The sequence below is a fragment of the Bos taurus genome, chromosome 25 (genome assembly GCF_002263795.3).
Source record: "Bos taurus isolate L1 Dominette 01449 registration number 42190680 breed Hereford chromosome 25, ARS-UCD2.0, whole genome shotgun sequence".
Classification (NCBI taxonomy): Eukaryota; Metazoa; Chordata; class Mammalia; order Artiodactyla; family Bovidae; genus Bos; species Bos taurus.
In genome coordinates this window covers 9,263,678-9,335,022 of record NC_037352.1, presented here as the reverse complement: position 1 = coordinate 9,335,022, position 71,345 = coordinate 9,263,678, and the positions used below count along the sequence as shown (strand labels likewise).

At 48.8% G+C, this 71,345-nt stretch overlaps 1 protein-coding gene across 2 annotated transcripts; it reads left to right on the top strand.

The window, feature by feature from the left end:
* The first annotated feature begins 23,974 nt into the window (after positions 1-23,974).
* Positions 23,975-69,554, top strand: EMP2 (epithelial membrane protein 2). Of its 2 annotated transcripts, XM_059881220.1 has the most exons (6): positions 23,975-24,045; positions 39,627-39,773; positions 57,937-58,068; positions 61,092-61,182; positions 64,816-64,962; positions 66,047-69,554. In XM_059881220.1, exons 3-6 carry the CDS (start codon positions 57,991-57,993, stop codon positions 66,232-66,234), a joined length of 504 nt encoding a protein of 167 aa, XP_059737203.1. In that variant the 5' UTR covers positions 23,975-24,045; positions 39,627-39,773; positions 57,937-57,990; the 3' UTR covers positions 66,235-69,554.
* The last annotated feature ends 1,791 nt before the right edge of the window (positions 69,555-71,345 follow it).

Genomic DNA, 71,345 nt, shown 5'->3' with positions numbered 1-71,345 from the left:
AATGGAGGACAGAGAAGACTGGTGTCCTGCAGTCCACAGTCGCAAAGAGGTGGACACGGCTTAGCAACTGAACAATAAGATAAAAGTATCGGTCCATGATGAATCCCTAGTCAAAAACAAGCCATCAAACTGGTCCCTCACTGCAAATTTGACAAGCACCCAGCTGCCAGAACAGCAGAGCAGGAAATTCTTTCCCTGGGAGCCAGCAGGACCACAAGCTGCACGCTCCTTCCCTTTGTCTCTCCGGGCTCAGCTCCCTGAGAACATCAGGACCATCAGAGCTTCCCCGCAGGGTGGGGAGTAGGCAGGGCTCGGATGAAATCTGGGGGCGCCACTGACAATGAACCAACCAGCAGATGAACCAGGCCATTTCAGGTGGAAATAAAACAGGACAATGTGATAGGGAGCGAAAAAGGAGAGTTTGGGGGCGCGGTATATTAAATGAGAGACAATATGCCACTCACAGGTGGTAGGATTGTACACAGTTTAAATCAGGCACAAGGAGTCATCCTAGAAACCCTCAAGGAAAGAGAGAAGGACAGAGCGGAGGAGAGGAAGGAGGAGCTGAGTGCTGGAGGCTTGGCCCTGCCCAGTTCAAGGTCAGCCTGGCCTCACTGCTTGCTCACAGCCTGGGTAGGGGGCAAGCCATCACTGTCTGGAGGACTGCAGGCAGGGCAAGGGAGCACCCCCCTCCTACCCTCTCCCGCCTTCAAAGTGCAAGAGAAGTCGAGATCCTACCTGAACTGGTTACATCCCCAGGGCCCCCAGGTCTTGCCCAGGCCTGGGGTGGGATCTATACAACGATATTGATCTGTCCCAACCCCCATGCAATCCCCTCCTACCTGCAGATCAGGTGTTCGTGAGCATCGTCTCCCAGCACGTGCCACCGTGAGTTCTGGGATGTGCTGAACCTGGGTGGAGCAGTGGCAGGACTGCGCATGCTCTCTGCGGACCTGCGGCGGCGTCGCCCTGGCCGCTCTGTCTGCCTGGCCTTTTCCGCCGCAGACTTCCCACCTCCTCCTCACGCTCTTCTCAGAGTTTCCAGGGCCTTTGGGGGAGCCTGGTTGTGAGCGTTAGGACTCCACAGCTCCTTCTCCAGCTGGAACGAGTGAATTGGCTTCTCCCTTAGCATGACACGTTCCCACAAACTTTGAAGCAGTAACCACGCACGTATTAGCTCCCAGTTCTGCAGGTCAGAAATCCAGGCACGGCGGGGCTGGGTTCCCTGCTTTGGTGCAGGCGAGGCCGAAATCTGGGGTGTCAGCTTTTGAGTGGAGGACCCCGGGCAGACTGCTGTCCAGCTTGTTTTGGTTGTTGGCAGGATTCAGTTCCTCGTGGGGTTTGCCTGAAATGTCGACGTCCTTGCTGGCTGTCAACAGGACAGCTGATCTGCTCCTAGAGAACCCACCCCCACCCCCCCACATTCCTGCTCACGTGCCCGCATTTTCAAAACCAGCCACACTATACTGGGTCCTTTCGAAATCTCTTGATTCCCTGTTCTGCCACAGGCCAAACTCCTGGCTTTTAAAGGGCTGGTGTGATGAGATTAATCCCACCTGGGTAATCAACCTTTTGAGAAACTCAAGGTCCACTGATAAATTCCTTTTGTTAGGTAATAGAGGGCTTCTCTCGGGTTGCTAAGAGTCGGACACGACTGAGTGACTTTACTTTCACTTTTCACTTTCATGCATTGGAGAAGGAAATGGCAACCCACTCCAGTGTCCTTGCCTGGAGAATCCCAGGGATGGGGGAGCCTGGTGGGCTGCTATCTATGGGGTCGCACAGAGTCCGCCACAACTGAAGTGACTTAGCAGCAGCAGCTGGTGACTCAGCAGTAAAGAATCCGCCTGCCGATGCAGGAGACGTGGGTTCAGTTCCTGGGTCGGGAAGATCTCCTGGAGAAGGAAATGGCAACCCACTTGAGTATTCTTGCCTGGGAAATCCCATGGACAGAGGAGCCTGGCAGGCTACAGTCCACGGAGTTGCAAAAGAGTCGGACATGACTTAGCAACTAAACAACAAGGTCACAGAACCATAGGAGTCCTAGCTCATCATATTCACAGATTCCCACACACTTGAAGTGGGGGGATTATACCAGGGCAAGGGTCCATGGGGGCCGGTCTTTCAGTTCTGCTTACCTCCGCCAGCATCTAGTTCCAGGTATACCATGTAGACCTCATCTGAGACTTCCCTGTCCAGGCACCCGGGCTAGCCTGGGGACCACAGAACTTCATTTTGAGCTCTGCTTTTGCCTGGTGGCGCTAGTGGTAAAGACTCCGCCTGCCAATGCAGGAGATGCAAGAGATGCGAGTTTGATCCTTTAGTTGGGAAGATCCCCTGGAGTAGGAAATGGCAGACCATTCCAGTATCCTTGCTTGGAAAATTCCACGGACAGAGGAGCCTGGTGGGTTACAGTCCACGGGGTTGGAAAGAGTCCGACAGGACTGAACGACTGAGCATGACTGTGTGACCTTGGGCCAGTCACCTTTCTCTGGTCCTTGGTTCCCCTGTCTGTACACCAGGGAGACTGGGCTATCAGAGGCTCTCCACCCTCACTGCCCTTTCAAGTTCCCTGGAGAAGCTTTAAAAAAAATATAGTGCCTGCTCCCTATCCTGCTTGATCCTAGCTTAATGGGTCTGGGATGGGACCCAGACACAGGTTTACTAGAAAAACTTGCCCAGGAGATTGAGAGGATCAGCCAGTGCTGAGAAGCACAGAATCGGAAACTTTCTAAAATGGAGGTTCTCAACCATGGCAGCACATTAGAATCCCCTAGGGAGATTTTTTTCCCCCCTAAAAGACCCCTTGGGGTGGGGTGGGGGGTCTTAGCTGAATTTGCTGGAGGCAGGATCCTGACAGCAGCAACTTTTAAAATCACCCTAGGGAAATCACCCTAGTGCAGGCAGACGATTTTAATTTCCAACTTTCTGTCTTCTTCCACCTTTCCACCAGGTGGGATGGAGATGAGAAAATGTCAGATTGAAGGAGGAATCAGGGAGAGGGAGGGGGAAACCTGAGTTCTGGGTCAGCCCCAAAGACTCCTCCCCTCCCTGGGGTCGTGACCTTCCTCCTGAACCCCCTTCACAGGATCAAGGGTTAAAAAGCCATCATGAATCAAGACAGTATGGTACTGGCACAAAGACAGAAATATAGATCAATGGAACAAAATAGAAAGCCCAGAGATAAATCCACGCACATATGGACACCTTATCTTTGACAAAGGAGGCAAGAATATACAATGGATTAAAGACAATCTCTTTAACAAGTGGTGCTGGGAAAACTGGTCAACCACTTGTAAAAGAATGAAACTAGAACACTTTCTAACACCATACACAAAAATAAACTCAAAATGGATTAAAGATCTAAATGTAAGACCAGAAACTATAAAACTCCTAGAGGAGAACTTAGGCAAAACACTCTCCGACATACATCACAGCAGGATCCTCTATGACCCACCTCCCAGAATATTGGAAATAAAAGCAAAAATAAACAAATGGGACCTAATTAAACTTAAAAGCTTCTGCACAACAAAGGAAATTATAAGAAAGGTGAAAAGACAGCCTTCAGAATGGGAGAAAATAATAGCAAATGAAGCAACTGACAAAGAACTAATCTCAAAAATATACAAGCAACTCCTGCAGCTCAATTCCAGAAAAATAAATGACACAATCAAAAAATGGGCCAAAGAACTAAATAGACATTTCTCCAAAGAAGACATACAGATGGCTAACAAACACATGAAAAGATGCTCAACATCACTCATTATCAGAGAAATGCAAATCAAAACCACTATGAGGTACCATTTCATGCCAGTCAGAATGGCTGCGATCCAAAAGTCTACAAGCAATAAATGCTGGAGAGGGTGTGCAGAAAAGGGAACCCTCTTACACTGTTGGTGGGAATGCAAACTAGTACAGCCACTATGGAGAACAGTGTGGAAATTCCTTAAAAAACTGGAAATAGAACTGCCTTATGATCCAGCAATCCCACTGCTGGGCATACACACTGAGGAAACCAGAACTGAAAGAGACACGTGTACCCCAATGTTCATCGCAGCACTGTTTATAATAGCCAGGACAAGGAAGCAACCTAGATGTCCATCAGCAGATGAATGGATAAGAAAGCAGTGGTACATATACACAATGGAGTATTACTCAGCCATTAAAAAGAATACATTTGAACCAGTTCTAATGAGGTGGATGAAACTGGAGCCTATTATACAGAGTGAAGTAAGCCAGAAAGAAAAGCACCAATACAGTATACTAACGCATATATATGGAATTTAGAAAGATGGTAACAATAACCCTGTATACGAGACAGCAAAAGAGACACTGATGTATAGAACAGCCTTTTGGACTCTGTGGGAGAGGGAGAGGGTGGGATGATTTGGGAGAATGGCATTGAAACGTATAATATCATATATGAAACGAGTCGGCAGTCCAGGTTCGATGCACAATACTGGATGCTTGGGGCTGGTGCACCGGGATGACCCAGAGGGGTGGTATGGGGAGGGAGGAGGGAGGAGGGTTCAGGGTGGGGAACACGTGTATACCTGTGGCGGATTCATTTTGATATGTGGCTAAACCAATACAGTATTGTCAAGTTAAAAAAAAAACAACAAACTAAAAAAAAAAAAAAAAGCCATCATGAGTTGAGTCAGTTCTAACGAGGTGGATGAACCTAGAGTGTAGTATAGAGTGAAGTAAGGCAGAAAGAGAGAAACAAATACCATATATTGACCATATATATGGAATCTAGAAAGATGGTACTGATGGTATTTTCAGGGCAGCAATGGAGATGCAGACATAGATGACAGACTTGGGGACACAGGGAAGGAAGGAGAAGGGAGGACAGATGGAGAGAGTAGCATGGAAACATACACACGATCGTATGTGACAGAGGACGAGATAGTTCGATCGCATGACTGACTCAAAAGACATGAGTTTGCGCAAACTCCAGGAGATAGCGTGGGACAGGAAAGCCTGGTGTGCTGCAGCTTATGGGGTCACAAAGAGCTGGACACAACTTAGCTACTGAACACCTTCCCAGGTGGTGCTAGTGGTAAAGAACCTGCCTGCCAATGCAGGGGTTCAAGAGGCTGGGGTTCCATCCCTGGGTTTGGAAAGATCCCCTCGAGAAGGGCATGGCAACCTACTCCGATATTCTTGCCTGGAGAATCCTGGCAAGAGAAGCCTGGTGGGCTTTGTCCGTTGGGTCGCCAAGAGTCGTACGTGACTGAACAACTAACACTACACTTTTTAGCTACTGAATAACAATGAAAGTATGTAAAATAGATAGCCAGTGGGAATTTGCTGTATGACTCAGGGAGCTCAAACTAGGGCTCTGTGACAACCTATGGGGTGGGATGGAGTAGGAGGTGGAAGGAGGTTCAAGAGGGAGAGGATATATGTATACCTATGGCTGATTCATGTTGATGTTTGGCAGGAAACCAACACAGTATTGTAAAGCAATTATCCTTCAATTAAAAAATAAATTAATTTTTTAAAAAGCCATCATGTCTCTGGTTGCTGAGCTCAGTTGCTCCAAAGATGGCAATAACGAAAACTCTTGGGGGCTCCCTGGGGCAAGGAGGAGCAGGTGCCTGGCTGAACCAGACCTCCTCGGCCCGCCACCCCCTCCTCTCCGATTCCTCAGCCACTGGAATCTCAGCCCTCACGCTCCAGCTTGGCCGTGAAGCAGGCCCCGGCCCTATTTTCAAGGTAGCCACTGCCTCTTTCTGCACCATTTCCTTCCAAACAAACAGCTTCCCCTTTGGGGAGGTTATCACAGCACGTCCAGTGTGGGCAGGGCCGGATTTCTGCCCGGGGCACTCCCCGGAGGTGGGAAGGACCAGAGGATGTGGCGCTGGCAGGGCTGACGGACCCCGGGCTGATCCTGGACTGGAGATGCAGGCAGGGCTGTCGCAGTGCTCGCTGTCTGCCCAGGGCACCCAGGATGCAGGAATTCTCTTTCAGTCTTGGAATACCGCAGTCTTGCAAACAAGGACCAGCCTGCTGGCCGGTGAGCAGTGCTCTGGGATGGCGGTTGCCCAGGTAACCATCTAACCACTCTGCAGGGACCTGGGGATGGATCCTCATCAAAAGTCCCACAACTACTCTCTCCTCTTCCAACCTGTGAGTGCGTGCTAAGTCCCTTCAATAGTGTCTGACTCTTTGAGACCCTATGCACTGTAGCCTGCCAGGCTCCTCTGTCCCTGGGATTCTCCAGGCAAGAGTACTGAGAGGGTTGACATGCCCTTCTCCAGGGGATCTTCCTGACCCAGGGATCGAACCTGCATCTCTTACCTCTCCTGCACTGACAGGCAGATTCTTTGCCACTAGCGCCACCTGGGAAGCCTCCCCTTCCAACCTAGCCCCCTTCATTTTGTTTTCCTGGCAGGGGGCTACAGTGGTCTTCAGAAAACGTGGGTGGGATCTATCATTCCCCTGCTGAAACTTTTCATAGGTTTCATGTTGCCCCAACTCAGTCGGTAAAGAATCTGCCTGCAATGCAGGAGACCCGGGTTTGATTCCTGGGTCGGGAAGATCCCCTGGAGAAGGAAATGGCAATCCACTCCAGTTTTCTTGCCTGGGAAGTCCCATGGACAGAGGAGCCTGGTGGGCTACAGCCCATAGGGTCGCAAGAGTCGGACACGACTTAGTGACTAAATCACCACCATCAACGAGTAAACTCCTACCACAACCCGTGAGAGCTGCTCACTGTGGTCCCCGGCTCTCTGATATCTCTACCTGCCATCCCCACCCTTGCTCATTCCGGTCCCAACACTTCTGATTTTCCTCCCCGGGCCTTTTCACTTGCTCTTTATTCCTGTGGCTCGTGGTTCTTATCTTCCACCTGTCACCCTTCAGAGAGGCCTTCCCAGATCAGCCTGCTTGAAACAGCCCTCACAGTGCTCTCTCCGTCATCCTGTTTCATTTCTTTCCAACACGTATCACTATTAAAATAACTCTTCTTTATTGGTTTGGGGTTTTTTTCTTCATGGTTTATCTCTACCCCCAGAAAGTTAAGTTCCTCAAGGACAGGAACCTTGTCTGGCCCGTTTGCTCTGGGTTCCTGGGCCCAGCAAGTACTCAGTAAGTGTTGGCTGGATGAACGAATGAAAGAAATTAATGCAGATTTTCACAGTGCCTAGGGGTCTAGAAAGAATGCATCACCATCCTCAATGGAATACATGCCAAGGATGTATGTGGTTCTACACGCTTTAGTGTGTGAACCCAATCTTTCAGCAACTCTAGGAAGTAGGCAGTCGAATATTATTCACATTTTATAGATGAGAAAATGTAGGCACAGAGCAGTTAGGTGGCATGCCCGAGGCCACATGGCTGCCAAACCCAGGCACGGCCACCTCTCTATGCTGCCTCATCTATGGGGAAACATGAGGCGTGATGCAAATTGCTTAGATAGGTTACACAAGACAGAGAAAGTCCATTTTGTTGCCTGTGGCCACTCCCACTGAAGGGCAGGATAACCTGGTGTGCTGCAGTCCATGGGGTCACAAAGAGTCGGACACAGCGACTGAGCAAACAAACTCCCACATGGGTGTAATCAAGCTGCAGCTAGCAGGAGGCACGGGAATAAAGGATCCCCTAAAAGAAGCAGCAGAATCCTAGGGTGGAGTGGCTCAGAAGCCCCTGTGTTTCCTGCCACCCCAGACTCAGTTTTTCCATTTCCAAAGTGCAAAGAGGATGGTGGTAGGGGGGTGGAGATGACAGTGAGTCGGATGCAGGCAGCAGGGCTAGGCCTGAGGATCTAGGTCAGAACCCGGAGGTGGAGTGCCGTGCACACCTGCAGTTTCCACTTGCCTGGTGTCCGGGTCCCCTTCTTCTGCAGGGAGCACCCATTCTCTTTTGGGAGGCACACCCTGGCGGGGCGGGGGAGGTGGCTGTCCAACAAGGTGCCCTGCCTGCCCCTGGCCGCCTGGTGGGCGTGTGACCCAACTAAAGCCAATGGAATCCTCTCTCCAAACTGGTGGAGTCCCAGCTTGGGGGAGCAGGAGGGAAGGAGGAAGGCATACCCTTTCCAGGCTCTGCCCAAAGCATGCGCATCCTCCTAGCTGGGGAGCCCCCCACCACACTCACTGTCCTCAGGAATCTTTGCCTCCCCACCTGACCTCATTTCTTACCACTTCCCCATCACTTGCCACTTTCCTGCAACACCATCACCTTTCTATTCCCCAGACCAGGCACACTTCTTCCCGCCCCAGGACATTTGTGGCTTGCTGTTCCCTCTACTTGAAACATTCAGCTCCAGACCTTCCTTTGCACGACTGGCCTCTTCTCATCATTTCGGCCTCCATCAGAGGTGTCCTCGGAGAGGCCTGCCAAGATCTCCCGCTGAGCCCTGACCCACGCAGCTGGCCAGTGTCTACCACATGCTCTCATCGTATTGCTTCATGCATCCATCATCGCAGCTCAGGTGGTTTCACCGATTTACTTGCTGGCTTATTTCTCTCTGCCTCCCCTCACTTGATGTCAACCCCCTGAGAGCCCTTCTCTGATTGAGTATCTCACTTCCCACTGCCTCCCTGGGCTTGACAGAGCTCCGGGCACTTGGTTGGTGCTCAATAAATAAATATTAACACTCTCCTGGTGGGTCAGATGGCAAAGAATCTGCCTGCAATGCAGGAGACTTGGGTTTGATCCCTGGGTCAGGAAGATCCCCCGGAGAAGGAAATGGCAACCCATTCCAGTGTTCTTGCCTGGAGAATCTCATGGACAGAGGAGCCTGGAGAGCTACAGTCCATGGGGTTGCAGAGTCGGACACAACTTAGCGACCAGCAATTTCCCTGCATATATACAGAAGGTGGAAAAATGGTAAACCTATTTACAGAGCAGAAATAGAAATGCAGACTAGAGAACAGACTTTGGACACTCAGGGGAAAGGGAGGGTGGAACAAATTGAGAGAGTAGCATTGAAACATATACATTGCTGTATGTAAAATAGATAGCTAATGGGAAGTTTCCCTATAACACAGGGAGCTCAAAGCGGTGCCCCGTGACAACCCAGAAGGGTGGGATAGGGTAGAGGGTGGTTCAAGACGGAGGGGGCATATGTATATATACCTGTGGCTGATTCATGTTGTTGTATAGCAGAAGCCAACACATTACTGTAAAAATCAAAAATAAATTTCAAAAACACAATTAAAAATTTTTAAGTTTACAAATAAATTGCATTTGAATGAATGGGACAACGGAGTAAGTCTAACGCCAGGGAATCCTCACAGGGAATAACACTTCGAGGAGCAAGAGGGTGGGGGAATTCTTTGTCCTGTCTTCGACCAGGAAACCTGGTGCCCAGCAGAAGAGGTGACCATTCAGGACTCATTCAACCTGCTCTTCCTTCCCTGGTGGAGCAGAGTTTTACAACCTCGCTTGGGCTTTGGGGCACTTCACACAATTGTATACAGAGTCTCCCCGAGGGCAGGGAATCCCCATCTGTAAGCCTCCCTTTCTCCTCTCCCCAAGCTTCCAGGAATGACTCTTTGCTTCTCTTCTTTGCAAGAAACACGTGTGGCCTGAGGAACCTTTGAACACCTGGACTGGAGGCACCTGGGAAGCGGGAGGATGGGAGGACAGGCAGCCGACAGGCTGGGTCCTGCCCGATGCCCGTCCAAACGCATCGGCTGGCATGTGGGCGGTGTGGTCCGACTGGTTGGGTGAGGATAGGGTGTGGGCTGGCAAGGGTGCCAACCAGTGAACTGCGACACCCCCACCCTGGAGATGGGCAGGCTCTGTAGGAAGACAGCTCGTCTCAAGCCCCATCAGCACTGACTCTGGGTTTAGGACCCTCAACTCAAGAAGCCCTGAGATTCCCTGGCATCTTTCCAGGACCCCAGAAGCTGCTGGGCTAGACGACACTGCCATTTGCAGGGGGGTAGAATTTTCTGGGTTTCCCTGGTGGCTCAGTGGTAAAGAACTCACCTGCCAATGCAGGAGTCTTGAGTTTGATCCCTGGGTTGGGAAGATCCCCTGGCGAAGGGAATGGCAACCCTCTCCAGTATTCTTGCCTGGAGAATCCCATGGACAGAGGAGCCTGGTGGGCTAGAGTCCATGGGGTCACAAAAGAGTCGGACACAACTTAGTGACTAAACAACAACAATAAGAATTTGCCGCCCTAAAATATGTCTCTTTGACATATTAATTATTTTAAGCTGGTTATTTTCTGGAAAACTCTGAAAACCGAGTAGGGTTACCCTTTTGTCAGGAACATTTACATTAGGAGGGGAATTTCCGTTTGCAAGGGCGTCTCTCTCTGCATCTAGAACAGGAGGCTGACCAAACCCCTAGAAACTCTTAGCTGGGGAGAAAGCAAGGACTTGAATTTGCATAACAACCCTACCTTTGTTTACTGTGCATTTCCTGGTCACCTCCCAGAAATGACTTTCCCACCCTCAACATCTGCTTTTGTCTTTAGCTGAACATAGAACTTAGGTGAGGCTTTTGGTCATCTTGGGCTTCCCAGGTGGCTCAGTGTTAAAGAAATCTCCTGTCAATGTGGGAGACGGAGGAGATCCCAGGAAATCGACGCGGGTTCAATCCCACGGAAGACTCCTTGGAGGAGGCAATGGCAACTTCAGTATGCTTGCCTGGAGAATCCCATGGACAGAGGGGCCTGGCAGGCTACAGCCCATAGGGCCGCAAAGAGTCAGACACGACTGAGCAACTAAGCATACACACCCATGAAAATGGTATTAAAGGTGAGGGTTTGGCCATTTGGGGGAATAATTCAGTTTTCCTGGGTCTCTTCTAAATATACATTTTTTTTTTTTACTTTTCTTTTTTTTACTTTTGTTTGATTTTCTCATGTTAATTTGTCTCATGTCAGTTTACTTCTTAGACCAGCAAAAAGAACCAAGAAGGATATAGGAAAATTTCCTCCTCCCTGACACATACATACAACAGATGCTTTTGAATATCTCCTATGTGTTCCATAACATCATCTTATGGAAAAACCCAAACAAACTTTTTTGGCCAACCCAGTATCATGCCTGATAGTGGCTGTTGCCCTTGGGGAACCTACTTGGTGCCAACTATTGTTTTAAGCATCTCATATGAACTAATTTGTTAGGCTCCCTTTACAGCCTATGAGGTGGATACCGTCGTCTCCTTTTATGGGCATACTGAGGTACAGAGAGGCTGAGAAATCTGTGAAAGTTCACGAGAGGTTGAAAAAATTGTGAACGTTCCGCCGCTAGCTAAGTTTTATTCTTCCCAAATTCATCTAGGTTTTGTTGAAGTCTTAACCCCTTGGGATGTGACTGGACTTTGGGTCTTAAGAGGAGTAATTCAAGTAAAAATGAGCTCATTAGGTTTTCTTAGAAGAAGAGGAGGTTAGGACATGCAACATACAGTTGCGTGAGGACACAGGAGATGTCCCTCAAGAATCCAAGGAAAAAGCCTCAGAAGAGACTCACCCCACTGACACCTTGATCTTGGGACTTCTAGCCTCCAGAATTGTGAGACAATTTCTGTTGTGTGAGCTGCTCATCTGTGTTCCTTTATTCAGTCCAAACAGACTGACACAGAGATGCAGAGCCTGGATGTGGATCCAGGCAGCTTAGAGTGCCTGTCATACCCACCAAGCTCTCTCCACCAAGCTCTGCTCTAGGCATCCTAGCACCCAACTAAGCCTCTCTCCTTGTGGTCATCAGAGAGACTGAATGGGACTTAGAAAGAGAACACCATTCTTCTTTAAAATTTTTATTTATTTTATTTTGGCTGCTCTGGGTCTTCATCACAGTGTGCAGGCTTTCTCTAGTTGTGGGAAGGGGGCTCTCCAACCATGGCACGTGGGCATGCCCCATGGCATGTGGGATCTTAGTTTCCCTACCAGGAGCTGAACCCACGTACCCTGCCTTGGAAGGCAGATTCTTAACCACTGGACCACCAGGAAAGTCCCTGAGAACAACATTCTTAATCCATGATTTAGTGTTACTAATTGCATCCCTAAGTATCCCATGAAAGAAACCATTGCCAGGACTGCCAGGGTGTATGGATCTCATTTTGGGAAATATAAACTGGACCTGTTAGGACCAGCCTGGGTCCCTGACAATCCACAGGCCCCAGTTCCCTAGTGGTCGGCTCTCTCCGGCTTTTGCAGGATAGCTGAGCATCTTCAGAGTCTCCAGACTGGCACTTAGCTCTACTGATCGGCGTGAACTTGACCACCAAAAGCCGTCTCTCTCTGGGATCCCACCACATGGACCGGCCCCTATGTGACTCCATGGAGTAGGGCAAGCCTTCTCAGTCTAATGTGCATCTTCTGGAGATCCTGCTTCAGTTCGGTCTGGGCGGGGCCTGAGATGCCGCGTCTCTGACAAGCTCCCAGGTGATGTTGACGCTGCTGGTGGAGAGGGAGGGTGACTCAGGATCTGGGCTCATGTGAAGACTTCAACAGATGCTATGGGTCCCCGCCACACACCATAAGCCAGTGGTTGGAGAAGAGGTTACCCTTCCTGGGAGTGGGAAAGTTTAGAAATCATTTTCAGAAAAAAACAAAACATCTCCTTACTTAATCTACCAAAGGGCTCATTTGCAAGTTTTCTGGCCCCCAAATCTGGGATCTGCCATGAAAGAGATCCTGGAGTTGGCTGGTTCTAAGCTATAGGACCAATGTCTAGTAGACGTTCATACTCCTGAAGCCAAGAGTAAGACTGAGAGCTTTGGCTTAAGCCTGCAGAGTGATGCAGAATTGAGGTGAGCTGGGGAGGCCCCTATAGCTGGGTGGGGAGGGGATGAACCAAAATTGATAAGTGGTCAATGCCTTCTCCTTCTAGGAGAATCTTGCACTCTGAGTTCTGACACTCCACACTCCAATTCATCACATGATCCTGGACAAGATTTGAGCACTCGTTCCAGAATCTTCCAACTCCTTCCTCAAGGATCACCCACTTTCCAGGATCAAAAGACACTTCTTCAGAAAGGCCTTCCTTTCTTGGATCCCCATGGCTATTCTGTCGGAATCAACTCCTTCCCCCCATCTGTTGTTAGACTGTCTTACAACTTTTTTTTATACTGTGATCACTGATTTTTTTTTCACTTCCTTAATAGCAATTACCACACCTTGAAATTACATGTTTGTTTCTTTATTTATTTATCTCATGGCTCCTCCACCAAACTGTACCTTCTACTGGGTTGAGGACCATGTCATTTTCATCCATCCGTATCGTTTGTCTTCCAGCACTGTATGGAGCCTGGCCCTTGAGAGGTCTTAGATAAATAGTTGTTGGATGAAGAAATAAGGACACCACCGCTTCTGAACTTTAACATACATATGATTCATCTGGGGATTTTGTTAAAATGCAGATTCTGATTCAACTGGTCTGGATGGGGCCTGAGAGTCTGCATTTTTTTTTTTTTTGGCTGCTCTGGGTCTTTGTTGCTGTAAGAGGGCTTTCGCTAGTTGTGGTGAGCGGAGGCTACTGTAGTTGCAGTGGGTGGGCTTCTCATTGCAGTGGCTTCTCTTGTTGCAGAGCGCTGGCTCTAGAGCACAGGCTCAGCAGTTGTGGCACAGGGCCTTAGTTGCTCCAAGGCACGTGGGATCTTCCCGGACCAGGGATTGAACCCTGTCCCCTGCATTGGCAGGCAGATTCTTAACCACTGGTCCACCAGGGAGGTCCCAAGAGCCTGCATTTCTCAGAGGTTCCCAGAGGCTGCTCAGGCTGCTGGTCTGTGGACCATGCCCTAAGTAGCAATGACCCAGGGAAAGTCTGTCCTCTTCAGCCATCCAGCCCACCATCCCCTTCCCCTTCCTCATTGCTCAATACCCGAGGAGAGGTCTCAGAGGCAAGGAAGGGGCTACTGAAACCCAAGGAGGATTAATAATGAAGTAGGAGAAATTCCAAGGCGCTCAGGATTAATGATGGTGCAGAAGCTTAGCTGAGCGTAGAACACCAGGCTGGCAGCTTACGTGACCTGGATTGTCTAGACCTGGGAAGGCTGGACGAGGATGGTCCTAGGATCCCTCCCAGCAAGGAGCTAGGCTGTTTCAGGGCTGGAAAACCTAATCCTTGCTGTACCAGCTTGTCTCCACTCTCAATGCCAAGTTCACCATGTACGTCCCAGCAGTATGACACGCCTGACCTGGATGTTTCAGTGGTGGGTGCTCCACATTGCCTTGGTGACCATACCTGTCCCCCACCCACCAGATCACTCACACACCGTGCTGTCCAGCAGTGGAGACATGGGCAACTCTCCTGGGACCCACCTCTGAGGGAAGGTAAGGTGGCCTTCCATCGGCCAAGAAAATCTTTCTCAAAAGGACGTCAACTCACACGTGACTAGGGTGTTGGGAAACCCGACATTCAATGTGACTATGACCACGTTTGGTTAAAGGACTAATGCAGAGTTTCTCAAACTGTGGTCCACACATTGCCAGCATCAGAAACATTTTGCAGTTGGGGATTGGCGAAAGACCTTGTTAAATATGCAGATTTGGGGTTTTCACCATCAGACCTACTGTTCCAGCACTTCTAGAAGGGGGAGTGGGGGGTGTGGAATTTTCATGGTTCATAGGTTCTCCCAGGTGATTCGTTTGTTCTGTCTCCTTTCAAACTCAATGGGCTCATACATCTGCTTCCTTCTCAGTCTGTGTAGTTTTTATTTCCTTTTGTGTCACTTCTATTGTGTGTATGTCTTTGATCATCAGCTACCTTAAATCCCTTTGCAAGCCAGATAAGTAGAGTAAATACACAAGGCTTCAAATGTGACCGGGTGTCCCAGGGAACCAGCCCTGCCCCTCTGATGCTCTTCTTGCCAGTGAATCTACCAACAAAGCAATGCTCACACAGAAGCTGCCTGATGAGCCTTCCTTTATACCTGAATTGAGCCAGATGGTCCCTGTGTCTTTCCTGAAGAGCTGAAGGAAGCATCTTCAGCTCTTCAGGAAACATCCGCACCCTTGGACATGCCAATGGACCAAGCTGAGCCCTTCACACTGGCTCAAGAGAAGTGCCCGTTATAAGTGAGCCCCAGACCCCTCAGATTTCTATGTAAGATTACTTTTTACAGCTCCCTGAAGGGACTTCTGAGCCTCATTTGGGTTATTCTTCTCCCAGACCCAGCATCATTCTAAAGTAGGAGTAGAATCTTGGGTTACAAGTTACTATCATTTCTCACCTCTTAATCTCTCCGCCTGAGCCCACTCTCATCACCCCCCAACCTTCTCCACACAACAGTCAACCAGGGCTTTCCTGGCTCAGTGGTAAAGAATCTGCCTGCCAATGCAAAGGACACCAGTTTGATCCCTGGTCCAGGAAGATCCCACATGCCTCAGAGCAGCTAAGCCCATGTGCCATGACTACTGAGCCGGCGCTTTAGAACCCATGGGCCGCAACCACTGAGTCCACGTGATGCAACTATTGAAGCCTGTGCACCTAAGAACCCCCGCAAGAGAAGCCACCAAAATGAGAAGCCCAAACAATGAGAAGCCCCCACACCGCAACAAAGAGTAGCCCCTGTTCACGGCAACTAGAGAAAGCCTGCGTGCAGCGATGTAGACCCACCACAACCAAATAATTAATAAGCAAAACTTAAAAAATAAAAACAATCAAACCACCTCACTACTGCCTTAAAACCTTTAACTGTTCTTATCACCCCTAGAATGAAGTCCTCAAGCTACCTTAGCCCAACTGCCTTCTCCAACCTCATCCTCACATCCCCCCTTCCCAGCCACACTGGCTTCTTTTGGACCCGCCTACCTACCACATTCCCACCCACAGGGCCTTTGATTGTGCTGCTTCCTCCCCCAGCTTTTGCCCAGCCAACTCCTAGCTACCCTTCAGCACCACCTCCTCAGGGAAGCCCTCCCTGATATTTCTGTCTGGGTCAAATCCTGTTACTGCAGGAGCAGTAACTCAAAGAGCACCATCTTCCTTGTCCTTCATAGCACACATCACATTTGTTTGTGGTTGCTTAATTCATTAATTCGCTGTAGTAAGGGTGCTTGTGCACCCTACTTTCAGTAGGACAGTTCTTATTTATGACTATTGTCCCACTGGAATTATCAATAGCATCCCTCTCTAGTTAGGGAGTTTGGGATGAACATGTACCCATTACCATATTTAAGATGGATAACCAACAAGGATCTACTGTATAGCACAGGGAACTCTGCTTAATGTTATGTGGCACCTTGGATGGGAGGGGCGTTTGGGGGAGAATGGATACATGTATATGTATGGCTGAGCCCCTTTGCTGTTCATCTGAAACTATCACAAGTCATTGTTAATTGGCTATACTCCAACATAAAATTAAAAATTAAAAAATAGCATCCCTTTCACTCTTAAGGGTCTTCCCTGGTGGCTCAAATGGTAAAGAATCTGCCTGCAATGCAGGAGACCTGGGTTCAATCCCTGGGTTGATAAGATCCTCTGGAGAATGAAACGGCAACCAATTCTTGCCTGGAGAATTCCCATGGACAGAGGAGCCTGTCTGGCTACAGTCCATGGGGTCACAAAGAGTTGAGCATGACCGAGCAACTAACTCTTTTTTCCACTCTTAAAAGTGTCTTGGTTCAAATGGTCAATTAAATGGCTGTCCCCATGACAGCCCACCCCACCAGACTGTAAGCTCTCTGAGGACACTGCTCGTCCTTGCACTCGAGAGAACCAGGCAGAGCCGGCATGGCTATTGATGACCTACCCTTGATAGTGACATAGCATCACTCCCACCATGTTGTTGGTTGAATAGATGAGCCCGAACTCTCAATGGACTGAGTATTTTAAAGAATTTGCAGACAAGTCTTAAAACCCCCACATATCCCCAAAGACTTGAATTTCATTCACTAATTCATTTGTCAAATATTTATGGATTCTGGTGCTCCTGCCTCTTGTCAGTAGTTTGGGCACAAGAGTTCCTAGCTGAGAGGTAACGGGTGAAATATAGACTGTTCACTAAGCCAATATGCCTGGCTTGGAGTTGTGTCTGCTTGGAGGAAGGAGCATTTTTTCTCCCCTTTGTATGAAGGTGACCTCTTTATGGGCTTCTGTGGTGGCTCAGATGGTAAAGAATCCTCCTGCAAAGTAGGAGATTGGGGTTTGATCCCTAGAGCAGGAATATCCCCTGGAGAAGGGAATGGCTACCCACTCCAGTGTTCTTGCCTAAATCCATGGACAGAGGAGCCTGGTGGGCTACAATCCACGGGGTTGCAAAGTCAGTACCGACTGAGCTACTAACATATACATTATGGCCCTCTTTATACCAAGCTGTATGTGCCGAAAGGATGCCGTTTTTTTTTTTAACCATCAGGTTGGAAGGGGCACTTTTTCTGATTTTCATAAAAGTGCTGTAAAGACTAGCAGAGACCCTAACTGATCATCTGCGACGTGTCAGACATGAATGAAAAAGCCACGGGCAAGACAAGAGGTGGCCTCTGCTCTTGGAGACCTCATGTTCTATCGGGGAGTGAAGACAATGAGTGAGAGAGCACATAAATAAAAAATTAACAAATACAGTTACAGATTATAAACAGTGTGAGGGGAGAAAAGTCCTGTGTCTGAGCACCTCCTCTGTGCTGGTTGCAGGAGGCAGAAGCTGAACACCAAGTTGCCTTATCCAGGGCATCAGCCTCTCAGGGGTGGTCATGCAGGGGGGCAAACAGAAATGGGCTGTGTCCAAAAGGAGTCCTATCCCAGGTAAGGACGGAATTCCAGACTATTCAGATATAAGAACTTGCCGATCAAGAAGTGCTCAGAATGGCTTAAATACCTTCTTGCCTGGAAGCATCGAATGGACAGGAATTTCTGGGTCTCCTCCTGTCCTGTTATTCTTTGAATTTTGAACTGCTGGACCATGAGTGTGGTGTGCAAGTGTATGCCTATGTATGTGTGTGCGTGTACCTTCCGTTGGAAATAGAAGGCACCCCAATTTCTCTATACCCAAAGATTCCTAGGCACTTGTAAGCCCGGCTTCAGTCCTGAGGCTGGAGTCACCTGGCTGGGTTGACAGTCACTCAGCTGAGGGGAATGCGTCCATGGTTTTACAGTCTAAGAGACAAACCACATACACAAACATAGCCAGGAATCTTAGAAAGCAAAGCATAACAAAACTCGTATCAGCGTCAAGCACAATAGTGAGTGCAGCTGACCAGGGCTGGTTAGTAAGTTCCAGGGAGCAAAGGTTTTTTGACCAGCTTGTTCCCTGCTGTCTTCCCAGTGCCTGCCACACTGAAGAGTCACAGTAAGTACACTTTAAGCAAATGATTGGAAAAATATTGTTTTCCTGAGCAATGGCTTGGCAGAAAGGAAGAAGAGGATGTTTTTAAAAAAAAAAAATTAAAAATATTTAGAAAAGTACAAAGGATGCTCTCATAGTCTGCAGGAATAATATTTATGATTGTACTTAAGCTCCCAGGAAAACAAGAGCACAGCCTGGGACACGATTAACAACAGGAACGGTTTTCTTCTCCTTTTCCTTCTCAGTGCCCAACTGCACTCTGTCTTTTCAGAAGATGGGCCAAGAGAACTGGCCTCTGTGCACCTTGTGTGTTGGGAGACACATGGCGACTTGCTTTCGAACTTGCCCAGAGCATCCCCTGGGCCATCCTGGACTCGACGCTTGGGTGGTAACGGCATGGGTGGTGGGAGCAAACTCCCATGCTTCCTGTTAGTCTTTCTGACTGTATTTCAGGCAAATTCAAACCTGGGAGCACTCTGAAGCTCTGTCCCTGTGGTGCCAAGACTCCTGCTGCAAACTAGAAGTGCAGTCAAGCAGCCAGACGTTTTTGGATCTCAGTGCCAAACATTTCCATAATGGGAAAAACTCAGACTCAGCCCTCAGGTTCTGCTCACAGTACATCTGTGTTCATTACATGGTGGAAAAAAGAAAGACGTGAAAGTCCCAAACAGCATGGGTGTGCTCAGTCGTTAAGTTGTATCTGACCATTTGAGACCAAATGGACTGTAGCCCGCCAGGCTCCTCCATCCGTGGAATTTTCCAGGCAAGAATACTAGAGTGTGAGGCCATTTCCTGCTCCAGGAAATCTTCCCCACCCAGGGATCGAACCTGTGTCTCCAGCATTGGCAGGTAGATTCTTTACCACTGAGCCACCTGGGAAGCCCAGCAGTATGGCATAGGTAACATTTCCAGAGGTTTGGAGATTCTATGGCTCTTGTCTTTGGTGATCAGCCATCAGTCAGACGGACAATATTTGTCCTGGGGATTCTTCTTGCACTGGCAGGAAATTTGATGATAAAGAGAAGGAGTGAGACCCAGAGCGCCAAAGTTTAAGTGGGAAGACATGAGAGCTTGTTTTTCTGCTGGAAACCATTGTCTCCATCCTTCCCCCAACCCTGTCTGCGGAGGTGGGCGACAGGGAGGAAATGGTCTCCAGAGACTGTATTTCTAAGCTACATACTCTGGGAATTCAGATTTCCTGAATCTCTAGACAGCAGGCATGAAAGGGCTTTTCCCAGATGTCTGTCTGTGGCAAGAAGGGCAGGCAACCGAGCCCCGTCTAGAAGTGCTGATGATAGGATTTGGTTTGCAGGACCCTACTCCATATCTGGAAGAGGAGCCAAGAGAAAATGTTGCTTGCTAGGCCTTTGGATGTGCTTGTTATATTCCTACACTGAGAAGCATTTAGCACTGTAAGCCAAATGCAAAGATAGAGTTGGACCCTGAGGGGTGAATGACTTGCCAAGACAACATGGCTAGTGAGAGATGTTTTTGCTGCTTGGCTTCATGACTTGCTTTGCCAATGAAATGTGAGCATGTAGAAGCTTTTAATAGCCAGTGAGTGGTTCATCATCTTTTCTTCCCAATTCCCTGAGACCAGCAATGGTCCTTGCAGAGGCTGTTCCATCTGCCTGCCTCTGGAAGTAAAGTTGATACGGACTCATGGTCAGAATCAATCCAGAACGGACATATATTATGATCAAGATATATCAATACTTTGGACATCACTGGTGGTTCAGTGGGTAAGACTCTGTGCTCCCAATGCAGGGGATGCAGGTTCGATCCCTGGTCAGGGAACTAGATCCCACATGCTACAACTAAAGAGTTCGCATGCTGCAACTAAAGATCCTACATGTTGCAACTAAGACCCAGCACTGCCAGATAAATAAAAATAAATAAATCAATATTTTACAAATGGGTAGCAGAACCTGAAAACACTCAAGCCAGAAAAGACACGCAAGAGGTCACTAAGTTTTCAACTACTTTCTATCTCCACCCCTGAACCAACGCCCTAGCCTTCTCCATGTTCTTCCATGCCTTCACATACCTTCTTTACATTTCTCTCTCCCAACATGAGATGACCTTTTTATCAACCAGCTACAGCTGGGAAAGTGACAACCATGATGCCCCAGTGACGTGCAAGAACAGACACCATTTCTCATTCACACGTCCGCAGCATGGCTGGAGCACTTCTGCGTCCCACATGGAAGTTCTGAGGTCATGCAGGGAGCCTCTGCTCCCATGTACGTTTTTCTGGGGCCAGTGGACTACTGGAAGTTTATTCTGCTCAAACAAATGGCAAAAGCACAGAAGGGCAAGCCCTACCGCTCAAACACATTCCCAGCCTTTGCCTGTGTCGAGTCTGCTAATATCTCATTGGCCAAGGCCAGTCACGTGGCTTAACTCAAGGCCAAGGGGGTTAGTACGCTCTACTAGCCAGGAGATTACAGCTACAGTGCGGATATACTGCTCCACAGTGGGGTGAAGAATTGGGACCCAGAACTCAATCGAACACACTCTTACTTCTCCCCTACACCATGCTGAAGTTTCAAACTTTCTACTGAAACACCAGGAATGGGGATATAGTGGGTATGACGTAGGTTTCGGCCTCTGCTTTTCCTGGAGAGACAGGTGTGTATTGATTTATTTAATATTTACTTTTTCATATTATTTTGGCGGTGCTTGGTCTTCGTTGCAGCTTGTGGGCCCTTTGTTGCAGAGCTGCGCTTCTCTATTCTCTAGTTGTGGCGTGCAGGCTGAGTTGCCTCACAGCATGTGGGATCTTGGTTCCCCAACCAGGGATCCGACTGGCACGCCCCTCATTGGAAGGTGGATTCTTAACCACTGGACCGCCAGGGAAGTCCCCAGGTGTATATTTAAAGAGAGAAAAAACTAAGAGGTGCAAGTAGCAGGTAAATTGCTCAGGCAGGTGGGGCTCTGGAGAAGGTTTGGAAACAAGTGAAAGATGCAACCTGTCATTCCTTTCTCTGGTCCTAGAGAAGCATCTTGGTGTCTGGCCAGGTTCTTCCCTGTGTGGGGCATGCCCCGCGGGCAGGCAAATGGGAGGTGTTTTTTGGTGACAGGAGGAGGCGGCATTGTCCAGCTTTGAGTCACAGAGTGAGAACGTACCCTCTTTGCCAATGATCTTGCAGAAGTTCTGATGACAAGACAAAGTCTCCTGAGCTAGCTTGACTCTACCACCTGTCTTACACTTGCTGATCTCCCTTTTTAACAGATCCTAAACCTCAGGCTCATAGACTCTTTTGGGCAACAGTATCTGGTTAGAAGGTACTAACACTGTTTTCTCTGGGTAGTGTTTGTATTAGCAAGTTTGTCTTCTATTTTTGGTAGTTGGGCATTGGTTTCCTGTTTACCATACAATATAGGGCTTCCTTTTTTAAAATAAATATAGTTAGATAAACAGTTGATTGAAAGAAAAATATTAAGTGAATACTGGTTCAGTTGGCCTGCGGATATGGCGGAAATCATGGTGAGTGTTTTGTAAATAGCGATTTAGTGGGAGGAGGAGAGTGAGGTTTGCTACAGTCAGAGTGGGTTCAAACTCACACTCCATCTCTCGGATAGGGCCTTTGGGTGAGTTACTTAGGTAGCTCCTCTGAACCTCAGTGTCTTTATGGGCTGTTGTATTATGTTCATGATAGAGTTTGTGGCACAGTGTGAGGGCTCAGCAAACAGCAGAAACACACCTCTCCAGCCTGTACCTGGACTGTCCATTCTGGGAGAACCTTTGGGTTTTTCTGTCCCCCCAGGTGGCCACGGGACAGGCAGGCATCACTGTTCCTGCTGGTGGTGGGCCCTACACAGACCCCCTCTGCAGCAGCCAGATCCCCTCTCCTCCCCTTTTATGTGGGACCTCAGTTCACATGGACACCTTCCTGGCCCCTTGCCAGCCCCACAAAGAATCTCTTGCTTGGGAGATGAAAGTCTTGATTAGTCACAGAATTTCAAAACGAAAAGAAATGTGGGATGTCAGACACTTGTCCAGCTGGGGAACCTCGGTATGGGGCTTGGATGAAGGCTGCTTCAAATTGCCTAAGGATCTCTAATCTAGACCCAAGGAGGGTTTCCCCTTGCACAGTTTCCCAAAAGGATTGAAGAAAGACTCATCAGGGGACTTCCCCGGTGGTCCAGTGGTTGAAAATCTGCCTTCTGATGCAGGGTACACCATTTGGGTCCCTGGTGGGGCAACTAAGATCTCACATGCCTCGGGGCACCTAGCCTCTGTTCTGCAACTACTGAGCCGGCACATTGCATAGAAAAAGTCTGGATGAGGCAACGAAGACCTAATACAGCCAAAAAAAAAACTTCAGAAAATTTAATGAAGCTTGGTTTCCCAGCCAGACCAATTATCACACAATAAGTTAGCATTTCTTAAAAGAGTTTCTAATTCTTTTGTTATTGGCACAAGTCCATTGCCTTATGTTTGGGGGTGAGTGCAAGTAACGTTAACTTGTTCAATTAAAAGCTTAAAAACGTACTGTAATGTTGTTGTGGTCCTGTTTTGGAACTTCTCCAACTTTTTCAACAGTAAACCCTCCCTCCCCACCACCGCTCACCCCCGGACAGATGGGAGTCAGGCCCCTCTGACCTTTTCCTTTATCCCACAAGAGCCTCCAGGGCAGATTAACCCTTTCAGTCCCAAATGGGGAAACTGAAGCTGGAGAGAAGTTTGTCTTTTGATGTCGTTTCCAGGGACAATAAATTCCAGGACTGGGGGTTCAAAACACGTGTGGTGGTTTGTGTGAGGCAGACTCTGCGGGAGTCCTAAGATGGGGTCCCTGGTTGCCTAGCCACTTCCCACCAAGGTCAGGGACTCTTAGTCAGAAAATAAAAACAATTATAGCTTAGATTGGTAGTGGTTTAGTTGCTAAGTTGTGTCCCACTTTTGGGACCCCATGAACTATAGCCTGCTGGGCTCCTTTGTCCATGGGATTTCCCAGGCAAGATAACTGCAGTGGGTTGCCATTTCCTTCTGCAGGGGATCTTCCCCACCCAGGGATCGAACCCAGGTCTCCTACATTACAGGCAGGTTCTTTACCAACTGAGCCATCAGGGACGAACTTGCACTTAACCAACCATAAGTACCCTCCAGAACTGAGTGTACTGGAGGTATGACACGTCACTGTGTATAAAACGTCCGTTCTCTTCCCTGTCATCTCCAGCAGCTTAGATTAATTGAACTTAGATTAATTGAGTTTAGATTAACTATGTACCAGGCACGCTCAGGTATGACCATTTCCAGTCTTACAGTAACCTAAGGAAAGCGGTTCTACTGTGACTTCCATTTTCAGAAGGGGAAACTGAGGCAGGAAAGATTAAAGAAAAAATCACTACGTTGAGAAAAGGGCCAGGGAAGGGGTGCTAATGTAGGGAGTCGATTCCACAACGCTGGTCCTTAAGCGTTACAGGAGGGGAAGAGAACGGGGAGAAGACGGGCAGGGGTGGAGGGAGAAGGGCGAATGCAGTGCAGAGAGCCTTCGAGCACCCACTCCCTCCTTCCTTCCCCCCCACCCCCACCCGGCTACCAGCTCTGCCCCAAACTGGCCCAAAGGATCGCAGGGAGGCGGGCTGGGGCTGGGGTCGCTCCCCGGCTCCGGCCTTCCCCTCCCGGGTCCCCCACCAGCCTCCCGCGGTCCCTCCCCCTCGGCTCTCCCGGCTCCTGACATCACGCCCCGGGAGGCGGGGTCGGGGAAGGAGGGGGACGTGGGGAGGAGGCTCGGCGCCAGCGAGAGGGAGGAGGGAGAGCGCGCAGTCCCAGCCCAGAGCTTCAAAACAGCCCGGCGGCCTCGCCTCGCGCCCCAGCCCGTCGGTCGGTCCAGCCGCCCGCGTCCGGTGAGTCGGGGGCGCGCCCGGGAGCCGCGCGCTGGTCGGGGCGGGGGGCGCTCCGGGCAGCGAGATCCGGTGCAGCACGGGGCGCGAGCCCCTGCAAGTACCCGACGCAGGGAGATCCCTGCGATTGGGGTGGGGGGCAGGGAGGGGCCCCTTCCCTGAGGAAAATCCACTGTTCCTCCGCCAGATCGCACGCGGGCCGGCTTCCCGCTTGCGCCCGGCCCGCCCTGGATCCCGGATTCCACCTTCCCACCCCCGGATTGCTTCCTTCGCCTTTCGCGCCGAGGCGGGCGGGAAAAGTTTGGGGAGGAGTCAGGGCGACTCCCCTCGCCCCCGCCAACTCTACTCCCAGGGCTCTGGGATCCCGGGCCGCCCCGCTCTCGTCGTGTGAGAGTCCCCGGCGCCTTGGCGCGGGTCCCCAGCCTCGTGGGAGCGCGCGGGACCTGCTGCACCCAGGCTGGGTCGGTGGGTCCCTCTTGGCCCCCGGCGGCGGCGGCGGCGGCTCCGTGGCGCCCCCCAGCGGCGAGGAGCTGCTGACTTCGGTCTGGGGCGGTGGAGGGGCTTGGTTGACGCCTCTGTCCCCTCTCCCCTGCGGTTGGACTGGGGAGGAGCATTGAGGGCCCCACCCATAGGTCCAGAGCGACGGGAGGCTAGCGTTCGTGTATAGAAAGCCTGCCTATACACTCTTCCCAAACCCAGGGTCCTAAACCCACCGGTAAAGAATCTGCCTGCAATGCAGGAGACCTGGATTTGATTCCTGGGTTGGGAAGATCCCCTGGAGAAGGAAATGGCAACACACTCCAGTATTCTTGCCTGGAGAATCCCATGGACAGAGGAGCCTGGCGGCTACAGTCCATGGGGTCGCAAGAGTCGGACACAACTTAGCAAGTAAACCACCACCACCAAATCCATCCCGGGGAGGCCCTGTTTGGGGGCTGACACGGGAACCTCAAGAATGAGGGTTAGGTGGGGGCACCTCTACCTGCCGGAGACCCCACACTGCAAAGCCCCTCCCTCCAAGCCACCGAACCCACCTCTGACTTTGGAACAAGAATGACAGCCCCGTTTCAGGTTTGGGAAAATGGTCAGTGCCCCCTCCCAGGCTCCTAAGCGGTACATGTGAAGTGTCCTGGGGGTGATCTTTGAACTTAGCTGTATCTAAAATGCAGAGAACAGGTAAAAAGTGACAGGCAGGGTGAGGAGTAAGGTAAGGGGCTTGGAGAGGGTCTTGAGAAGCCAGCGGCCCCAGTATTGTATGCCTTCACTGATAGGAGACACTTAGAATAGGCGAGTTCATAGGGACGGAAAGTAGAGTAGAGGTTAGCTGGGCTGGGGAGAGGGATGGGGAGTCCTTGTTTAATGGGTACAGAGGTGGGGAGGATGCAGAGATTTGGGGTATAGATAGTGGTGATGGTCCTATGACATGGTAAATGTATTTAATGGCACTGAATTCTACACTTAAAAGTGGTGAAAATGATTAATGTTATGTTCTGTATATCCTGCCACAATTAAACCGAGTCTGCAGCCACCTCTGTGCTTCAGTCTGAATCAGCTAGAAATCTGGGAGGCCAGTCACGGTTGCCGGCTACCTCTCCCCAGAATTTGGCCTCAGTATAAGGAAGTGGAAGAAGGGTGAGGAAGGGACTGAAGCCAGGTTTCCCCAGGAGTCTGGAAGGGACGAGGAAGGGAAGCGAAGCTGATAGAGCCTCTGCAGGGCACGGCACGCTCCAGAAGCCACCCCCCACCCACCCCACCACCCTGCACCAGCTCCTACACGCTCCCAGGCTGCAGGTGGGAAGAGCCAGGCCAGAGACCTTAAGTCAGTTTCTCAAGGTCCTTGGGCTAGTAGGTGCCAAGAGCCAGACTTTGGATCTCCGTCTGTTTTCCCCAGTCCCTACTTATAGTGACACCTGGAGATGCCCTGGTGGGACTTGGAGAGGCAGGGGGAAGACCATTCTGGGGAAATCAGGGCCCCAATGCCCACGGGGCCCTTGGCAGATGCCAAGCCCGAGGCAGAGGGAGGGCATGGGGGTGGCAGGAAGGTGCAGAACCTGTTTTCCCACCTAGGGTTTTTGGATCAGCGTCCTCCACCCTTGCTGGGAATTGGGGAGTGGGAGGCAGGGAGTGGGCCACATAGCCTGTAGCTGCCTCTGTCCTTCCAGTGGGGATATCGAGATTCACCCGAAATCTGGGAACAAGTGACTGCGTTGGAAGCCACAGAGTGGGGGCCAGAGGGCGGGTGAGGGCAGGGCCAGGCCGGTGGGCACTGATACTGCGCTGCCCCACCCAGAGGGGAGAGGCCAAGCCCTCTTCTGCCTTCCAGGCCCCAGGTTAGGGCACAGTTTATGAGGGGCTTCCCAGGTGGTACAGTGCTTAAGAATCTACCTACTAATGCAGGAGACATAGGAAATGTGGGTTTGCTCCCTGGGTCGGGAAGATCCCCTGGAGAAGGAAATGGCAACCCACTCCAGTGTACCTGCTCGGACAATCCATGGACAGAGGAGCCCGGTGGACTCCTGGAGTCCATGCGGTCACAGAGTTGGACGAGACTGAACACACACAGCACACAGAGGGGCTGGCAAAGGTCCATGGCAGTCAGTTGTAGATCCAGGGCACAACCATCCTGTCCTCCCTGCCACTCCCCTGCACACACAAGTCTTGTCTGAAGCCCTTTGTTTATAGAGTGGAAGTGAATGTTTCACCTAGATTTTCTGTCTGCCTTGTGCATATTATCTTCAGGGCGGGAGCTTAAAGCACGTGTGTGCATGTGCACAGGCTCTCGATTTTCCAGCCATGGGTGATTCCCAGGAAGGCTCAACGGGCCCATGTCTCATCCCAGGCCTGCCCTTACTCCCCTGCCCTCCGGGGCCTTCCTGGTTGACAGGGGCATAGTGGAGGCTGGCTCTTTGTCACAGTGAACTCCGTCAGACGTGACCAGGAAGGGAAGTCTGTCGAGACAAAAATACAGGAATGCCTTTCCAGGCCAGATGGGGTGGTGGTGGATTGCTGGCTGCTTGGCGGGATTTGTTTGGAAGGCAGAAGTCCAGCGGACTGTCCTGGGGAAGGCAGATTGGTGTGTGTGTGTGTTGCAACATGTGGCTGCTGCCCAGCTTTGTGGGCAAATGAGGCCTCTGACCCTGGCTTCGGGGGCTAACGTGGCGCAGAGGTGGGTTCTCCAGTCATGGGGTGGTGACAGCCATCCCTCCAAAGAGGGAAGCAGAGTCCTTCCAGGAGAGGCCATTAAAAGCTGACGGCAGGACTCCAAGACAGGGGGGTGGGCTCCAGGGACCTCTTACTGGGCGATTGGCAGCAGCAGCTGGGGAACCAGGGCAGCTGGCACCTTAGACAGAACTGGGACCTGACCCTTGGATGTTGGCGTCATCTCATCCAGGGAAGAGCAGGGATGGGGTGGGGGTGCTGGAAAAAGGAGGCGCCCCTTCTCACCCGGCTTCCTGCAGGAGTGACCCCAAAGCGCAGTTTTGGCAGGACTGGCCTGTGGCTGGGGATTGTCAGATGCGTCTGGCTCTTGTTAGGGACAGGCCGATGGGGGTGTCTAAAAATACCCAAGGCAGAGCTGCCACCCAGCAAGAGCACCGGCCTGTAACTGGGCAACCACGGCAGCACTCGCTGTCCCAGCTCCAGTCACTGGGGCTCTTCCAGGCGGCTAAGCCCTGGGAGAGGCTGGGAGGCGTGAGAGTGCCCTGGGCCTCTGTGGGCTAGGATCAGAGTGTTTCAGGGGCATAAGGGCCTTAGTACGGATATGAGAGTTGGACCGTAAAGAAGGCTGAGTGCCAAAGAACTGATGTTTTCAAGCTGTGGTGCTGGAGAACATGCTGGAGAGTCCCTTAGACTGCAAGGACATCAAACCAGTCAATCCTAAAGGAAATCAACCCTGAATATTCATTGGAAGGGCTGATGCTAAAGTTGAAGCTCCATTACTTTGGCCACCTGATGTGAAGAGCCAGTTTACTGGAAAAGACCCTGATGCTGGGAAAAATTGAAGGCAAAAGGAGAAGGGGGTGACAGAGGAGGAGATGGTTGGATGGCATCACTGACTCAATGGACATGAGTTTGAGCAAACTTCGGGAGATAGTGAAGGACAGGGAAGCCTGGCGTGCTGCAGTCTGTGGGGTCACAAAGAGTGGAACGTGACTTGGTGACTGAATGACAACAACAAAGGGCCTTAAAAGTCCCAATGTAACTGCTAGGGATGCTCAGAGAGGAGGAGTGACTCACTCAAGGTCACTCAGCAGGTTGGCAGCAGTACCTGGGCTAGAACTGGGTCTGGGGACTCATTGCCAAGGAGCTGGATGACTGGGAGTTGCCAGTGGGTTCCTAGGCCAGGTCCCGTTATGGTCCTCCAGGTCCCAGGGACCCTTATGGCACGTGTCATCCATCCAAGATGTTGAGTTTCCACGCTTGCGTGCTGATCAGTGACAGGTGGGCCAAGAGCAATGGGTCAGTTCCCACTGGCCTCAGGTCACTCCCAGCCAGAGCTGTTGGGCTCTGGGAATATCATCCATCCTCAGGCAGGAAGTAGGAAGACTTGGGGGCTGGAGAAAAGCCGTCTTCCCATCTGAGGACACTTGGTTTGTTCACATGGTATCTCCAGGGCTTAACAAGGAGTTGTTGACCTGAATAGTTAAATTCCCAGGACTCTCACCTTTTTGGGAAGCTGGGCTTCAGTTGATCTAGAAAGGGACTGAAGGTGAAGAGATTCTCCCAACTTCCTGCCCTCCTTGGACAGGTTAGACAACATCAGCTTCTAGAAGCTTCCTAGCACTCCTAGGTCTAGAGCTGAGGGATATAAGCTCTAGATATTTGGATATTTGGTGCCAAAACTGAGCTGAGAAATTTGGGTGTGAAACATCTCTCACCCTGCAGGATGCAGAGAGGGACTGGTTAAGTCCCTCAATGCAAACTGCTTGTAAGCCTAAGATCAAGTAAGTTTGTCCAATAGAAAAGTCCCTTTGAAGGTTTCCCTTTCTGATGCTTTTGATCACAAACTTCTCTTGAGAGCTTTTTTTCCTTAAAATGAGCAGGCAGATGCTTTGCCCTCTGAGCCACCAGGGAAGCCCAAAATGAAGTTAGTTAACAATTTTTGCAATGAATACATGTGACCCAAAGTCTCATTCATCTTATTCTAATGAATGTTTCCCAAAGTGTATTATCACTGGTGGTAACCAAGATCATTTTTAGAAGTTCATAGCTGAATGTGAAACAAACAAAAAGAGTAATTATGTCTTTTTCTCCATTGATATTTGGGGGAAAAAAAACACAAACAGAACACAAACCCATAGTTTCACTACTGCATAGGGTGAAACACTGAGGTTGATGTGGTAAACTCATTTTTTGAAATAATGGAAAGGTGTCATTAATAAGCAATGATGATCCTTGGGTTTGGTAAAAATCTTGGTGACTGCCTTCGGGGAGATGGCAGAAGTGTAAGTGTTAGTCACTCAGCCCTGTCTGACTCTTTGTGACCCCATGGGCAAAGAGCCTGTCAGGCTCCTCCATCCATGAAATTTTCCAGGCAAGAATATTGGAGTGGGTTGCCATTTCCTTCTCCAGAGATGTTCATCCCTTTGACAACAGTCTTGAAATATCTGTGAGCTCCCCGCCCAAGCTCCTCTTCTACAAAGAGGCCCCAGCGTTCAGCTTCAGACTTGATGTGCCACTCAACTTCTGAAGGAGTCTCTGCATCTTTGATGAGGGTCATCATGCCTTCCAATGCCTTGGACGGTTGTTCTGGGGATCAGAAGAGTTGGAATATTGATGTTCGTGGAAGTGGCTAAAGGTGTTTGTGGTTTGCCTGAACCAAAGGAAAGCTGAGGGAGCATCTGGCTTGCCCACTTTCATCCTGGTGGCTGTTAGCACATGACTCTGGGCAGTGAGCCGTGTAGGCAAAGGGGGATTTCCCTTTCTTCAAAAGAGGTTTCAGTTCCACGAAGAAGATGGTGGGTACAAACATGTACATGCCAGGAGCGGAGTTGCGAGATGGGGTTTCAGGGGAGCCCATGTCGTGGTGTGCAAGAGTTTCCTTAAACCTTTCGGACTGGAGATGGGCTTGGAAGAGTCCCTAGAATTCCCCTGGGCAGTGATAGCTCTGGGTTTGCAGAAAGGAGGGAGAGAAAAGGCAGAGGGTGCAGGCAGAAGTCTTGCTGGTGCAGATGCACGTGTCTCGTTAGCCTGCAGTGCACAGCGTGGGAGAGGAGGGCAGGCCTGGGGGCCGAGCTGGATGGCGGAGATGAAGGGGGCTTCCCTCCACATCCCGATGAACCTGGCTGGGGAAGCAGGAGTGATGATGTTCACACTGCAACACTGGGAAGAAAAAAGAGAGAAAGGGAAAAAGTGGAAGCATCCTAGAAGCAACTAAATACCCATTGGTCACATTAGGGAGTATTTTACAGAAGTTAGGGCTTCCCTGGTGGCTCACACGGTAAAGAATCTGCCTCCAATGCAGGAGACTTGGGTTCGATCTCTGGGTCGGAAAGATCCCATGCAGAAGGGCATGACAGCCCACTCCAATATTCTTGCCTGGAGAATTCCATGGATAGAGGAGCTTGGTGGGCTACAGTCCATGGGGGTCACAGGGTTGGACAAGACTGAGCAACTAACGCTTTACAGAAGTTAAAAAGAGCAAAATTCAGGATCTTCCCTTGGCAGTGCAGTGGTTAAAACTTGCACTCCCAATACAGGATTCTGTCCCTGGATGGGGAACTAAGATCCCATGCAGAGTGGCCAGAAAGCATAAAAATAAAAATTAAAAAAAGACAAGATGCAAGGTGGGGGTGAGGGGTAAAATAGGTGGAGGGGATTAAGAGGTACAAACCTCCAGTTATTAAGTAAATAAGCCACCGGGATATAATGTATTTAACCATTAGATTTATCATGATGGCTATTTCATAATGTGTGCAAATGTCAAATCACAATGTAGCACGCCTGAAACTAACATATTGTACATCAATTATATTCTCAATCAAAGTTGTTTAAAAATTTAGATCTCAGAGAAAAAAAACTTGGAGGTTCATCTCTGTGTACCTGTAGAAAGGTCGATAAGTAACAAAGGTATATATGGGAAAATAGGCTATTTACATAAAAGCAAACCGAAAGTAACAGTGTTCCTGTGGCCTCATATGTGTTACATGTATGCAAGGAAAGTGACTGGAAGGACATATCAGAATCAATCAGTGTGGCTACCCATGGGAACGGGGAGAGGAAGGAATGGACTGTGGGACTCCAGTCTTGTTTGTTTCTGAGAAAATATATTCAAGAGTTACGTAAGTGTGGTGGTGGTGGTGCAGTTGCTAAGTCATGACTGACTCTTTTTCGACCCCATGGACTGGAGCCTGCAAGGCTCCTCTGTCCATGGGATTTCCCAGGCAAGAGTCCTGGAGTGGGTGGCCATTTCCTTTTCCAGGGAATCTTCCTGACCCAGGGATGGAACCTGGGTCTCCTGCATTGCAGGTGGATTCTTTACTGTCTGAGCCACCTAGGAAGCCCTAATATGTGTCCGTGAAGTTCAGGAATAATGAAATAGTCTTCCCTGAATTCGGTAAGCAGTGTGAGTTTTGCAGGTTTGGAGTGGGGAGCTTTTAGAAGTGGGGGGCAATGGTAGATAGACTAGGTGGGGGCTGTGTGGCAATTCAATGGCAAGGTAACCAGGACGTGTGCCATTCAGCCTCCATGGAACATGCCCCTGGAAACATCCCTCTGTGTACCTCTTCTGGCCGTGATGGTTTTCTGTCTGGATGCTGTTAACAGACAAGTGGTAGTTTGGGGAGGGGGTAATGTGGTACATTTAGGGTGTGTTAAGAATCCACCTGCAGTGCAGGAGATGAAAGAGACTCGGGTTTGATCCCTGGGTTGGGAAGATCCTCTGGAGTGGGAAATGGCAAGCCACTCCAGTATTCTTGCCTGGAGAATTCCATGGACAGGGGAGCCTGGTGGGCTACAATCCATAGGGGTCACGAAGAGTCGGACTTGACTTAACAACTAAACAACAACAAACTCTCGGACTCTGCAGACCCTGTTCCATTGGATGGTTGGTTGGGTCCCATCACATCCCTCTTTTTTAACAGACATCTGAGTCCTCTTGAAAAAATCCTGGTCCTTTGGGCCAAGAAAGTGTCTTTGCTGCCGATGTGTTGATGGATGTCTTAGAGGCCTGTGTTCTTCCTCTCACGTCAACTTTGTCAGTCCCGAGGGTCCTGGACCACACGAGGGTCCTCTGCCTTTAACAGCCTGGTCACAGAGAACAGAACTCACCCCCACCTCTGCCCTGGGCAAAGCCATCTTGATTCCTGTGTTTCAGATGTGTGTGTGGAATGGAGAAGGAATCCTCTTTCTAAGCGGTGATCACTTCCATTACTTCCGACGGTCTTCGTTTGAGGGACCAGCTCTTTTGAGTTCCCTGGGGTTTCTCCAGGACCCTCTAGCACAGAGCTAAGTATGCAGTGCGTGCTCAGTTGTATTTGATGCTTTGCGAGCCCCTGAGCTGTAGCCTGGCAGGGTCCTCTGTCCGTGGGATTCTCCAGTCAAGAATACTGGAGGGGCTTGCCATTTCCTCCCCCAGGGGATCTTCCCCACTCAGGGATCGAACCCATGTCTCTTGTGTCTCCTGCATTGGCAGGCGGGTTCTTTACCACTGAGCCAACTGGGAAGGGTGCAGTAGGCGCTCAGTAAGTCTCTGCTGTGTAAATAGCTGGGGGAGGGCGTCCCCCCAGGAGTCGCTGGTTTTCCTGCTTTTCAGCCCACCCCCGGGAGGAGTGGCAGAAGCGAGGCCCCCTGCCTTGGATGAGAAGCGGGCAGGAGGCTGCAGAGTGGAGACGGGTGGCGTGGGGTAGGGCTGAGGGCAGCTGCTCCCCCCGCCTGCCCGCCGCACTTGGGTCAGGCCCAAGTGGTACAGTCAGCATCCCTCTATGTCAGCATGACATGGGGTCACATTCTTCTAGGCCAGGGCCCGAAAGAGGCTTAATCATCGGCCCTCCCAGAGTGCGGTCTGCACGCCCACAGGCATTTGGAGATGATTTCTGTAGCATACAGGCAATGTTACAAACTGTAATACGCTCTCTTTTTTTTTTTTCATGTATTACTAAAATGTCAGTCACTTGGCAAGTGATATTGACTTTCCCTTTACAGTATAATACACATTGAAGGGGCTTCCCTGGTGGCTCAGTGGTAAAGAATCTGCCTGCTGATGCAGGAGATGTGAGAGACTCGGGTTCGATCCCTGGGTCAGGAAGATCTTCTGGAGGAGGAAATGGCAACCCACTCCAGTATTCTTGCCTGGAAAATTCCCTGGCCAGAGGAGCCTGGCGGGCTACAGTCTATGGGGTCGCGAAGAGTCAGACACAACTGAGCACATATCACTATCACAAAATAGTGAGTATAATTGTCTGTGCTGCTGTTTTCATTTCCCTGGGATATTTACCCAGGAGTGGAATTGCTGGGTCCTATGCTAACCAGGTGGTGAAGTGGTAAAGAATCCATCTGCTAATGCAGGAGACGCAAAAGACGCAGGTTCGATCCCCTGGGAGATCCCCTGGAGGAGGTAATGGCAACCCACTCCAGTGTTCTTGCCTGGAAAATGCCGTGGACAGAGGAGCCTGGTGGGCTGCCGTCTATGGGGTTCATAAAGACTCGGGCACGAGTGAGCACATGCACACATATGGTAACTCTGTGTTTAATTGAGGACCAGCTAGACTTCCCACAGTGGCTGCAGCATTTTACACTCCCAACAGCACTGGATGAAGTTTCTCTGCTTCCCCAAGTTTTAATTCTGTGCCCAGCCCTGTCCTGGCTCCTAAGAAACTTCCACTGGTAGAATTCCTAGAGGTCTAGAAAAGGTTGCAGGGGGCCGGGATCCTGGGTTTAAGCAAGGGCCTACCAAAGGTTCTGAGCTGGGCTGGGCCCAGCTGAGTAGGGGGCGGACGGCGGGGAGGAATGAGGGGCACATGGGGACCACGTGCGAGAAGTGGAAACCATGGAAGGCAGAGCCCTCCATAGCGCTGTTTTCTGCAGGACCCTGGACTGATTTTAGGTTTTGCTGGATACCGCATCTTGTAGTGTGCTGGTCTCTCAGTTGTGTCTGACTGTTTGTGACCCCGTGGACTGTAGCCTGCCAGGCTCCTTTGTCTGGCAGGAATTCTCCAGGCTTGAATACTGGAGTGTGTTGCCATTCCCTTCTCCAGGGGATTTTCCCAATCCGGGGATGGAACCCGGGTCTCCTGCATTACAGAGAGATTCTTCACCGTCTGAGCCACCAGGGAAGTCACTCGGCAACAAAGTGGTTCTCTTTCCAGTTGTCTTTCGGCTCTTCTGATTCCATCAAGGGGAAGATGCGTCTCTGACTGTAATTTTCCTTCTTCTCTCTCTTTTTTTAAAGCTCTATTTCTTTTTATTAGTCACAATATCACAGGCAGTGTGCACTCTTTGTGTCTGGCTTCTTTGACTCAGCACAAGGTTTTGTGAATCATCCATGATGTACATGTAGTAGGAGTTCCTTTTGTTCCTTTTCATTGCTGAGTAGCGTTCCATTTTATGGCCATGTCACACTCTGGCTTTGTGTGTGTGGTCATGACGCATGCTTGCAGAGTCTAGTTCCCTGACCAGGGACTGAACCCGGGTCTGCTGCAGTGAAAGTACAGAGTCCTAACCACTGGGCCACCAGGGATTCCATCAGGGGGAAGATGCTTCTTCAATTCTAGCTTTCCTTCTTTAACCTGACAGAGCAGGTCTCCACACAGCCCTTTGGAGGACAACAACACTGAACCAGAACTTGTGAAATTTTTTTAGTGGGGGTGGCTATTAATTTTCACAATCAATCGATGTGGCGGGTCATGCTGATTTTCCATTCCCAGGGAGCCAGAAGATTTCTTCTTGAAATACATATATTTCTCTTAGAGAGTGGATTTATTTAATGACAAATATGAAGTAAAATCTTACAGTGGTACTCAGGAAGGAGGTGAGCCGATGACTGGAGTTTGGAGAAACCTTCTAATGTTTAGGGCTCAGTTCTGAGGTGCTGTGTCAGGAAGTGGTGAGGTCTCCAGTCCTGGGGCTCATACAAATGGAGGCTGGTTGCTATAAAAATAATCCAGGCAGAGGCTGGGGCAGGGGTGATTCTGTATGATCGCACAGCACCCTTAGCTGAGACTGCATGAGTCTGCGATTCTCATTGTGTGGGGTCCACTTCCCAATTCCACGGCTGGATGGTGTCATAGCTGCAGATGCATATCATCAGAGGTGGCCCAGCTGGACGGGCAAGTGGTCTGGGGGGCTGCCTTTCTTTCCAGCCAGGCAATCTCACAGTTCCCCGGACAACCCGGGGCATGACGGTGGTGATGTGTTACAGGGTGATTCCAAGTTCATGGGGACCACTCCCCAGCTGGCTCAGCATCTGTCCCGATCTTGGATGTTTAACAGAGCGCATCCCTTCCTTTTGTTCCTTTTTCATTGCTGAGTAGGATTCCATTTAATGGCTGCGTCACACCCTGGTTTTGTGTGTGTGTGGCCACCACATGGCTTGTGGGATCTAGTTCCCTGACCAGGTTCCCTGACCTAATTAAAGGACATGGCCTGCCAGCTCTCGGGTTAGTGAGTCTGTATGGGCTGCATAGGTATCCCAAAGGAGAGCTGCTTTGGAGAGAGAGAGCTGCAAAGGAGAGAACCTATCCCAAAGGGTTCTCCAAGAAACAGAGCCAACAGAATGTGTATACATTTGTGTGGCAGAGGATGTGATGGTGAGATAGCGTCACTGACTCAGTGGACATGAATTTGAGCAAACTTCAGGAGATAGTGAAAGGCAGGGAAGCCTGGTGTACATGGGGTTGCAAAGAGTTGGACATGACTTAGTGACTGCACAACAACAACAACAATAACTGTATATGTGTGTGTGTACACCGCTCTCCACATGTACATATATGGAGAGAGGTTTATTTCTCAGGCATTGGCTTATGCAGTTATGAAGGCTAGCAAGTCCAACATCAATGGGTAGGCTGGGAGGCTGGGCACCCAGGGGAAAGCTGATGCTGCAGTTCAGCTCCAAAGGGTGCTGGGGGTGGTGGTGGTAGTGGGTGTAAGTGTTTTGTTCTATATGAACCTTCAACTGATCAGAGGAGGCCCACCCACATTATGGAGGGCAATCTGCTTTACTCAAAGCCCACTGATTTAAATGTTCATCTCATCCAAAAACACCCTCACAGAAACCCTGTGGCCCAGCCAAACTGACACAGAAAATCAACCATCACAGATGCTTCAGGTGGACTAGACACACAGCATTAAATAAGATAGTGCTGTGTTGTGCTTAGTTGCTCAGTCATGTCCAACTCTTTTCAACCTCATGGACTGTAGCCCCCCAGGCTTCTCTGCCCGTGGGGATTCTCCAGGCAAGAATACTGGAGTGGGTTGCCATGCCACTCCAGGGATCTTCTTGACCCAGGGATCAAACCCAGGTCTCCCGAAGCCCTTTTAAAATCATTCCTTTTTAAATTCCCTCCCAACCCTCCAAGGAGAAAACCTCAGTTTTGTACTATTATGTCTTTAATAGAGCTTCCCAAACACATGGAATGTCCTGTTGCTTCAGCAAAGAAAGAGAAAGCGAGCCTTGGGCTCAGAATTTTGAGCAGCAACAGTTTCTAGCTGGAACTGAGTAACGTTCTGTGTTCATTGTATGTTTCCTTCTTCCCCATCGATTGCCATCTTTCCATTTTGGTTGTGATATAAGGTTTCCTTTTGTAAAGAGGTACGTTTAAAAAGTGAGTAGGCTGCTGGTAACACAGGTGGTACACGGATACACCGGAGATGCTGCACGTGGTGCTGGAATGACTGGTTTGGAGAGACATTGACGCAAGCACAGTGAGGACGGTGCCTGAGGAGCCCCTACCTGTCCACACGGCTTGAGCTGCCTGTTGTCTGTTTGTACTTCTTCCCTGCTGGAGACAGCTGGGTGGTTTATTTCCCCTGGGTGACTGCCCCCCGAGAATGGCAGTGCATGAGGGGACAATGCTGACTCTGGGGATGGGAAAGGTCTGGGGGTGGCAGTTCTAGGATCTCCTTGACCATGGTGGTGGCTGTGATCGGTGCATGTGCGTAGCACTTGTTGGGTGCCAGATGCTGTTCTAAGCACTTTCAGTTTATTATCTCCCGGTGGTCCTAGGAGGTGGGCGTACCATGGTCATTCCCATTGTACAGATGAGGAAACTGAGGCACCGGGTTGTTAGGCTGCTAGACTTTGGTCCAGTCTGGCTCTGTTTATGCTCTTCTGTGTTTTGCACATATTACTTCCTGCTCATCTTCTCCCCTTTGTCCCCTTCGTGTGTTAACTTATCTGGAGGCAGAGGCCTGGCTTCCTGGTCCTGGGGCTCCCTGGATCTGGCCAAGTTGTAGGCATTGATTCCCAGTCCCTAACTTGCTGGCAGAATTCACCCAGTTTTAAATGACAGTTTAGGAAAGATGGAAAAGCTGTTAAAGTGAGCACCACTGATCTCCTGGGGGTTACTTGGAAGTCACTAACATGAGATGCTCTGTGAAGGGAAGAGCATCCCTAACCTGATGGCTGTGAGGATGACAAGCGCCCTGAGTCTGACACCTGCCTCACCTCAGCCACTTAATCCAGATGACATATTGAGTGCCTGCAGGTCCCAGCCTGCTCTGGGCTGGGGTGAGGGTGTGTTGGGTAGCATAATTATAGGGAGCTCCTTGGATGACAGCAGCCAACAGGGAGCCCTTTAATTGATGGGGTCAGACAGCAGTCATTGGCAGAATGGTGGTTATTAGCTCTTCTGCCAAAGCTGTGCAAATTAGCAGACACTCACCAAGTGTTTGCTGAGTAACCCTGGGCACTGGGGATATGTAAAGCATGGTTTCTGTCTTTGAGGAACCCTGAATCTAAGGACAGTGTTTCTCTTGTATCAGTTAGCTCTTGCTGTGTAACAAACCGTCCTGAAATGCACAGGCGCGTCCCAATTCATTGCCCTTCACTTGATTGCACTTTGCAGATTCTGTGGTTTTGTTTTTGTATTTTTTTTAAAAACAAATTAAAGGTTTGTGGCCACCCCATGGTGAGCAAGTTTGTCAACACCGTTTTCCCAACAGGGTTTGCCCACTTTGTGTGTGTGTCACATTTTGATAATTCTTTCAATATTTCAAACTTTTTATTGTTACAATATTTGTTATGTAATCTGTGGTCTTTGATGTTACGACCACGATTTGCTAAAGTCTCAGATGATGGGTGCTTCCCTGGTGGTTCAGGCAGTAGAGCGTCTGCCTGCAATGTGGGAGATCTGAGTTTGATCCCTGGGTCGGGAAGATCCCCTGGAGAAGGAAGTGGCAACCCACTCTAGTACTCTTGCTTGGAAAATTCCATGGACGGAGGAGCCTGGTAGCCTACAGTCCATGGGATTGCAAGGAGTCGCACACGACTGAGCAACTTCATTTCAGATGATGGTCAGCAACTTTTGCAGTAGAATATTTTAAAATTAAGGCATCTACATTGTTTTTCTTTTAGGCACGATGCTATTGCACACCTAATAAACTACAGTGTAGTGTAAACATAGCTTTTTAAAAAACTTTGTTTTTTAATATTTATTTTGGCTGCGCTGGGTCTTCGTTGCTGCCCACAGGCTTTGACAGGCTTTCTTTAGCTGTGGCAAGCAGGGACTACTCTCAAATTGCGGTGCACATGGGCTTCTCCTCGCAATGACTTCTCTTATTTCAGAACACGGGCTCCTGAGTACACGCTCAGTAGTCATGGTGGACGGGCTTAGTTGCCCTGAAGCATGTGGGATGTTAGTTCACTGACCAGGGATCAAACCTCTGTCCCCTGCCTTGGTAGGCAGATTCTTAACCTGCGGACCACCAGGGAAGTCCCATATAACTTTTATGTGCATTGGGAAACAAACAAAAAAAATCACGTGACTCACTTTATTGCGATATTTGCTTTATTGAGGTGGTCTGGAACTGAGCCTGTAATATCTCGGAGGCCATAATGTCTTAAAAGAGAAAACATTTATTTAGTTCACGATTCTGCAGGTGGGCAGTATTGGCTCGGCTCTGTGGGGCTCTCACATCTCTGTGGCCAGCTGGGGGGTCAGCTAGGAGCTGGCTGGTCTTGGGAGCCCCTTGCTGGAGAAAAGCTCGTCTCTGCTCCATGCAGTCTCCTACCATCAGGCCAGGCTGGGCTCACACCTGTGGTAGCCGAGACAGGAGGTACATGAGGTCTCTTGAATCCTGGGCTCAGAAATGGCCCTTTTGCTGCCTTCTGTTGATAAAAGAAATCACCCAGGTTCAGTGGGTGGGGAAATAGATTACACTTCTTAATAAGAGGACTTGATTTGCTAATAACATTTTGTTAAAACCTTTTGCACATATGAACATGAGAAATCTTGGTCTGTATTTTTCCTGTTGTGGAATGTGTTGCCTGGTTTGAGGATCAGGATGATCTCTGCAGGCCTCGTGGGATGAATTGGGAGCTATTCCCTCCTCTTAGACTTTTTTGGAATGTATGTGTAGAGTTGGTATTGATGTTGTTGACATTTAGTTGCTAAGTCATGTCTGACTTTTTGCAATCCCATGGACTGTAGCCCTCCAGGCTCCTCTGTCCATGGGATTTCTCAGGCAAGAATACTGGAGTGGGTTGCCATTTCCTTCTTCAAGAGATCTTCCCGACCCAGGGATCGAACCCGCATCTCCTGCATTGGCAGGCAGATTCTTTACCACTGGGCCACCAGGTAAGTCCAGAGTTGCTATTATTCTTCCTTTAATGTTTGACAGAATTCACCAGTGAAGCCATCTGGACCTGGAGTTTTCTCTTTGGGAAGGGACTCCAGAGCCTTGATAAATACTTCTTTCTTCTTGTGTGGCCAAACGAGAAGGAAAAGTCTGGCTCCACTTCTTTATTTACTTATTTTTCAATGTTTTTTTCTGTTGAAGTGTAGTTGATTTACAATGTTTGTTAACATTTTTGACTTCTTAGCACAGCCCCTTGAAATCTGGCTCCTCCTTTCTCCCTCCTTCTTTCCTGCCTCCTTCCTTCCTTCAGCACATTTATTGAGCACCATCTATAACCGAGGCACTGTTCTAAGTGCTGAGAACAGTGACGTGCAGAATCTGCTGGGTCCCTGACACTGTGGCGGGGAGATAGGTAACCCCCAGATGACAACTACAATTGAAGTGGGCTGGGAAGGTGCGAAGAGGAGGAAAATAAAGAAGGGCTTTAGTTCACTTCACTAAAATGGTTACAGGTTTGCCAGCGAGCTGACTTTCCAAGCTGATGCCTTTTTCCTACTCTCTCGGTTTTGGGGCCCCACCCTCCGCTCTGGGTTTCCCCCTTCCCCTCCCCTCTCGCAGCCCTTCCTCCCTGGTGCTATTTCACAGTTACTAGTGGCTGGGTCTCCCATCCAGCCCACAATGCGGGGATTTCTTTTCCCAGCTCCTATTTTCCTCTGGGTGACGGTGCTACCCATATTTTCAACTGTCCCGGGAGCATCTCCACGGCTGGTAACTGGACATTTCTACCACCAATGACCTGTTCCCCTCATCCTTCAAACTGCTCCTCCTGCTCCGAGCCAAGGACGTCAGGAGAGCCCGTATCTACTCTGAGCCCCCAGAATCCTTTGTCTGACCCACCACCCATCACGTTTTTATCTTTATCTGGACCCTCTCCGTTTCCTTTTTAATTTAATAAATTAATTTTTAAAAACGTTTAATTTTGTATTGGGTTACGATAGATTTAGGTGAACAAGGAAGGGCCTCAGCCATGCCTATACATGTATCCATTCTCCCCCAAGCTCCCCTCCCATCCAGGCTGCCACATAACATTGAGCAGAGTTCCCTGCAGGACTTCCACGGTGGCTCAGACAGTAAAGAGTCTGCCTGCAATGCAGGAGACCCGACTTTGATCCCCAGGTTGGGAAGATCCCCTGGAGAAGGAAATAGCAACCCACTCCAGTATTTTTGCCTGGGAAATCCCATGATAGAGGAGCCTGGTTAGGCTAAAGTCCATGGGTTGCAAAGAGTCAGACATGACTTAGCGATTAAATAACATAGAGTAGGTCCTTGTTGGTTATCCATTTTACATACAGCAGTGTGGGCAAGGACCCGGTCCTTTTCTCACTGGGGCTTCTCCAGCAGCTCCCCCAATTCTCCTCCTCCTCACCCATCCTTCTGATCGTGGAATGTTTTTCCTCTAGAGATAGGTCTTATTCCTTCCCTACTTCAAAGCCCGCCCCATCTCCCCACTGCCTCCAGGGTAACACTCAAACTCCCAAGCCCCATCGAGCTTCTTACCCAGCGTGGAGTTCTGGCTCAGCCCTGGGGCCCTGCCCAGATCTTCTCAGGCTCACTCTGGTGATACTTCTGTGCCTCGGAGCATCCTGTTCCCTTTGCCTGCAACACCCTGTCCCCACGGCTCTGCCTGGCAAGCCGCCCGGCCTCTGAGATCCAGCCCAGTTGTCACTTCTTCCATGAAGCCTCAGATGCTGCCCCCACCCTAGCACAGCGCTAGTCACCCCTTCCTCTGCGTTCTCATAGCACGCAGGTCATCATACCGTGCCTATTTGTTTACATGTCCCGTCCTTTACGTACCGGGCAGCTCCCAGGAGCTGTGGAGCCCGCCTTTCTCACCTGTGTGTCACTAGAACCTGGGAATTGGTGGACACTCCGTGAATGCTGGTTGCCTGATTAACTGCTCCTTTTAAAAACAACAGAGCGCCTATGGCCGATTCATGTTGATATATAGCAGAAATCAACACAATATCGTAAAGCAATTATCCCTCAATTAAAAATACGTAAATTAAAAAATAAACAATGGGGAAATTCCCTGGCAGTCCAGGGGTTAGGTCTCCATGCTTCACTGCCAGGGACCTGGGGTTCAATCCCTGATCAGAAAAGGAGACAACGCCCCCCAAAAAATGGATGACAGGCTAGTGATCCGAAGGCTGGGGTTTGAGCCCTGACTCTGCCACCTGCTAACTGGATGATGGGGACGAAGCCTTCAACTTGACTTCTCACCTGCAAAGTGGATCCTAGTCCTTGCCCGTCCTTTTGACGGGGCTGTCACTTTACTGACAGGTATTTATCCCATGTGCAGTGAAGGGAAGCCCTTCAGCCTGGAGGACTCATGAGTGACTTTGTGCTCTGCTTCCCGTGTCCCGTGTCTTCCCTGGTGGCTCAGAGGTTAAAGCGTCTGCCCGCAATGAGGGAGACTTGGGTTCGATCCCTGGGTCGGGAAGATCCCCTGGAGAAGGAAATGGCAACCCACTCCAGTATTCTTGCCTGGAGAATCCCATGGACGGAGGAGCCTGGAGGGCTACAGTCCACAGGGTCACAAAGAGTCGGACACGACTGAGCGACTTCACTTTCTTTCACTTTCCCGTGTCCCCAGTGTGTGTGACAAAGCGTGTCCCAGAGTGAGGGCAGATAATGATGACCAGCCTCCAAAGCCATGTGTGGACCCAGGACTTTGGACCGATCTTTTGATCAGGCCGGAGGATACCTGGATCCCAAAAGGGAAGAGAAATTCAGATTTAGGGTGGGCAAGACAGGGTTTCTCTGAAGCCAGATTGTCTGTCTTCAGATCCAAGCTTCAGCCTCTGCTAGCTTTGTAATCTTCTAGAAGGTGCTTAACCTCTCTGACCCTTATTTTCTTTACCTAACTATAGCATCTATATCATAGCTGTTTTTGTGAAGAATGCCTAAATTAATGTACAAAATGAGCTTAGAACAGTGCCTGTCACATTCCAGGCAATAAATAGGGACTATCGTTATTGTCAATGCCATAGTTATCATTATTCCAGTGGATTGAAAGGCTCAGGCCTTCACAGACAGAACCATCCTCAGCGGCTTCTGCCCTGGAGCACTGCCAAATCCCAATGTCCTCGGCCTGTTGCCATATTTGGACAGAGCCAAGTGTTGGCTTTGTGCCCAGAAACCCCAACCACAGTGAGCATAAAGCGGGGCCGCCCGGGCACAAAGGGCTTCCGCCATCCCCGGGTCATCTCTGATGCCTGGCGATTCCAGGCTGGCTGGTGTCCAGATACGAGGGCAGGAGGCTGAGCTGACCTCTGCCTTCCTGAAAACAGGCCAAAGCCGCCATCCCCTCTGAATGCCAGGGGAGCTGGGCTGGGGGTGCTGGGTTCCAGCTAGCCTAGGGGGGAACTGCCAGCTTCAGAGTGGGCCCGGGGGTGCCCCTGGCCGCATGGCCTTCCCTGGCCTGCTGGGCGGGAGCTGTGGGCGGAGCCCTGCTGGGCTGGGGGACCTCAGACACCAAACATCGCAGGTTTGTTTTGCAAAGTTCTAGACCTCAGGACTGTCCTCTTGCTTACAATTCTGGGAAAAGGCTGCAGCACAGCTGAGAATGGGCTGTGGCGTAAATGGTAGGAAGAACCCCTGAGGGCGGGGTTGGAATCAGGTGGACAAGTGGTCATCTCACAGCGTGTTCTCACCCCGCGGGAAGCCGCCACCCTCTGGCTCCCCGGCACATCATGACCGAAGCCAAAGCAGCTTCCTTTAGCCGCAGCAGCCAGGGCTGTGCTCCTTGTGGGGGGGCTGGTGTTTTTGTGAAGGAGAGGAGGGGAGGGGACACTCACATCGCCCTGGGGAAGCTCCCTTGGCCTCTCTTCACCTGAAAGACCCTGCTGGTGATGTCCCACCATAAATGACAAATAAGATGGTGCTTCTGGGGGGAATGGGGGGCCAGGGAGTCAGCAGCAGGACCTTCTCCACACCCAGTGCTGGACGTGCAGCACACACACAGAGACGCAGACACAGACACAGAGACGCACAGAGGCACATAAACACACACAGACACACACACACAGACAGACACAAATACACAGAGACACACACAGAGACAGACACACACAGAGACGCACAGAACCACATAAACACACACACAGACACACACACAGAGACAGAGACACACAGAGGCGCAGACACAGAGACACAGAACCACATAAACACACACATGGACACACACACACAGACAGATACACAGACACATATACAGAAACATACACACAGAGACATACACATAGACACACACAGACGCACACACAGACGCACATACACAGACACAGACAAATACACAGACACACGCACAGACACCTATACACAGAGACATACACACAAATACACATGCACAGACACACACACACACACACACACACATAGAGACAGAAGACACACACACAGACCCAAACACATTTCAAGCAAAGCCGGGTCCAAGGTGTAGCAGGAGGGCACCTCTGCTTAGGAAGCATTGAGGAATTGCCAGTTCTTGGTGTATCCTGGTTGCTATCTGAGGTCTGGAGGGACATTTCTGGGAGTACCGTCCCTTATCCCAAACCATCAGCCTTTTTTCTTTTTAAACTGTCAGCCTCTAGAGCTTGAAATTCGCTGACCCACGCACACTGCGTGCTGGGGCAGAACCCCCAGGGCCCACCCCCGCTCCCGGCGCCCCTCCCCTCCACCCCCCTCGTTCCAGGATGATGCCCAGAGGACGCTCACTCCTGCTCAAAGAAGCACATTTGCTGCTCCTTCTATTCCAGCTCCTGATTCTTTTTCCTTAAAAAAATGTGAAGTTCTAGGATCTTGTGTTCTCTATTATTTTATGCGATTATTTTTATGGCTATTTTGTAGAATGGGGAGTAGTTAGGCCTTCAGTCTGAACTTACTTTACCATGATTCCTACACAGCACCTAAATCAAGGTGGGGGATCCAGGTGAGATATCCCACCTGAGTTTCTGGGTAGGAAGGGGGCACACTGTGATAAATTTAGAGAACAGAACGGACTCCATTCTCTTGTGTCTGAATAAATTCCCTTCAAGGAAAAGCTCTATCCAAAGTCCAAACCAATCTCAGAGTAGATCAATAAAGACAACACACACTTCAGCTGGGCTGAAGAAGTAATAGGATTAAGAGTGCAAGAAACTCTATTTTTAGTACAAATGACAACTTAAGCATGGTTTTTAATCAAGCCCTCTCTAGATTAGCACAGTCACATCTCAACTTTAGCTGATGGCCAGGGCAGAGAGACACTACCTTCCAAAATCCCTCCTGCCTCATACAGAGGTTGTGGGAAATCCAGCCAAAAGGAGGGATACCAAGATGACCTGGGGGACTTCCCTGGTGCCAGTGGTTAAGAATCTGCCATCCAGCGCAGGGGATGTGGGTTCAATTCTTGGCCAGGGAACTAAGACCCCACGGGCCATGGGGCAACTAAGCCTGTGCACTGCAACTGCTCAGCCCTCACGCTGCAGCTAGAGAGAAGCCCACGTACCACAACAAAGATCCAATACAGCCAAGAAAATTAATGTTTTAAAACAGATGACTTGGCGCTGCCTGTGTTTTCATTAAGCCTGAAGCGCGGGAGACAGGAAAGCGGGTGGCAGGGCGAAGGTCCCAGATTTGGAGTTGGAAAAAGAGGGGTTAGAGTCTGTGAACTCTGGCGAATCGTGTGACGCCTTTGTGAGCCTCAGTCTTTCATCTGTCAGATGGGGATAATGACACCTTGCTCTGCCACCTTCAGAGGGTTGACCCAGAGATCCAACGCAAAGATACGCATTGTAAACTGCAACTTGACCTTTAATCATGAGGAGTCTTATTTCGTGTGGGATGCCCCTCTGGGCACCACCCCCTCCCCAGGGGGCTTTATCTCCTACACAGCTTGATGCTGGCATCCTGTGCCCTGGACACAGGAGAGGATTTTCTGGTCTCTGTCCTGTGACGGTGAAAGCTGCCGAGGCTGCACCTGACGGAGAGCAGAGGAGGACAGAGCTGGGAGAGAGGGACTGCTGGAGATAGTATCCTGCAAAGGAGGAGTCAAATCACAGGCCCTTAACTGAAACCCTGCATTACTTTGCGTCTGGGGTTCTGCAGCAGACGTCTAGGAGTGATGAGAAGTTTACAAGAACTGAAGAAATGGGGGACATAGATGGAGCCACAGAGGGAGCAGGGAAAAGACAATTATTAATGCTCGGGAAAAGAAGAAAAAGGTGCATAGTACATTACTTGGCTCTGCAATGTATGACGTTTACATGGTCATAGCATAAATGAGAATTACTGGTGTATGGAAAGACTGGCTTCCCAAGTGGCGCTGGTGGTAAAGAACCCGCCTGCCAAAGCAGGAGACATAGAAACGCAGGTTTGATCCCTGGGTTGGGAAGATGCCCTGGAGGAGGGCATGGCAACCCACTCCAGTACTCTTGCCTGGAAAATTCCTATGGACAGAAGAGCCTGGAGGGCTACAGTCCATGGGGTAGCAAAGAGTTGGACACAACTGAAGCGACTTAGCCCGCTCGCACAAGACTGTATCGGGATGGTGGAGTAGGAGGATGATGATGATGAAACAACTCAGGAAGTCTGTATTGTCTGTAATAGATGAATCAGGAAAGAGAAGTGTATGAATATTGTTTGGACATATGGAACTGTTGGGAAAAGAAACAGCTGAAAAGGTTAGAAGTGATTGCTTCCGGGGATCAGGACTGGGGCAGGGGCAGAGACTGTGGTTTTCATTATATGCCCTGGGTTCTATTATCCTCCCCCCCTTAATTATCACATTATGTAGATCAAAACATATTTTTAAAAGAGAAGTTTGGCAAATATTGGGACTTTGATTTCTAGACAGGAACCTGAGAAACTCAACTAGTACAGTCTCCCAACTGTATGTCTGCCTTTACATTTAGACTGGCTCAGAGGGTAAAGCGTCTGCCTGCCTGCAGTGCAGGAGAGGCCAGGGTTCCATCCCTGGGTCGGGAAGATCCCCTGGAAAAGAAAATGGCAACCCAACCCACTCTGGTACTCTTGCCTGGGAAATCTCATGGATGGAGGAGCCTGGTAGGCTACAGTCCATGGAGTCACGAAGGGTCGGACACGATTGAGCAACTTCACTTTCACTTTCAGACAGGTACACGCCCTGACCCAGGTAGCCCCTAGACTGTCCTGCTCAATCCCTGAAGAAATCATAAAAGGAGAAGCAACATCTTTCGGACCGCTTGGTGAAATTTGTGCTTGGAAATGGCAGAGGCTTTGGGGAAATAGTCTTTGACCATTGAGAGACTGCTGGCCGCTTTCTGAGGGGTCTCGCACTGAGGCCAGAAGGGCAGTTGGAGTTGGGGCCAGGACACTCCCTAGTTCTGCTCCTGCCTCTGCCTTGCCTTGGGATCTCAGTGTGTTACAGCCCTTTCTGGCCGCAATTCCTGCCTCTGGACCCACGGCTTTGAGTTTTTCCAGGGCTTTTATATAGATCTACATTCCTAGAAATGACAGCAAATAGCTTTCTGTGCACTGAGCACAGCAGGGAACAGAGGGGCAATGGATAACAATCGAGTGAACAAATAAGATACTTTCAGACAGTGAAGATCCTCCGAAGAAAATTGTATATATCTTAATGTTGAATTGGTTCGTAATGCTTTTCAGGTCCACAAGATTCTTCAACTTCTCTGTACATTCATTCAATTAATTTCTGAGAGTTCGATATTGAAACTCCAACTAAAAATCTTAATTTATCTACTTAGAACAAATATATAGTGGAACTATATGTAACTTTGTTCTGTATTTTCAGGTCTCCTGTAAATGTGTTATCATATTTTCATAATTTAAAAAATTTAAAAAAGGAAAGAAAATAAGCCAGGGGGATGGGATGGATACCAAGGGGATAGATACTGGAGGGGTGTGGCTACTGGGTGATCAGGATCCAGGATCCTGGGGAGAGGATGCTTGGCTTGAGACCTGAACAGTGTGAGAGAGAGCCAGCTGATGGTGGAAGGGAGCCCTGCTCCAAGGGACTGAGACCAGACCTGGCTGACTGAGCTCTGAAGCCCACAAGGACAAGGGGAGGCAAGAGGGATCAGCATTCAGTATGATGTTTTTGGAAAGGAAAATAAATTTCTGTGAATGGCAAAGATTAATTTGATGCCACCCTGGGTTTGGTGGGCCAACCCTCATCCAACATCTAGCCCATGGAGCTGTCCTTCAGTTGTCTCCAGAGAGGGTCCATGAGACACAGAGCAGGAGTGAAACATGGGAGGGAAAGCTGTGGATATGGCCGAGGCTGGTCTGTATAGGCCAGAATTATGCTTCCAGGGGAATTGAGGGATGTTATTAACTCAAAAAAAGCTTGTCCACCCACACGGTCCTCATGGAACAGTTAGTCCCGTACTTTATACTCCTTGAAGACCCTCTAAAGATCAAGGCTGGCAGAGTGTCCAGTAATGCTTGCAGTAAATTAAATTTGAATTGAATTGAAAATTAAAAGTAAAATAAATGTACTTTCCTTTGACCTAACACCCCTACTTCTAAGAATCTGACCCTCGGAAACAGTAACGCAAGCACGCCAAGAAGTAAGTACAAGGATATTCACGGTAGTGTCGTTTGGAGTAGCAAAAAGTCTGGAAATGCCCTAAATAGCCATCATTGGGGAACCAGTGGAGTAGATGTTGGCATCACCGCCCAACAAAACCCCAGGCAACCACTGCAAGAATGAGGTGGACTCATATGTGGGAAAAAAAATGATCTCCAGGGATATTATCAAGGGAGGAAAAATGAGGTTGGATGATGGGTTCTCAGTTCCACAACCCTGCCCCCCCCGCCCCGAGCCCTGGACCCCGAAGCCAAGGGAAACTGGGGCTCTGGGAGACAGACATACCCACTTATTATCTAGGGAGGAGGTGTGGGGAAGGACAAAGAAAAAGCCTTGTGAGGGAGCCTGTCAGTAGCTGAGCTCCACCAATCCAGGAAAAGGGACACTGATGCACCCTCCAATCAGAAACAAAGGAGTGAGTGGGGGCGGGACCTGAGGCCAAGAGTGTTGCCCTGGTGCAGCTCCCTCCACACTGGAAACCAGAGGAGTGGGGAATAAGCCTTCCCACCTAACAAATATTTCTGGAAGGATACACAGGAAACTGGGAGAGTGTGTCCTTAAATGAAAGGAACTTGAAGACTCAGTCAGGGCTAGTGGTGAAGGGGGACTTATTTTGGTATAGAGATGTAAGAGCAGAGGGTCGTTTTTTAGTCTCTGTTCATGGTTGATGGGTTTTTCTCTAGGTATGAATAGTTGCCTCCAAAGGGTCTGGTGAGGTTACCAAGCCGTGCCTTAGGTCTGAAAGTTTTGTCATTGATTTACCCCGTTTTGTTTTTCACTGGGGATCTGAATTCCAGACACCATCACAGGGGAGATCTAAGTAGGTGACATTTACTTCTCTTCTCCCTAATTTTCCTGGACTCTTAACTGTTCAAGCCAATCAGTAGCCACCATTGTATGCCCCTAGACTTTTCTCTTACACTGGTCTCAAGACCTTACTTAACCTCTTGTAAAAACTTGCTGTTCTCTGTAGGAGCTTACTCCTAATGTCTGGAATTACAACTGAAATCACTTCCAGGTGTTAAAGCAGTGCTTCTCAGACACTAGGCACTTGAGAACCACCTTCAGGATTTTTGCTAACATTGAAGACCACCTGCCCTTTTATCTACACAATATTTTTCTTAAAAAACTTTTTTTTTAACTGTTTAATTTTGTGTTGGGATATAGCCGATAGACAGTGTTGTGACTGACAATGTTAGGTGGACAGCGAAGAGACTCAGCCATAGATATACATGTATCCATTTGCCCCCATAATTTTTCTTAAATGATTCACTAAAACTTCAGTAAAGTTGTTTTAAAAGGTGACTTTCTATCACTACTATAAATGCTATTCAGTTCAGTTCAGTTCAGTCCCTCAGTCGTGTCCGACTTTTTGTGACCCCATGAATTGCAGCACACCAGGCCTCCCTGTCCATCACCAACTCCCGGAGTTCACTCAAACTCATGTCCATCGAGACAGTGATGCCATCCAGCCATCTCATCCTCTGTCGTCCCCTTCTCCTCCTGCCCCCAATCCCTCCCAGCATCAGAGTCTTTTCCAATGAGTCAACTCTTTGCATGAGGTGGCCGAAGTATTGGAGTTTCAGCTTTAGCATCAGTCCTTCCAAAGAACACCCAGGACTGATCTCCATTAGGATGAACTGGTTGGATCTCCTTGCAGTCCAAGGGACTCTCAAGAGTCTTCTCCAACACCACAGTTCAAAAGCATCAATTCTTCAGCACTCAGCTTTCTTCACAATCCGTACATGACCACTGGAAAAAACCATAGCCTTGACTAGACAGACCTTTCTTGGCAAAGTAACAGCTCTGCTTTTTAATATGCTATCTAGGTTGGTCATAACTTTCCTTCCAAGGAGTAAGTGTCTTTTCATTTCATGGCTGCAGTCACCATCTGCAGTGATTTTGGAGCCCCCAAAAAGGAAAGTCTGACACTGTTTCCACTGTTTCCCCAGCTATTTCCCATGAAGTGATGGGACCAGATGCCGTGATATTCGTTTTCTGAATGTTGAGCTTTAATCCAACTTTTTCACTCTCCTCTTTCACCTTCATCAAGAGGCTTTTTAGTTCCTCTTCACTTTCTGCCATAAGGGTGGTGTCATCTGCATATCTGAGGTTATTGATATTTCTCCCAGCAATCTTGATTCCAGCTTGTGCTTCTTCCAGCCCAGCGTTTCTCATGATGTACTCTGCATAGAAGTTAAATAAGCAGGGTGACAATATACAGACTTGACATACTCCTTTTCCTATTTGGAACCAGTCTGTTGTTCCATGTCCAGTTCTAACTGTTGCCTCCTGATCTGCATACAGGTTTCTCAAGAGGCAGATCAGGTGGTCTGGTATTCCCATCTCTTTCAGAATTTTCCACAGTTTATTGTGATTCACACAGTCAAAGGCTTTGGCATAGTCAATAAAGCAGAAATAGATGTTTTTCTGGAACTATCTTGCTTTTCTGATGATCCAGCGGATGTTGGCAATATGATCTCTGGTTCCTCTGCCTTTCCTAAAACCAGCTTGAACATCTGGAAGTTCATGGTTCATGTATTGCTGAAGCCTGGCTTGGAGAATTTTGAGCATTACTTTACTAGCATGTGCTGCTGCTGCTGCTAAGTTGCTTCAGTCATGTCCAACTCTGTGCGACCCCAGAGACGGCAGCCCACCAGGCTCCCCCGTCCCTGGGATTCTCCAGGCAAGAACACTGGAGTGGGTTGCCATTTCCTTCTCCAATGCATGAAAGTGAAAAGTGAAAGTGAAGTCGCTCAGTCGTGTCTGACTCTTCACGACCCCATGGACTGCAGCCTACCAGGCTCCTCCGTCCCTGGGATTTTCCAGGCAAGAGTACTGGAGTGGGTTGCCATTGCCTTCTCCATACTAGCATGTGAGATGAGTGCAATTGTATGGTAGTTTGAGCATTTTTTGGCATTGCCTTTCTTTGGGATTGGAATGAAAACTGACCTTTTCCAGTCCTGTGGCCACTGCTGAGTTTTCCAAATGTGCTGGCATATTGACTGCAGCATTTTCACAGCATCATCTTTCAGGATTTGAAATAGCTTCACTGGAATTTCATCACCTCTACTAGCTTTGTTTGTAGTGATGCTTTCTAAGGCCCATTTGACTTCACATTCCAGGATGTCTGGCTCTAGGTGAGTGATCACACCATCGTGATTACCTGGGTCGTGAAGATCTTTTTTGTACAGTTCTTCTGTGTATTCTTGCCACCTCTTCTTAGTATCTTCTGCTTCTGTTAGGTCCATACCATTTTTGTCCTTTATCGAGCCCATCTTTGCATGAAATGTTCCCTTGGTATCTCTAATTTTCTTGAAGAGATCTCTAGTCTTTCCCATTCTATTGTTTTCCTCTATTTCTTTGCATTGATCACTGAGGAAGGCTTTCTTATCTCTCCTTGCTATTCTTTGGAACTCTGCATTCAGATGCTTATATCTTTCCTTTTCTCCTTTGCTTTTTGCTTCCCTTCTTTTCACAGCTATTTGTAAGGCCTCCTCAGACAGCCATTTTGCTTTTTTGCATTTCTTTTCCATGGGGATGATCTTGATCCCTGTCTCCTGTACAATGTCACGAACCTCTGTCCATAGTTCATCAGGCACTCTATCTATCCGATCTAGTCCCTTAAATCTATTTCTTATTTCTACTGTATAATCATAAGGAATTTGATTTAGGTCATACCTGAATGGTCTAGTGGTTTTCCCTACTTTCTTCAATTTAAGTCTGAATTTGGCAATAAGGAGTTCATGATCTGAGCCACAGTCAGCTCCCGGTCTTGTTTTTGCTGATTGTATAGAGCTTCTCCATCTTTACTTCTTATAAAAAGAAAGAACTTTAAAAATAAACATAATAAAATCTAAAAACATTGTTAAATTCTAGCTATGCACTGTGGCCAATCCAAAGGTCTGCTTTTTCTTTGTGTTTAAAGGGAAATTGCTAAGTGTTAGAGATAGGCTTCCCCCTGGTAGCTTAGTTGGTAAAGAATCTGCCTGCAGTGCGGGAGACCCAGGTTTGATCCCTGGGTTGGGATGATTCCCTGAGAAGGAAATGGCAACCCACTCCAGTATTCTTGCCTGGAAAATCCCACGGACAGAGGAACCTGGCAGGCTACAGTTCATGGGATTACAAGAGTCGGACATGACTTAGTGACTAAACCACCACCACAGACACGGTCCAGCACCAAGCTGCGTCTTTTTCCTTGATGGGCTTGGAAGGATTAGAATGGGGACTTTCTTACTATGTGGTTCACTGTTATGTAATGCCATGTCAATGCACCATCCAAAGTCTTGCCCTATAACATTTGAATTCCACACTTTAGGAAAGAGTTAAAGTCTTTCTTTCCTGTTCCAGAAAGGTTTAGTTATGTGTCCTTACGTATTTATGCCATCTGAGCTGAACTATATGTAAAGCTATTATCACCTTGGAATTACTGGCGCTGCTTGTGATGCTGGCATTTTGGCCTTCCAGCTGATATTGAAGGAACGTGGCATTCAGTGTGGTAACGTCCCTTTTATTGTGAGAATCAGAAATGCATCTATTTAAAGGCAGCATAGGATGGCAGCTAAGAATGACGCAGGCCTGGACAAAGGGGAATTTGTCCTTTTTGAAAGAATTGGAAGAATTTGTGAGCTGGTTCACTGTATTCTTTCAAATGATGATGCATACACAGAATGGCGGCTGGGAACTTGGCTCCTGGATCACTGTTCATGAGTCTTGGGTCTCAGAGAGCGGCTGGCCCTGGTGTGAGCTCACGAGCCTTGGTCAGTCTCATGAGGGAATAATGCATCCTGTGAGTGAGAGTGAGCAGAGAAAGGGTGGAGGGTTTTGTGCAGTGCAGCTCTCTAAGTGGGAGAGTTAGTGTCAGAAAAAGGCTGTTTTATTCTTTTTAAAAAATGTTATTGAAGTATAATTGATTTGCTGCTGCTGCTGCTAAGTTGCTTCAGTCGTGTCCGACTCTGTGTGACCCCAAAGACGGCAGCCCACCAGGCTCCCCCGTCCCTGGGATTCTCCAGGCAAGAACACTGGAGTGGGTTGCCATTTCCTTCTCCAATGCAAGAAAGTGAAAAGTGAAAGTGAAGTCGCTCAGTCGTGTCTGACTCTTAGCGACCCCATGGACTGATTTACAATGTGTTAATTTCTGCTATCCAGCAAAGTGATTCAGTTATATATATTTATGTATTTCATCGTCTTTTCCATCATGGTGTATCACAGGATACTGGATATAGTTCGCTGTGTTATCCAGCAGGACCTTGTTGTTCATCCATTCTACATACAATAGTGTGCATCTGCCAACCCCAAACTCCCAATCGTTCCCTCCCCACCCCTATGTCCGTGAGTCTGTTTCTTTTTCGTAGATCTGTTCATTTGCATTGTCCTTTAGATTCCACATATAAGTGATATCATATGGTATTTATCCAAAAACAGCCCATTTTAGGTGATTCTACTTCAGAAATATCAGTGGATGCTCAAACTATTGGGGTGACATTTTAATGAAAGACTGGATCTTAAGGTCGACCCAAAATATCTCCCTACATGTGCTACAACAGGGATGAACCCAGAAAATACTACCAAATGAAAGAAGCCAGATGCAAAAGGGCAAATCTTGTGTCGTTTCATTTTTTATGAAATATCCAGAATCAGCCAATCCATAGGCAGAACGCAGGTTAATGGTTGCTGGGGGCCGAGTGGAGGGAGGAATGGGAGTGTCTCCTTAATGGGTACAAGGTTTCCTTTCAAGGAGAGGAAGTGTTCTGGAAGGAGACAGTGGTGGTGGATGTACAACCTTGTGAATGTACTAAATGTCATGTGCATTTTATCACAGTTTAAAAAATACCTCCCCAGAAGTTACTTTTTAATTACAAAGGAAAAGTGCACAATGGAGAAATCTGGTGACCCTGAACCTCTTGATCAAAGTTAGCATCACCAATAATGGACAGCCTGACATCCTATGCCTCCTGGTGGAACACACCACGGTCACATGAGTGTGTAATATTCTTGCCAAAAGAATCCACCCTGAATCTAATCATTAGGAAGCATTTAAAAACGGAGACTTTCATGTACTGATGAACCTATTTGCAGGGCAGTAATGGGGTCACAAAGAGTCGGACATGACTGAGCGACTGAACTGAACTGAATTGAATGGACACACAGACATAGAGAAGAGACTTATAGACACGGGGGCGGGGGGCGGGGAGGGGAGGAAGGAGAGGGTGGAATGTATGGAGAGAGTAACATGGAAACATATATATTACCCTATGTAAAGTAGATAGCCAATGGGAATTTGCTGTGTGACTCAGGAAATTCAAACCAGGGCTCTGTAACAACCTAGAGGGGTGGGATGGGGAGAGAGGTGACAGGGACATTCAAGAAGGAGAGGACATGGGTTCAGTTCAGTTGCTCAGTTCTATCCAGCTCTTTGCGACCCCATGGACTGCAGCACGCCAGGCCTCCCTGTCCATCACCAACTCCTGGAGCTTGCTCAAACTCATGTCCATTGAGTTGTTGATGCCATCCAACTATCTCATACTCTGTCGTCCCCTTCTCCTCCTGCCTTCATTATTTCCCAGCATCAGGGTCTTTCCCAATGAGTCAGTTCTTCTCATCAGGTGGCCAAAGTATTCGAGTTTCAGTTTCAGCATCAGTCCTTCCAATGAATATTCAGGACTGATCTCCTTTAGGATGGACTGGTTGGATCTCCTTGCAGTCCAAGGGACTCTCAAGAGTCTTCTCCAACACCACAGTTCAAAAGCATCAGTTCTTTGGTGCTCAGCTTTCTTTATAGTCCAACTCTCACATCCATACATGACTACTGGAAAAACCATAGCTTTGACTAGATGGACCTTTGTCCAGAGTAATGTCTCTGCTTTTTAATATGCTGTCTAGTTTGGTCGTAGCTTTTCTTCCAAGGAGCAAGGGTCTTTTAATTTCATGGCTGCAGTCACCATCTGCAGTGATTTTGGAGCCCAAGAAAATCAACTCTGTCACTATTTCCATTGTTTCCCCATCTATTTGCCATGAAATATTTGCCATGAAATGCTAGGCTGATTCATGTTGATGTTTAGCAGAAACCAACACAATATTATAGAGCAATTATCCTTCAGTTAAAAATAAATAAATTTAATTATAGTAAATAAATATGCTGCAAGGATATATTATACAGCTCAGGGAATACAGCCAGTATTTTATAACTTTAAATGGACTATAATCTCTAAAAATATCAAGTCACTGTGTTGCATACTGGAAACTCAAATAATATTGTGAATCAACTATACATCAATTTTTAAAAGAAATATATTTAAATTCTTGTTTAAGTTTCAATAAATTCTATGCCTCTAGACTATAAAGAAACTGAGCACAGAAGAATTGATGCTTTTGACCTGTGGTGTTGGAGAAGACTCTTGAGAGTCCCTTGGACTGCAAGGAGATCCAACCAGTCCATCCTAAAGGAGATCAGTCCTGGGTGTTCATTGGAAGGACTGACGCTGAAACTGAAACTCCAGTACTTTGGTCACCTGATGCGAAGAGCTGACTCATTGGAAAAGACCCTGATGCTGGGAAAGATTGAAGGCAGGAGGAGAAGGGGACGACAGAGGATGAGATGGTTGGATGGCATCACTGACTCAATGGACATGGGTTTGGGTGGACTCCAGGAGTTGGTGATAGACAGGGAGGCCTGGTATGCTGCAGTTCATGGGGTTGCAAAGAGTCGGACATGACTGAGCGACTGAACTGAACTGAACTGATGCCTCTAGAAAAAATAAAAAAGAGACTTTCTACAAAATAAATGGTCAGTACTCTAATATCAGTGCTAGGAAGGCCAAGAAAGGCTGAGGAACCATAAAGAGATATGACAACAAAATGTAACACATTATCTTGGATTTGGCCTGGACTAAAAACATAGCTAAGGCCATTACTGAGATTACTGGATAAATTTGAATATGGACTGTAGATGAGATAAAAGTACTATATAATGTAAAATTTGGGGGGGTTATCATGCTGTGATTATGTATAGCGATGGCCTTGTTATTTCAGAGATGCACACTGAAATATTTAGACATAAAGTATGGCATAGACAGAGTGAGTGAGTGAGAGTTGCTCAGTCGTGTCCAACTCTTTGCAATCCCATGGATACTGGAGTGGGTTGCCATTTCCTTCTCCAGGGGATCTCCCCAATGCAGGGATCGAACACACATCTCCTGCATTGCAGACAGATTCTTTACCACCTGAGCCACCAGAGAAGACTTGTATTAAGAGATGTTTCTAAGTATGAAGACAGGTCCACTCAAAAAGTATCAACAGATACATTCTTGACTTTATCTTATAATCTATAGACAATACGTTAGAGTGTGTTATGAAGTCATACATCTTGTCCAAAGTAATACCCAAGATAGAAATAGCACTAAATTTATAAATGACAGTCATCAATCAGATGAAATAATTTAGATGAAGCTTATCTCTCTCAAAGAGATGGCATAGGCAACCTACTCTCAAATGGTTCAGAACATGATGTGTGTGTGGCTGGGGATGGGGTATTTGGAGGGAGAGAAAGAGAGGGTTAAAAAAATAAAATCAACCCACTGAAAACTGGTGCTGTAATATCATAAAATAGTGAAAACAAGGTCTGATTTGGACTGTGTTTTTAAAAGTGAAACTAAAAATTAATTTTATGTTCTACAAAATTTTAGCAATGGTAACTGGTCACAAATGATTGGAGTGAAAGACGAATGAATCATGTATTGATTTGGAGGGTTGGTAGCATTCACTCGTTCAACTGGATTAGTTGATGTGACATTTTTACTTGACATCTTCGTGTTGTTTGACCAAGATGATGGTCATTTTTTTACAAATTCAAAGACTTCATCAGTTTTCCCAAGCGTTGCTTTTTGTCCTTTGATATTCACAGCATTCTTTTGAATGTTTTCTTTCTTTGCTTTCCTCTTTGGATCTCTTTGATACAAAGACGTGTGCCCAGGAATGGGCTTGCTGGATCACATGGCAACTCTAGCTTTTTAAGGACCCTCCATACTGTTTCCCACAGTGACTGCACCAACTTACATTGGGATTAATTTTATAAATAGATCATGAGGAAATGTTTCCTTAGTTGATCACTTTTGCTTTGTACACGGCAAGGCAGCAGGAACTGTGATAATGAATACTGAGACAGTGAGCTTACTCTGGTGCTATGAAGCCCCCACGGCGTTGCTTGGTGGGTGGGGGATCGGAAACAGTATTTTAGCACACTCAGAGCGCTCCTTCCTGCCCTGGTGCCCACGGTGTGCTGCTTTGAAGACTGCAGTGCTCTTCTGAATTAGGGATTGTAATTGGTCCTCACTCCTCCTCCTCCGTGAGGAATGTCTGGCCTCTGGATGCAAAAGAGAGCAGCTCTTCATGCCACACTTTGTCCAGTGAAGTCTCCAGGCAAAGAAAAGATGGGAAGAGCTGTTTAAGCCTTTCTAAAATCCCATGAAAGTTTAATTTTTCACTTTCCTAGTGCTTTGTCACTGACAAATTTGAATTTCTTTCATCCTGTTTAGCACATCTCCTCTGGGCTTTAAACGCTGCTCTGCGCCCCCCGGTGCCCTTTGAAAATGTTGGTGCTTCTGGCCTTCATCATCGTCTTCCACATCACGTCCGCGGCCTTGCTCTTCGTCGCCACCATCGACAATGTAAGTTCCCTTTCCTACTGACCTTCCCAGAACTGGATCCTAGAGTCAATAGAAGCAGGGTTGAGAATTCCCACAAGGTGATTATAATTTGGGGTTATCCTCCCTACCAAGGGCTTCCCTGGTGGCTCAGCTGGTAAAGAATCCACCTGCAATGTGGGAGACCTGGGTTCGATCCCTGGGTTGGGAAGATCCCCTGGAGAAGGAAAGTAAAAGGCTACCCACTCCAGTATTCTGGCCTGGAGAATTCCCTGGACTATAAAAGTCAGCCACGACTGAGCAACTTTCACTTCACATCTTACCAAGGAACACCTATCTCCTCAGCCCAGGCATGAGGACTCATGGCTGAAGTGTGGGAGTTTGAAGCATCCCATATATAAGTCTGGATGGGCAGGGACCTTGTTCCACTCATCCCTGAGTCCCCGACAGATGCCTTAGCTGTAGGAAGCCCTTTGCAGATGTGGCTTAAATTCAGCTCTCCTCAGGTCACTTTCTCAGCACTGTTGTCATTTTGGGACACCAAGAAGATCAAACCAGTCAATCCTAAATGAAATCGACCCTGAATATTCATTGGAAGGGCTGATGCTGAAGCTGAAACCTCAATACTTTGGCCACCTGATACAAAGAGCCGACTCTCTGGAAAAGACCCTGTTGCTGGGAAAGATTGAAGGCAGGAGAAGAAGGGGGAGGCAGAGGACGAAATGGTTAGACAACATCACCAACCCAAGGACCTGATTTTGAGCAAGCTCCGGCAGACAGTGAAGGGGGCAGGGGAGCCTGGCTTGCTGCAGTCCAAGGGGCTGGAAAGAGTTGGGCATGACTTAGCGACTGAACAACAACTTTGTTGTGGGTGCTTCGCACATCATAGGGTGTTTAGCAGCACTTCTGCCCCTAGTTGTGACACCCCAAAATGTCTTCAGACATTACCAAATGTCCCTGGGAGGCAAAGTCACCCTTGCTTGAGGACCATTGCCCTAGATCCCGCAGGTGACCCATCCCAGATAACCTTTTCCCCTCTTGCCTCTGACATCTCCTTACCAACAGGATTCTTGTTGCAAGCCTACCTGAGCATGCCCTTCCCAGCAGAGTGGAACACTCCCCACTCTGACTACGTACCCATGAAAAGTTTAATTTTTTTCTTTGAGTATCCATATGGCAGGGGTGCATTTGATAAATAACATATTGGCATAGATTAACATCCCCCCTGGCAGAAAAATGAAGCTTTTAACCAGATGTTCCCTATGGCCCACATCCTGATCCAAAGGCCTGGCTTCAGTTCTGATGGCTTCAGACTGTGGACATATTTAGAGTCAGAAACTCTGCTCAGAAAGCCAGAAAGGGCATTGTACAAGTGGCCTCCACGTCAGTCTGCATATAATCATATAATTGACTCCTGTCAATGCATCATCAAAATAATAGCAACACGGACCAGGATAAGACCTGTCACTTAGAGGCTGCTAATTCTGGAGCTCCTACGCTCGGCCCTTTGATCATCTCCTGTGATGTCATCTCAAGTCTACGAGATCCTTCCTCTCCTGGCACATTTTATGATGAGAGACCTGGGCCTTAGGGCAGTTAGGGCGTCTGCTGGAATTTACGGGACAGGAAGTGGCGGAGCTGGGATTTGAAGCATTCCAGAGGCCCCTGGTTCTAGATGCCCTAAGGGAGATGAATGATTGAGTTTGGGTTGGGGTTCCTGCAGGTTCTGGAAGAGCTGTCATGACCAGGGCAGGGGCCACATTGTTAAAGCCTTGGGAACCTACCATTATCCAAAGGGCCCACTCTGTGTGAACCGAATGGTTTGAATGTGCTTTTACAATCTTTTTCTATGTCTTGCATCTAGCCCTTGGGATCCTGCAAAGGTCCCAGAGTGAAAGGGATACACTAACATTAGGGGCAGAAAAGCCATCAGCCATAGAACCAGCTTATCCTATAGGTGTTTCTGTTACCATGGGCCTTACTGAGAAGACACAGGTGGGCATTTTTACCAGTCCATGAGTCACTCGGTCTTTATTATGTGTTAGGAATTGCGTTTGGCAGTGTCACTGGGGCCCGTAGTGAGAGTTTAGTGACCAACTGTGGCCTGGATGGATGGTGGTGGGTTGGGGAGATTCCAGTCTTTGGGTGGATGGAAAGCAGAAGGAAGGGCATGCATGTGTGCTAAGTTGCTTCAGTCCTGTCTGACTCTGCGACCCCATAGATTGTAGTCCGTCAGGCTCCTCTGTCCATGGGGATTCTCCAGGCAAGAATACTGGAGTGGGTTGCCATGTCCTCCTCCAGGGGATCTTCCCAACCCAGGGATCGAACCCACATCCCTTATGTCTCCTGCATTGGCAGGTGGGTTCTTTACCACTAGTGCCACCTGAGAAGCCCAGAAGAAATGTCATCTGGGCGCAAAGAGCAGCAAGAACACAGAGAGAAACAGAAGCATTTGCACAGAAGGCAGGAGGCTCTTGTTTGACCATTTCATTCATAACAGGCTTCCCCCCCAAGATATTATCCTTTCTGTCCTCCCCTCCAGCTTCGCCCCTGCAGTCCCGGGGGAATTTACCACCATCTGCTCTTATCATCACCAGCTGAGCCTCGCCTCCTCACCCAAGTCCTGGGAGAGCCTGGACCTTCCCTGTCAGCACCCCAGCAGCATGGGCATCACCTGGGAGCCTGTTAGAAACAGACACTCCCACCCCAAACCTCTTTTTTTCTTAATTTTTAAATTTAATTTAGTTTAAAAAAATTTTTAACATTTATTTTTTGGCCATGTGCGTGCATGTTCAGTCACTTCAGTCGTGTCTGACTCTTTGCGACCTCACGGACTGTAGCCTGCCAGGTCCCTCTGTCCATGGGACCTCCAGGCAAGAATACTAGAGTGGGTAGATGTTTCCTTCTCCAGGGGATCTTCCTGACCCAGCAATCAGACCTGCATTTCAAGTGGATTCTTTACCACTGATCCACCAGGGAATCCCTGTAGGCCTTTGTTTTCATAATGAACAAACACCCTTTCCCTGTGTTTCCCTGTCGTGTTCCAGGCCTGGTGGGTAGGAGAGGAGTTTTTTGCAGACATCTGGAAAGTGTGTGTCAACAATACGAACTGTACGGAACTCAATGACTCTGTTCAAGGTGAGTGTGAAGCTGATGGGAGAGCACTGAGTGAAAAAAGACCCCTCGGGAGAAGGGCTTCCCTATGGTCTGACCCCTCACCGCCTCCTTCCGTCTCAGCCTGTGCAGAGGGGCCTGGCTGCTGCCCAGGGCTGGGGGAGCAGGGTCAGCATAAGCTGAGGACAGGAAGCAGGGGGAGCCAGAGGCTAGAGGGCACCAACCCCAGTGACACTGGGGCCCACCCTTCTCTTCTCTCTTGACCTAGCAGAGCTTCCCTCCCTCACCCCTTCTCAGCTCCAGCCCTCATCTAGAATCTTCTCCCCACTCCTCTAAATAGCTCAGAGACATTTATGTCACTTCCTCGCATCTCAGCAGCTTGGTGGGCAGAAACCCAAAAGCTGGCTCCTTTAAGAGCTGTGTGACCTTCCCTGGGGCAGGTTACCTGAGCGCTGCTCGGACTCTCAATAACCTCAGCTGTTAATGCAGGTGACAGCAATGCCTCTGCCGTGCTGCCTCGGCACACGAGCTGCAGTAGAAAGATGAAGTGAAGTGAAAGCCGCTCAGTTGTGTCCAACCCTTTGCAGCCTTATGGACTGTAGCCCACCAGGCTCCTCTGTCCATGGGATTCTCCAGGCAAGGATACTGGAGCAGGTAGCCATTCCCTTCTCCAGAGGATCTTCCCAGCCCAGGGATCAGACCTGGGTCTCCTGCCTTGCAAGTGGATTCTTTACCAATTGAGCCACCAGGGAAGCCTCAGAAAAATAAAGGGTTTTGTAAATGCAGAAAATCGCATCTAAAAACATGTCAAGCCCTCTTCTTCCCTGTGGAACAAATGGTTCAGTTTTCTGTTGCAGAACTGACAAAAGCGATACTTTGGCTGATAAAACACTGGACAGCCAGTTGAATTTGATATCTCAGATAAACAATGAAAAATTTAGGATAATTTAGTACCAAATATTCAGAGAAGGCAATGGCAACCCACTCCAATACTCTTGCCTGGAAAATCCCACGGACAGAGGAGCCTGGTGGGCTGCAGTCCATAGGGTCGCTACAATCAGACACGACTGAGCGACTTGACTTTCACTTTTCACTTTCATGCATTGGAGAAGGAAATGGCAACCCACTCCAGTGTTCTTGCCTGGAGAATCCCAGGGACGGGGGAGCCTGGTGGGCTGCTGTCTCTGGGGTCGCACAGAGTCGGACACGACTGAAGCGACTTAGCAGCAGCAGCAGCAGCAGTACCAAATATTACATGGAACACACTTAACACTAAAATAAATTGTTGTTGTTTACCTGATATTCAGACTTAACAAGCATCCTGCTTTTGTGTTTGTTTTTTTCTTAGAATCCTACTTAGGGAGAAAGGGACCTTGCTCACTGGGGCGTAAAGTCTTACCGTTCCATCAGCAACAATGGCAATATTCATAATAAAAGCAAAACCACCAAAAGGAGGCGTCATTTCCTGAAGGTTTACTGGGAGGCGCTGGGCTAAGTCCTTCCCATAAGTGGTCTCCTGGCCCTGTTTCAGGATGGGGAAACTGAGGCACAGGGCAGAAACCCAAGGTCACAAAGTCAGGAGTGAGTGATGGAGTTAGGAGTCCAGCTGAGATATGTCGAGCTCAGAAGCCTGCCCTCTAAGCCCCTGACGCCATCCCCGCCGCCCGGCCTCTGGGTCTGTTTCTCTGCCGTTCTAAGCCGTGACCCTGGAGACAGCCCCTCTTCCCTGTTGGAGCCTCACCGTTGCCAGGGTGTGTGGTCAGCTGGCAGCACTGAAGCAGCATTTCCCAGCTTCTGTCGCTTGTGTTCCACTTCCCCGTGTGCAGTTATTCCCTTTCATTTTTATTTTTTTAATTAAAAAAATCTTTTTTGACCACACAGCATAGCTTGTGGGATCTTAGTTCCCTGACCAGGGATCAAACCCAGGCCGCCTGCAGTGGAAGTGCAGAGTCCTAACCACTGCACCACCAGGGAATTCCTTTATTTTTCTTTAGAATAACAGGTTGTCAAACCACCAGCCAGATTCAGTCCAATAAGCTAAGAGTGGTTTTTTATATTTTTAATACGTTGTAAAAAACCAAAACAAGAAAAAAGCCAAATAAAACAAGACAATGAACCAGGGACTGTATAGCCACAAAGCCTGAAATATTTACTGTCTAGCCTTTATAGAAAAAGCATCCTGACACCTGCTTTAAAACAGTTCATTTTTTTCTACATGTGCATGCACGCTCAGTTATGTCCCACTCTTTGCAGCCCCAAGGACTGTAGCCCACCAGGCTCCTCTGTCCATGGGATTCTCCAAGCAAGAATACTGGAGTGAGTTGCCACTTTTTTTTTTTTCCTCCAGGGGATCTTCCCCATGCAGGAATCAAACCCACATCTCCTGCATTGACAGGCAGGTTCTTTACCAGTGAGCCACCAGGGAAGCCCAAATAGTGGATTAAGTAGTTAAAAATCATGCTTCCCTTCAGTCAGTTTCCAGCAAAACTGAAAAAAGAAAAAAAAAAAAAAAGATCTGTCCTTAAGTTTTCCTTCGCCACTTTGGGCACTGTGCCCCTCACCAGTTGCCTCCTGGTGGTAACAGCCAGCCCTTATACATGACTCCCTTTCTGCCAGCACTGCCTGGAATCTTTGGCATCCTTGGTGGCTCACTGGTAAAGACCCTCCTGCCAGTGGAGGAGATGTGGGTTCGATTCCTGGATCAGGAATATCCCCTGGAGAAAAAAAAAATGGCAGCCCACTCCAGTATTCTTGCTTGGAGAATCCCATGGAAAGAGGAGTCTGGAGGGCTTCAGTCCATGGGGTCGCAAAGAGTCAGACACAAATGAGCAACTGAGCACGCACGAGCATGCGCTCACTGCCTGGAATCCTCACTCAGCTTCGAGCATTCCACCTTCCCCTGCTGATGAAGTGGATCACTTACTGTCCCCGTGTTACAGGTGAGGAAACTGAGGCCCGCACAGGTGAATCCAGTGTATGCACTTGACCTCTTCACAGCCTCACCTGTGTCTTTCCTACATGCAGTGCCCTCCACCCAAGACCAGCTCCTTTGTCCCCTAAAACTTCCCGGTGCCAAGCCCCAAACTTTCATGCCCTGCTCACTAAGGCTAATCTGAAAAGACCCTCACCTTTCCTTTTCCTGAATAACAACCACAAGGCTCACACTATTATATTTAGAGGGTATTTTGTATTGACAGGGCACTTTCAGAAGGTCCCTCAGCCCCGTGAGCCCCATATGTCTAAGAATCCCTTTTGAGGTCTTTATAAGGTGCAGGACCCCCAATCCCCACCCAACCCATCTCATTCCAACCTCTTGATCCAGAATCTTTCAGGATCTGAGGGTTTGTACTTAAAAAAAAAACAAAAACCTGCCATTGAGCCAGGCATCTGGGGGCAATACCCAGACTAGGAAGACTGCAGAGTGGGTGGTTCTTGCACCGTTTTCCAGATAAGGACATTGGGGATCATCTGGTCAGTTGCACAAGTGGACAGAGTGGGTGTCAGGATGACTCACTGGCTGCACATGTGCTCATTCTGTGCCAATGGAAGCCGAGTGGCCTCTTGGCTCCATCTTTGCGCTGGGGCTGTCACCATGCTCCTCAGGGGCCCAGGTGGTCTGTGGGCCTTAGCCGTGTACTCTTGCCCGTTTTCCCACAGACTTCTCCACGGTGCAGGCGGTCCAGGCCACCATGATCCTGTCCACCATCCTCTGCTGCATCGCCTTTCTGATCTTCTTGCTCCAACTCTTCCGCCTCAAGCAGGGAGAGAGATTTGTTTTAACCTCCATCATCCAGCTCATGGCTTGTAAGTGAAATGACGGGCTTCCCAGAATAAACACTCCCTTCGCAGCCAACCATGAGTATTCTGGTGGGAGGAGAGTGGCAGGTGAGGAATTGGAAAGGAGGGGTCAGCAGCTGGGATGTTTTTTGCACTTCAGAGTTTGGATTTAGTTAGAGCGTCAGGAAAGGTGTCCTAAAAATGGGAAGCCTGAGCTAGGATCTGTAGGGTAAGTAGGAGTTGCTGCCTTGGTAGAGAGGAGAGAGGCATAGCTCTCCCCGCAAGGAAAATCTGGGTACTTAGCCTCATTGTACCACTAATATCTGTGAATGCTGATGGTTCAGTAAGGATGTTTTCAGCTGCGATTAAGAGAGAAATCCAATTTGCAATGACTTCAGGCACAAAAACTTTACTTTTTTAATATAACAAATAGCTTGAAGGTGGAAGGTGCCAGAGTTGTTCTGGCAGCTCAGCAGTAGCATCAGGAACCCTCCACTCTTTCCATCCTTCTGTGCTGTCATCTTCAGAGTGTCAGTGATGGCCTCCTCATGGCCCCAAAAGGGCTGCTGCAGCTCCTGACATTCATCCTGACCTAATAAACCACCACCACCAAGAGTTTCTAAAGCAGTAAGCAAGGGAAAATACAGCATCAAAAAATGCTTTCTCCTCTCTCATCTCCCTCTTTTCAGGATAATACAGTAATAATTTTCACTGTAGAATTTTCTGTGGCCAGAACTGGGATATGTAGAACCATAAACTATAACAAGTAAACAGGACAGGATGAGTAGCTGCGATAGAGACCATATGTGTCCTGCAAAGCAGACTACTTCCTGCCTGGCTGACCCATGTCCTGGAGCAGTTATGACCCTCTGGGCTGGGTAGCTGGCTGTCCAAATGACACTGGATTCAGCCAGCAAGAATGGGCAGCTGAATGGCTACAGGGCAATATTCTGCCATGAAATACTAGTTGTAATCTTTCCAAGAGACTAAAATAAATGCCTGCTAATAATAAAACCTGAAATTTGTCTTCAGCTCTGACCACAGTCCCCTCGGGTCCCCGGTTGCACACTGTGGTCTGTGATTTATTTGGGCCCTGGCTTTCTTCCAACAGGCCTGTGTGTCATGATCGCAGCTTCCATTTACACAGACCGGCGCAAAGACATTCACGAGAAGAACGAAGAACTGTATGCCCAGACCTCGGGCGGCAGCTTCGGCTACTCCTTCATCCTCGCCTGGGTGGCCTTTGCTTTCACCTTCATCAGCGGCCTCATGTATCTGATACTGAGGAAGCGCAAATAGAGTCCAGGAGCTGGGTGGCTTTCGCCGCAGTTCAGAATCCACATAACCGTTTTGTATATAATCAGTTTTTTTGTGTGTGTGGTTTTTCTAGCAAACACATTGTTTCCTTTAAAAGCCAAAAGAAGAGTTTTTATGTTCTTGAGATCAGAGAATAGACTATGAAGTCTGGAATTCGGAACTCCTGCCCATCCGAAAGCCTCAACATGACAAAGCCAAAAATCTTGCAATGCTCAAATCCAAGTGTTCAGCAGGATAACCACAGGGATGTAATGGGATGGACAAGACTCCGAAAAAGCCAGGTCTTGGGGGCATCTTCCCCTAGGTTTGGGCTACACTGAGCCCCGCTCCCTCACCTCAGCTTCCTGTACTGAATCTCGGTGTGTTTAGTGGTGGAAGGTGGGGAGAGGGGGTCCGGGTACTGGAGAAAACTTCCTTGGATGCTTAGCCAAGTTCCACATGAGAAACGGGTATAGGCCCCACGGTGTTCTGTCTACATCCAGACCAGAGCCCCAACCCTCCTGTCATGGACTGGCTTCAGAAAGTGCCACCCACGTTTGCTGACAGTGTCACCTGCTTGCCTTCAGGAAGGTGAGCTTTAATCTGGGGGTCTGATTTAGGCTCACACGTGATCCCCCAGGCACCTTGTAAAATGCAGGCTCTCCGGGTCCCTTCCTAGACCTACAGAATCAGAGTCTTCAGGGATGGAGCCTGGGAACCTGCATTTGTAACAAGCTCCTTGGTGATGCTCAGGTGCCTTAAAATTGAGGACCACAGCGGTCCCAGGGCTGGGTGAGCAGAACTGCCTCATATATGTTAAAGATCTCATCGTGTGGAGATGGGGAGGTGGGTCTAGACTGCACTGAAAGCCCGAACCTTGGCCTCCATCAGTGGCTCATTCTTCACTGCCTCTTCCACAGCTGCTCACATCTGGACCACCCAAAGTCCAGTCCCAGGGCTTGCATCCTGATAGCCAAACACCCTGGGGCGAGGGGTGGGGAGGGGAGGATACAGCTTTCTCCCTACCCTAACTCAGAAGGCCTCTCCCTTCTCCTCCTGCCCTGCCTTCTAAGGCTGCCTGACTTCTACTAAGCCCCACTTCTGGAGCCATAGAGGACCGTTCGCCATTCGTTCATCTGTCCACATAAGTGATAGAGTGTTTGTGCCAGGCACGGGGGAAACCGTGTCCAGACAGCCTGTCTCCTCATGGGGCTCATTGTCTGACGGAGGAGACAGATTAAAAAACCGATTAGGGAAACGAATTACAAACAGCAGTGAAGGCTGCTGAGAACACAACCAAGGATTCAGAAGAGAGGTCCATGGGATGGGAGGGGACCCACACCGTGCCTGCCTGCGTTTAAAAGCTCCCGGAGGATTTAGATCAGCCTGAATATCGCTCTGCTCAGCCGAGGCAGGTGGTGCGGATGGAGCTGTGCAGTCCACCTGGCACCCGGAAAACCCTTCCTTCCCTGGAGGGGCCCAGGGTCCTGACAGAGAATGAGGCCCCCGGAGGGCCCCAGATTGCTGTGGTTCTCACACTTCAGTGGGTGCCTCTCATGGGACGTGCCTCTCATGGGACGCTCCTGCCAGGGTCCTGGTAAATGCGGCCGGGGACTCCAAGTCGTTAGGGCTCTGAGAGGATCGGGCAGCACGGGGACCCCAGGACGCGACTGTGGGAGAAGCCCTTTGCCCCTCACTGCCTTTTCCCTCCTGTGTTGTGAGCCTGCTGCAGGAGGTGTGCCTGGGAGCTGTCTGCGCTTGTCAGCCCTGGTGCCGTGTAAATGACCTCCTGCTAAATGAAGCATCAGCCCACTTCCTGTGGAGCTGGGGAAATGTCTGGTTTAAGTCATCCAGGGTCTCCATGGATACCTCTTTCATGCAGGATCAGGTTTTCTCTCCATTTACCCGTTCACTCCATTCGGTTTCAGCAGAATACTAAATGCTGTGTTCCAAGCACTGTGCAAGGCTCTGAAAACATAGGCCAATCCGGACATCCTGCCTGAGACAGGGCCCCGCTCCCTGCAGAGAGGCCACCAGCACAGTTGCAGGGGAGCATGGAGCCAGAGGCAGGACAAATGACCACTTCCTGCCTCAGTGGAAAACTCTCATTAGTCCTGTTTGGGGTAGGAGAGCAGGGTACACCCTTGGGCTTGGTGGGGTGCTACATACACCTTGCGGAGGAAGGTGGGTGTAAGTGCCCCCAAGCTTTCTGCTCGGGTGGCTTGTCTGTAACTCTCTGAGAGCCACAGTGGAAACAAGCAGAACCCCTTAGAATCAGAAATCAGAAAGCTTCATCCCCAAGCAATGAATGAATTTCCTTTTCCAAAAGTCTCCAGGAGTGGTATCTGATATGACCCATGGATTTTCCTGGCCGGTCTCTCCACTATTCCTGTATAGCATTCAGAGCCCACATCCATCTGTGATGCCAAGGTTTTGTGAAGCAACAGAGCTTCCTTTCCCCCCACGACACGATGTGCCCTGGAGTGATGGAAAAGCGGTGATGGCATGAGCAAGACAGTACCCAAGCCTTCTTACCCATCGGTAGGTTCAGCCCTCACTTGGCACTCATGATCAGTTACTCAAGGACAACAGAGACAATGAGCTAAGACATCCAAGAGGCAATATTAGGACCAAATGTATTACTGACGACAACTGCATTCGAGGGAACTGTAGTTTGCATATTTTAGGACATTTTTATAAAGTACTGTAATTCTTTCATTGAGGGGCTATGAATGAAGACAGACTAACTCATTTTTATTACTCGTATTAAAATTACTTTGGGTCTTTGTTCAAATAAGTTTGGAGAATGCTTGATTTGTTGCTCTGCGTGAATGTATATATTCATATGTGAATACAGGAAAATTGGAGACATTTTCCCCCCTCCCTGCCCCACATTCTCTGCAATGGGTTGTGTGTCTCTGCGCATCCCTAATCGAGAGGATGAAGCCCTAGGGTGCTCTGTATTCACTGGTGATGAAGAAACCTAACCCCTCAAGCCTGTATGTAAGCACACTAAACGCGGTAGCTTGAATAGATGCTGCAGCCTCATTTAAAATCTGCCTGGATGGGAATTACTAAACTCGCTAATAGTTGAAAGATTACTTACAATACAGCAAGTTGGACAGTTTTGTATATTGGGGGTGGGGTGCAGTGGTGATGGGGAGATGCTAGGGAAAGGTGTTGAGTTTGAATCTTGATTTGGGGACAAATGTGATTTTAAGAGTAGTTAGATACTTTCTACTTAATGTGCCTTTAAAGTAGTCCATTTTCTATGTTTTGTATAATCTGAAACTGTACATGGAAAAATAAAGTTTAAAACCAAATTGCCCAGAGCAGTAGATTCCAGTGTTCCCAATGCTGCCAATGTCCTGAGAGAGAAGCTGCCACGTTGAGTGGCAGGGTCCTAACGTGTGGCTTGTACAGCAGCCTGGGAGGGGCTGAAAGTTTGTCAAGGGAGGGTTTCTCACTCGGTCTGCTGCTTTCATGGGCCAGCTTTCTGGATGAATGACCGACAGTGACACAGGAGCCCCCACACCTCGAAGGGCCCCACGCTCGGTTAACGATTGGCTAGCACCAGAGAAGGCAATGGCACCCCACTCCAGTACTCTTGCCTGGAAAACCCCATGGGCGGAGGAGCCTGGTAGGCTGCAGTCCATGGGGTCTCTAAGAGTCCGACACGACTGAGCGACTTCACTTTCCCTTTTCACTTTCATGCATTGGAGAAGGAAATGGCAACCCGCTCCAGTGTTCTTGCCTGGAGAATCCCAGGGACGGGGGAGCCTGGTGGGCTGCCGTCTCTGGGGTCGCACAGAGTCAGACACGACTGAAGTGACTTAGCATAGCATAGCACCGACTTAAAATTCTTAATGATATTTGGACAAACAGCCCCACATTTTCCTTTTGCGATGGTCACTGCAAGTTATGTAGCCAGTCCCGTTCTTCAGTTTGTATTTAAAAGACTTCTGCTTTAAAGGGTTGGGTGATGATGAAAACAAGACTATCATAAAAATACACTCTTCCCTCCCCCCCACCCCCCCAAAAAAGAAAAATTAAACCAGAACTTTCACTTTTCCCTAAGGAATGCCAAAAGTAGTCAAGAGTTATACATTCATGAAATGAACCATACCCCTTACCAGGAGGTACACACCCTGAAGTCACAACCACTCCAGGGTCACTTGGTGATGTGTTGATATCCATCTGGCCCAGTGTGGCTCCTTGTGGCCCAGGAGGGCCATATGACTCTATGACTTAGGGTCATCACAGGCTCCTAAAGGCACCCAATGTGGAATAGGAAGAAAGGAACAGGAGGTCTACAATAAATGATCCGGTTTGGAAAACGGATGAGCGGGATAAACATCAGTGCCCAGCGATCCACGCATGGCTTCCATGCTGGTTACCAGTTCCAAGAACTCCCTTCCATGGTGGGAGTAAGACCAGGGGTTTGTCAATGCAGGATTTGTCTGGTTCCACTCAGCATGATGATCTCTCTAGTCCACAGTCCTCCAAGGCCTTATCTAAGGTGGGTGTGGGGAGGAGGCCCTTTCCTCCTTGTGGGTACAAAGGGTCTCAGTAGTCCCTGGGGGTTGAAGGCTCTCAGTTCCTCTGACCATGCAAGGCTAAGAGCTCTCATGTGGATTTTTTTAAACAGAAATTTATTATCACACACATTTTGACAGTCAGGGATCCAGTAGCAGCATTGTAGGGTGGTTTTGCTTTATGGTCTTAATGAATGAGATGGACTTCATCTTTGGACCTGAGAATTCCTACCTCTCAGTCTTATGCTTCAGTCTCTTCGAGCTTTCAGTCCAAGCCGTGTGCCCAGGCTGATCCTTTGTCTGATGAAGAACACTACAGGATCTGACATATCTTTTCCTGTCACCCCATCTATCTTCTGCCCAGCTTTTTGCCTTCACACCACAGACCCTTAGTCTTGACCAGGGCTTAGCAAACTACCGGCTAGCTGGCCAAAGCCCTGCCTTTCTGTGGTCCTCAAATGTGGAATGCTTTTTCATTCTTAGAGTTATTTGGGGCTTCCCTTGTGGTCCCAGTGGTTAACAGTCTACCTGCCAATGCAGGCTTCGATTTCTGGTCTGGGAAGATTTCACATGCTGCGG

What these genes read in the sequence shown, in the direction of transcription:
- EMP2 (XM_059881220.1), top strand. Translation starts at nt 57,991, where the DNA reads ATGTTGGTGCTTCTGGCCTTCATCATCGTCTTCCACATCACGTCCGCG. An exon ending in ACTCAATGACTCTGTTCAAG is followed by an intron (nt 61,183 to 64,815) that starts GTGAGTGTGAAG and finishes GTTTTCCCACAG; the next exon opens with ACTTCTCCACGGTGCAGGCG. An exon ending in CATCATCCAGCTCATGGCTT is followed by an intron (nt 64,963 to 66,046) that starts GTAAGTGAAATG and finishes TTCTTCCAACAG; the next exon opens with GCCTGTGTGTCATGATCGCA.